General features: G+C 45.6%; 3 protein-coding genes across 3 annotated transcripts; 1 reads left to right on the plus strand and 2 right to left on the minus strand.

The window, feature by feature from the left end:
• Positions 1 to 23,172: 23,172 nt before the first annotated feature.
• On the minus strand, positions 23,173 to 25,764 carry nanp (N-acetylneuraminic acid phosphatase; the record flags this gene model as incomplete). Its single annotated transcript, XM_083690100.1, has 2 exons — positions 23,173 to 25,429; positions 25,675 to 25,764. 2 exons carry the CDS (start codon positions 25,762 to 25,764, stop codon positions 24,779 to 24,781), a joined length of 741 nt encoding a protein of 246 aa, XP_083546226.1. The 3' UTR covers positions 23,173 to 24,778.
• A 2,256-nt stretch (positions 25,765 to 28,020) lies between these two features.
• On the plus strand, positions 28,021 to 33,815 carry plxdc2a (plexin domain containing 2a; the record flags this gene model as incomplete). Its single annotated transcript, XM_083690439.1, has 13 exons — positions 28,021 to 28,105; positions 29,001 to 29,242; positions 29,445 to 29,588; positions 29,728 to 29,797; positions 29,992 to 30,114; positions 30,390 to 30,508; positions 30,709 to 30,808; positions 30,945 to 31,040; positions 31,202 to 31,283; positions 31,935 to 31,995; positions 32,162 to 32,177; positions 33,195 to 33,358; positions 33,585 to 33,815. 13 exons carry the CDS (start codon positions 28,021 to 28,023, stop codon positions 33,813 to 33,815), a joined length of 1,533 nt encoding a protein of 510 aa, XP_083546565.1.
• An 808-nt stretch (positions 33,816 to 34,623) lies between these two features.
• Positions 34,624 to 60,499, minus strand: myripa (myosin VIIA and Rab interacting protein a). Its single transcript, XM_083690440.1, has 16 exons — positions 60,465 to 60,499; positions 58,625 to 58,793; positions 50,731 to 50,952; positions 47,046 to 47,182; positions 43,981 to 44,061; positions 43,295 to 43,392; positions 42,237 to 42,317; positions 41,779 to 41,946; positions 41,216 to 41,378; positions 40,131 to 40,723; positions 37,483 to 39,918; positions 36,739 to 36,918; positions 36,378 to 36,539; positions 36,028 to 36,099; positions 35,869 to 35,929; positions 34,624 to 35,586 (listed from the first exon to the last, which is right to left on the minus strand). Exons 2-16 carry the CDS (start codon positions 58,732 to 58,734, stop codon positions 35,411 to 35,413), a joined length of 4,740 nt encoding a protein of 1,579 aa, XP_083546566.1. The 5' UTR covers positions 58,735 to 58,793; positions 60,465 to 60,499; the 3' UTR covers positions 34,624 to 35,410.
• Between the last annotated feature and the right edge of the window lie 1,992 nt (positions 60,500 to 62,491).

A 62,491-nucleotide genomic window follows, 5' to 3' on the forward strand; every position in this document is an offset into this window, starting at 1 on the left:
TGTACAGTATGTTGGGAGGGCAGCATTCAACAACATGCACATTAATTTTCTTCTTTCCGTATGAATGTTTCAAGAAGACATACAGTAAGACCATTGTGAAATAGCCATAATGGTGGAATTATCCACATCCCCACAACAAACTTTTCTAACAATAATCACTCTGTTTTCAGTCTCTATGGTCATTGTGTCCTCTTGTCCTGCTGGACAATTCCAGTGTGCGCCTGAGAAATGTGTCCCCAATGACGTTGTCTGTGATTTCAAGATAGACTGTGACGACGGCTCAGATGAGGACTTTTGTGGTGCGTCAGTGTCCCTGGAAACAATTTCTAAAGCATATCTGTCAGCTCCAATAAGACATACAGTCATGTGTTTCATATATTTGTGGGAATAAAATTCCAAAAGCCATTCTGTCTGATATAAAAGCACATTCCCATTCCTTTCAGTCTCAGTGTTTCTCTAATTTATGTGACTCTCTCTGCTCGTCCCTCTCAGGATCTTGTGACTTTGAGCGCCACACCTGTGGCTGGAACGACACCAGTCAGGGAGACTACCGTTGGAGACTGGAGAAGGCTAACGTCAGTTCAATACCCGGGCATGACCATACCACAGGATCTCCCCTGGGTAGGTCTCTCTCATAGCAGCATAGGCACTCTCACTCTTTCAATCAATCTGTCAATAACACATTATTTATATGGCATATTTCGTACATCAATGCAATGCAATGTGCTTTAAACTGTTAAAATAAGGTTTATACACTATGGTAAAGTATATAGTCATAGATATAAAAGTACAAAGTAACTGAGAATGTATTCAGGGAATAAAGGGTTCTGAAATGGTTCTACAGGAGGGAGTAAGGTACTACTTATGGTTCTGAAGATCCCTCTTTGGTGCTATAGGTTAAACCACCTTCTTCTTTCGGCATAACCAGGTTGAGTGTGCATAACCAGGTTGAGTGTGCATAAGCTGGTTGTGGTAGGATGTTACTGTAGCTGGCTCATATCTCAAGTGTTCGAACCGCTCATGTGCTGCCTTGTTGATACTGCATGTCTGTTTGTATATCCCAGGTCAGGTAATGCATGTGGAAGGAGAGGGAGCTCCTGTCTTATTTGCAGAAGCCATCTTGGAACATTTTGTTGACAAGCCTGGTGCCCTGGGATGCCAGATCAGGTAATGGGGCATACATTTTCTATTGGTTTATGGAATCAATGTCTCTATTAGTGAATAAATAACATACCTACCTTTGTCAAAGGTGGGGGTCAAGGGTCAATAACCTTATATTGAAACAGATTAATAACGTTTACTGTGATGTAAGCAAATCTTTTTTTCTGTGGGATAGCTTTCCTTACTATGATAGTTATAGTGATACATGAGGGTAATTTATGGTAATTTATGTGTTTCAGCTTCTGGTTCCACCTCCATGATGACTCATCTGTCCCCTCTCAGCTTTATCTGACTATCGTGGAAGGCAGTTCCACCAATCAGCTCCTGGGGATCAAGAAGCCACAAACTAATGGGTGGGAGAATGCCACGGCATTCATTGGTAATCGTCCAGGAGGTTTCAAGGTTGGCATTATGGCATTATATACTATCCTCGTAAAAAAGCACATGTTCATGTATTCTACATATTTTGGCACTTCCTCATCCATGTACGTGTCATTCTCATACACACTTCACAAGAGTAATGTTAAACAAATATGGCTGTAATGTCAAGAAATAGCTTGGGCCTGTAATAAATCATAATTGTTTTAAGTCCTTTTCATAGTGAATTAAACTATTAGACACTACTAGACACTCTATATCTGTCTTAGCAGTCACTCTTCTAAACACACCATTGTATCAACGTGTCTCTCTCTCTCTCTCTCTCTCTCTCCATCTCTCTCTCTCTCTCTCCCTCTCTCTCTCTCTCTCTCTCTCTCTCTCTCTCTCTCTCTCTCTCTCTCTCTCCATCTCTCTCTCTCTCTCTCTCTCTCTCTCTCTCTCTCTCTCTCTCCCTCTCTCTCTCTCTCTCTCTCTCTCTCTCTCTCTCTCTCTCTCTCTCTCTCTCTCTCCCTCTCTCTCTCTAGCTGGTGTTTTCTGTGGAGCCCGCATTCCATGGAGCACAGGACATCATGTTGGATGACATCAGTTTTGAAAGCTGCAGGGAAGGGGACGTCCCTGCAGGGTCCAACCTGCTTACCTGTGACTTTGAGAAGGACACCTGTGCATGGTACCCAGACCACACCGCTGCACTCAAGTGGGGACGAGACAATAAGGACAAAGGACCAGGATGTGACCACACTACTGGCTCTGGTGAGTGTTCGCTAACCTGAGAAAGATGACTCGATCCCTGACATAAATTAAGAACTTTTCTGGTCTAGGAGAGGAGTGGGCCTGGATTTTCAAAAGAGATAGTACTACTTTAGCTAAGAAGCTTTCGGGAAACTGACCCCAGGTGGTTCCCACTTTACCAGTTTTTTTTGTTGTATTAGTCATAGGAGCAGTTGTGTGATTTCTCCTTACCTTTTATGTTTGTTTCATATACTGGTAGGTTACTTTATGTTCATTTCTGCAAACGAAAACCTGGACCCCTCTTCAACCGCCAGACTCATCAGCTACCCCCAGCCAGCAGACAGAGTGCTATGTGTCAGCTTCTGGTATCACATCTACGGCAGCAGTATCGGTGAGAGAGAGCCTTGATATGGCTATCCCTGCTCAGAGCCCTAAATACAGAGAGTTTAGCCATCAAGGTTTTAGCCGGAAGCATTATGATGCATTTACATGACACCACATGATTCAGCCATATTAGCTCCTCATGGGAATGTTGGCCAATAGCAGTATATTGTAATGGCTCTGGCCCTGCTATGGCTAACCTTCATTATCATTAGTCCTATGGTGGTTATTCCTGTCAGGGCTAGCCCTAAGGAGACCCAATGAGATGTCACATACAGTCCTGCTATTATGCTCTGATTCAGGCTCTCTGAGGTTAATCACCAAGCAAGCTGAGGGGCCGGAGACGGTCGTGTGGATGAGGCACAGGACACAGGGGAACAAATGGCGCTTTGCAGACCTCACCTTCACCAGTGACCAGCCAATACAGGTACTGAGACGAAAACACCTCCACCATTACAGCGGCTCATCTAAATGGAAACAGCTATGAACTGTCTCATAATGACTGTCTCACATTATTTGATCTAAGGGCTTAGTTATATCAAGTAAACGGATTGTCAGTAGTATTCCAATATTCAAACACAGCTTTGAAACAGTGCCACTGTACTGGAACTGGAACTATATAGAGATGTGTTTAACCATGCAGCATGTGTGTTTTCCAGTTCATACTGGAGGCTGTGGTGGGTGGTAACAAAGGGAGCATTGCCATAGACGACGTGGTGGTGTCCAGCAGTGTGATCGACACCTGTCCGGCTGAGAGAGAGTGCACCTTCCAGGGCTCCCTCTGTGGCCTGCATGCTGACACCTCCGCAGACTTCAGCTGGAACAGGATTACCGGGACCCAGGCTACCAACACGTCCAGCCCAGCCGTGGACCACACCCTGGGGACTGAGCTGGGTGAGAGCCCTGGGGGTCTAGCATTGGAGTCAAACACTGTAGGCCGCTGACATTTATGTTTATATGTAGGAATGTAGCAAGCCAAGCCAACACACACACACACACACACACACACACACACACAGCATTGACCGTATGATGATGCCTCTGCCTCATTCTCAGGGTTCTACCTCAGTGCCCAGCTGTGGAGGCACCCCGTGGGCAGCACAGGGCGCATGGTGACGGGGGTGAACAAGCCCACCCCTCACAATGGAGAGTGCTGGATGTTCTGGTACCACATGGAAGGGAGGGGCGTGGGAGAGCTCAGTATCTACCTCCACAGCAACAGGACCAGTACCAGGACCAGGATCCAGCTGTGGACCAAGACAGGAGATCAGGGAGAACAGTGGAGACATGGCCGAGCTACTGTCCTCAGTCCTGATGCTCCTTACCAGGTAGAGGGCCTCACTACCACTGCTACAACTACTACTACTACTACTACTACTGCTAGTGCTACTACTCCTACTACTACTACTACTACTACTACTACTAGCTGCTATTACTAGCTGCTATTACTACTACTGCTACCGCTACTACTACTACTACTACTAGCTGCTATTACTACTGCTACTACTCCTACTGCTACCGCTACTACTACTACTACTACTAGCTGCTATTACTAGCTGCTATTACTACTACTGCTACCGCTACTACTACTACTACTACTAGCTGCTATTACTACTGCTACTGCTACTGCTACTGCTACTGCTACTACTACCTACTAGCTGCTATTACTACTACTACTGCTACTACTAGCTGATGTTACTACTACTGCTACAGCTACTGCTACTACTACTACTACTACTACTAGCTGCTATTACTACTACTACTACTACTACTAGCTGCTATTACTACTACTACTACTGCTACTACTACTACTAGCTGCTGCTGCTATTACTACTACTACTACTACTACTACTAGCTGCTATTACAACTGTTACTACTGTTCTACTACTACTACTACTACTACTGACTGATAGCTGCTATTATTACTATTACTACTACTACTATTGTTACTACTACTACTACTACTACTACCAGCTGCCATTACTACTATTACTACTACTGCTAGTGCATGTGACGACAGACATTTACTACAGTTCCTTTTTCTTTGTGCTGCGGTTTACCACAGTGGCTATATGCTACAGCAAAATTGCATCGGACAGCCAAAGACACATACAGTACCTCATACTTGTTGTCAATCATACAACATAAAGTCAATCCAATGATCCACACGCTACATCTATATTTCAAGAATTACATGTTTATCTGTTTGAGCAATGTCCATCTACCAATGAAAAGATAGAACAGCATGTTACCTGTGCACGCTAGACATCAAACAGTCACAGAGTGAACTTTGGCCTGAGATATGATCTTTTTGATAATCCATCGTAAACATTACGCATCCTTGACATAATCAGATACGTTTTGTGCAAGCAGTCAGTGAACGCTGACATGTACATTAGTCTGCAGTAAGGTCATACCACTCCTCAGTAGGCCAATCAAGGTGTACTAACCAGCAGACAGTGAGAGGTAGAAGACTGTATCGGAGATGTCATAATCTGACTGCTCTGGACTCATCTGTGGATGCTGTCTTCATATGGTTACTGACTATTTATGAGACTGGCAGTCTGCACTTTCCCTCTCACCTCCCTACTGTCTTTATCCAGCATCTGAGCACCATTCTGGGATTTACCATCCTGATTTACCATTCTGATTTACTGATCATCAGATCCTTGTTAGACATGATCAAATATACAGTACGGTACACACCACCAACCAATAGATTCAATCTGAGAGGAAAGTCAGAGAATGTTTTTTCCTGATTGACAGATCATTTTTGAAGCGGTGGTGGGGGATGGGCGTGAGGGTGACATAGCCATTGATGACCTCACTCTTCTGAATGGCACTTGTCCACCCCAAGGTTGGTACGGTAACCTTTGTGTGTGCGTGCGTGAGTGTGTGCGTGCGTGTGGGCATGCGTGCATGCTTGCGTTTCTGTCTGTGTGCATTAACGTGTGTGTTCTTGCGCAGGATTCTGTGACTTTGAGATGGACTTCTGTGGGTGGTTGGACAGTCCACCAGCAGGGAATGGAGTGGACTGGGACTGGTGGGCAGGGTCCAGTGGAGGCCGCTTTTCTCCAAGTGTGGACCACACCACCAGTTCTAGCTTGGGTAGGCTCCCTTACCCCATAAACTGAATACTGTATCATATAATGTACACATCACACAATAGGAAGAAATTGTCATGCAAACTATGGATCAATTTGGAATCATTTAGGTTGAATACAGAGAAGTACTTAAATAAAATAATAAAACTGCTTTTTTCATTGTCTGAAAGGAAAGAACTTCAATGACTGTAGTACCGAATCACCAGTCATTCATAATCCACGCATGTTTATACTGAATGTGTGTGATACCACTCCTCATTCCATTCCGTGCATTACAATGAGCCCATCCTCTGATTTCTACCTCCACCTGCCTCTCCTGATTCATACTCAATGTGGGTTGTTGTGGCTCTTCTCTTCAGGGCATTATATCCTCTTCTTACCGTCTCTCAGAGAAGTGGAGATCGCCCATCTCTGGAGTGAGCCTATGGAGGCCGTGGACCATGCATGTCTGGAGTTCTGGTTCTTTATGGAAATGTGGTCTCCCTCTTGTGAGTATTTGATCCAATGAGCCCGTCATTCAGATTTCTGCCTCCACCAGCCTCCCCTGTTAGCAAGATATTGTCCAGCTACAGAGCATTTGGTCTGTTACACGTCACATATAGTTTATAATACGTCACCATTAGAGTCAAGGTCACCATGGTCACCATCTTTAAGATGTTGATGCTGTGCATTGTGAAGATGTAAGCACATAGCACTAATTGTGGTCAGTAGGAACCAGAATAACTGTGGTTCATTCTGTTAAAAAGATGAGGACTGTGGTCCTCTGTGGCTCAGTTGGTAGAGCATGGCACTAACAACACGTAGGTTGTGGGTTTGATTCCTGCTGGGACCATATATACTGAAATGTATACACTCACTGCAATGTAAGTCGCTTTGGAAAAAAAGCTAAATGGCATATATTAAATTATTATTATATTAACTGTTCCATTGAGCTATGCGGTGGTGGGAACATGAAGCTTTATATCAAACAAACATGCCAATTTCAACAAACAGCTTGCCTACAAGCTGTTAATGAATATGCTATGTTCTTCAGTCCGTGAGCCGATACAGATTTATAACGCGCTCGGTGTGAGAGAGTGCATGTCATGAGGATTTGTTTTTCTTTCAGACAAGATGGAGCTGACAGTGTTTGTTGTGAATGAGACAGGCGCTCTGCATCCTGTGTGGAGCAGACATGGTGACAAAGGTGATCTGTGGCATCAAGCCAGGGTGGATTACAGTGCAACAGGACGACACCAGGTGAGCCCACACTAAACCCACACCAACGGTTCACATTTCACACACACACAGAGCAACATGTTTTCTCTAAATTGGATTCGTGTAAAGCACTTTTTACGACGGAATGTTTTACGAACTGTGTCACAATACTATGTCTCCGATGCTATCTTTCTCTTTTTGTGTGAATTGAGTTTAACTGACTGAATGTTTTGTTGAGTGGCTACATAAGTGAATGAGAAAATTCAGCCATTAGTTGACAATGTCCGTCTACCATGTGTTTGTGTCAGATCCTATTTGTAGCCAACAATCCAAATAAGGACGAAGGAGGCATCGCCCTGGATGACATCTACATCAGGATGAACACGACATGTGTCTCCCCCATGGACTGCACCTTCGAACAGGGTGGGGTACAGAGAAGGCTTGCAGAGTCGGAGACTGATCAAATCAAATCAAACTTTATTTATATAGCACATTTCATAAACAAATGTGATGGACAATATGATTTACAGGAATAATAAGGGGAGGGTTCGATTTCATATAATGAGAAATAAAGCTTTGTAACCGATACGATGCACCTTGTTGATTTTCTAATGCCATATCATTATCAACAATTATATCATGGACATTACCTTACCATTTTGATCCTCTTCACATACAGTAGTAGGGAGGATTTACTGTATGTTGAGTGTATAGAAATAATTCTACTCTGATTATGCTTAGCGGTGTTTTCCACCGTAAAATGTCTCTGTCGTCTCTACTCTGTCTTTAGGGCTTTGTAACTGGGTCCAGGACAGTGATGACACCTTAGACTGGGTCCACTATAATGGCAGTCAGGTGGACCAGGCCTGGAATGGACCACTGTACGACCACACTCTTGGAAACAACCAAGGTATAGTAGGACCCAGAACCAGAATGTGGTTCGTTCTGTTAAAAAGATAAGGACTTGGGGCGTTAGTGGCGTAGCACACTAAAGGCGCATACCACATAATCGCACGGTTCCTGGTTCCATTCCGACCCTCGACATATCTTGCATGTCATCCCTCCTCTCTCTCACCCATCCTTCCTGTCAATCTCTACTGTCTCTATCCCAATAAAGCAGAAATGCCCTAAAAACATTTTTTTTTTAAATAAAAAGATAGGACTTCCAGACCAGAACAACTCACAATACACTATTCATTCAATTATTAAATCATTAAATCATCCATCCATTAATTAATTAATTAATTAATTCATTCATTCATTCATTCATCCATCCCTTCATTCATTCATCCATCCCATTCATTCATTCATTCATGGCAGGTTTCTACCTGGTGTTGAATGGGTCGGGTGATAAGGACATTGAGACCGCGGTCGTCTCTATTCCACTTCCGGTCCAAACATCTGACCTGATCTGTGTTGGATTCTGGTATTACATGTTGGGGCCCTCTGTGTCCAACCTGGATCTCCTGATACAGACAGTAGGTATATCACTACCAGGGGAGGCTGGTGGAGGTAGAAATCAGAGGACAGGCTCATTGTAATGCACGGAATAAAATGAGGAATGGCAATGAGCCGGTCCTCCGATTTCTACCTCCACTGATCCCTTCTATGTTTGACACATAAACATATAGTTTACAATAGCTCAAATGATACGACCTATTGATGCTTTTGCTCAAATGATTGCCAGTTTATTTGTTGGTGGCATCCATTAGAATAACACGTGTTTTAAATGAATCATGTGTCATAGTTTTGTCGCTTATAGTGTAACATGGAACAATAACAATGCATTTCCTTGTAGAAATTATTTAGGTCTGTGGCATGGACACGTCAAGGTACCCAGGATTCAGAGTGGATGAACGCACAGGTCACCATCAACACCAAGGACTTACAGAAAGTAAGGTTCCCTTTGAGCTGAGTCTTCTATATACGCACGCACACGCACACACACACACACATGTAAACATGACTTCACACACACACAGTCAGTGAGGTTCCCTTTGAGCCGAGTCTTCTATGCACGCACACACGCACGCACACACACACACACACACACACACACTTGATGATAATGACCATCTGTTTTACAGGTTATGCTCTCAGGGAGCAGGACCACCAGTGGAAGTGGATTCATAGCCGTAGATGATGTCACAATGAATGAGGGAGCCTGCATGGAGAAAAGTAAGAGAACCATTCATTCTGACTAAAACACACCCCCCGAAAACACACACCAGTTGAATGCTTGTTCGGGGTTATCACACACAGCGTGGGTATATTGTAATGTACACATCATGTGTAATGTACTGTATGTATGTCAATACTGATGTTTTTTTGTACATGTGGATGGAGACAGTCAAAAGATGCCCCGGTGTGATCCTCGTGTTTCCCATACTGTAGATCCATGTGGCTTTGACGGTTCCTGGTGTGACTTTGAGTCAGATGTGACCCATACCGGTCGCTGGGAGCGGACGAAAGGCAGCAAGGAACGCTTGGATCACACCTACAGGTCTGAGAATGGTGAGTGTGTAGTGGGAGACAATACGACTGTAGTCCTCGAGATTGGGGGGGGGGGGGGGGGGGGGTTGCGCGCGCGCGCGGGGGGGGGCATATATCTTCGGGAAGTACACATTATGTCGATCATGGTAATTCACGTGTCTTCATTTTTCACGGCGTATGTGTTGAGTGTGTGTCCTCCCTGTCTCTGCCTCAGGCTTCTACCTGAACGTGTTGACTGTGAATCCTGAGGTGACAGAGGAGGCTCAGCTGTTCACGCCTGAGCTCAGCTCCACCACAGGGGTGTGTCTGCGCTTCTGGTGAGCTCAGTCCCTCTCTACTCCCTACTGACTCTGCTCACCCATCAACCTCTCTCTCCCTCTCTCTCTCTCTCTCTCTCTCTCAGGGGGTGTTCAGAGCAGTGCATGCCAATGGCTCTAGCTTCACCAGTGGAGGCTGGTAGGAGTAGAGATCAGTAGGACGGGCTCATTGTAATGTATGGGATGCGATGGGAATGGCATCAAATATGTGTGTTTGATACCATTGTTTATTTGGGTTCCATGCATTACAATGAGCCCGTTCTCAGATTTCTACCTCCACCAGCCTCCCCTGTCCCTCACCCTTCTTCTCTCTACCCAACACTCCTCACCTTGGTATGGATGTACTGGGTATGGAGTTAATATCCTAATCATTGCTCTGTAACTAGATCGTTCCTGTGTATGGGAATGTATGAAGTCTTCCATGCACTGGGTTGTGTGTATGGCTGTGTGTGTATGGCTGTGTGTGTATGGCTGTGTGTGTATGGCTGTGTGTGTATGGCTGTGTGTGTAAGTGGAACCTGTCTCTTGCTCTGTGTAGGTACTGGTTGCCTGCAGGCTCTGCTGATTCTCTGTCTGTGCATGTCCTGGGGAGTGGTGAGGAGCATGGTGGCGCTCTGTGGGAGCGCTCTGGAGCTCCCTCTACAGGCTGGGAGGTGGCAGAGCTCACCGTGTCCTCACTGAACATGTTTCGGGTCAGCTAACATTCCACACACACACGCACGCACGCACGCATGCACGTATGCATGCACACTCTCTCTCACTATCTCTCTCTCTCTCTCTCTCTCTCTCTCTCTCTCTCTCTCTCTCTCTCCCTCTCAGGGGGTGTTCAGAGCAGTGCATGCCAATGGCTCTAGCTCCACAGTGCAGGTAGATGATGTGTTCATGAGGGGCGGAGCCTGCAAGCCTGTGGGAAGCTGTGACTTTGAGTCAGGACAGTGCACCTGGGTTAACGTCGCCAAGGACGACGGTCATGACTGGGTGCAGGCAGATGGGCGTTTCCAGGGCCCAGCCACAGACCACACCACTCAGACTCCCGAGGGTAAGGCCTAGTCACCACACACACCAAGAGAGCCGCATCTTTTAAACTTTTGATAAGATGAGATTAGATAAACGTTATTGCCCCAAAGGGAAATGTGCAGCTGTGTAAACTATTAAAAACAATACTGGCTGTAACATAGTAGCTTACTCTCCTGTCAATATTTAATATTTGAACATGTGGATGAAGTACACTCTCAGTTCAGCTCAGTGGCCTTCAGGCAGGACATACAAAATAACCTTTTAGTGAAAACATTTGATTTTCAAACTATACTCTTGGCTTGTACCATAGTATTTTCATGACAGACGTATCTGCAAATCAATGCAGAAAGTAGCCTCTTACACTCTTAGCTGCAACAAGAATTTTGTCTCAGGATGACTGATTAGTTGTCCTCTGTCTACTCTGGTCCTCCATTAGGACGTTTCTTACTGAGCCCGGCCCAGCCCCAGAACCACAGCAGTCGAGCTGTCGTGGTCTCAGAGTGGATCCTGCACAGGGACACCACCTGCCTCTCCTTCTGGTACCACACTAACAGCAGGTCAGAACCACCTCCGGGTGGAGTCATCACTCACAGAATTGTTAGCCTGGTTAAGCACTTTGAGATTCTCTTCAAAATGAAAAGCGCTTTACAAGTTTAAGCGGTTATCACAACTGAGTAGACACAGTAGTGGAGGCTGTAGGATGAGCCTGTGTATTTATTAGGCTAACACTAAGGCATCATGGTAGCTGTAATTTTCCATATTATCCCTTCTGTTGCAGTGAGTCAGGGACCCTGCGTGTGTTTGTGCGCTCCGGGCCAGCAGAGCAGGAGTTACTGTTTCAAACCACAGCTAGTGGACCCAGCTGGACCCAGTTCTCTGAGTCAGTGGGGAACACCGAACCATTCCAGGTACAGCGAGACAGAGTGATAGTCTAAATGTCAGTGTTTCAACCTCTCAGTAGAGGCAATTATTTGCCCAATTGGTAATGTATCCCTTTGGTGAAGGTAAGAAACAATGTTCTGTTATGTGTCAGGTTATATGTTTGTATGAAGTCAGCTCACTCTTCTCCTGGTCCTCCCCCAGGTGCTGATAGAAGCAGAGTCTGGAGACAGTGGGTTCATCGCTATTGATGACATCATTTTTACACCAGGGCTCTGTCAAGGTACAGTGATAGACATGTGTTATGACACATTTCAGTTCTGTCAATGGGTGTTATGGGTATTACTGTACATGCCAAGCAATACAAAAGATCCACATGTCCGACCTCTGCTTTTCCTTTTCTCTGGCCTACAGACAGTGGATTTGCAGGGTGCTCGTTTGAGAATGGTACCTGCTCCTGGAAGGACACCAGTGTGGGCCAGGTCAAATGGAAGCGGGGCAGGAATGGCACTATCGCGGAGAATAAAGGGCCCTCTGTCGACAACACCCTGGGCACTGAGCTGGGTTAGACACACACACAGCACCCATCCATACAGACACATACAGACACTACACACAGATTACACCACCTCCACCATGAGAAGGTGTACAGGTGTTCCTAATAAACTGTCTGGTGAGTGTATGTACAGTATGTACAATGTCTTCTGGTGAGAAGTCCAATAGAGTGCAGTTTGACTCGCGAGACAGAAACAACAATCCTTCTCTGGTTCTTCCAGGCTGGTACATGGCGGTGGAGGTGGACAAGGACGGTAAGGAGCAGAACAGCGATGCAGCCCTGCGGGGTCCTGTTATGGAGGAGGCCAGTACCACCTGTCTGCTAGAGTTCTACTACCACATGTTTGGGACAGGTAAGATGAAATAGAAACATGTTGCAGTATGTATCATACTTGTGTTTTAGATTTTGGGTCGTGTGTGTGTACTGTGTGTGTGTGTGTGTGTGTGTGTGTGTGTGTGTGTGTGTGTGTGTGTGTGTCTGTGTGTGTGTGTGTGTGTGTGTGTGTGTGTGTGTGTCCACGTGCATGCGTGTGTTTGGTCATGCATTTAATCTTAATTTGTGTTTGTGTGTGTGTGTGCATGCATGCGTGCGTGTGTGTATGTGTGTGTGTCCTGGTATGTGTATGTGTGTGTGTGTGTGTGTGTGTGTGTGTGTGTGTGTGTGTGTGTGTGTGTGTGTGTGTGTGTGTGCATGCGTGCGTGCGTGCGTGCGTGTGTGTATGTGTGTGTGTCCTGGTATGTGTGTGTGTGTGTGTGTGTGTGTACTGTGTCAGGGGTAGGAGATCTGAAGGTGTTCCTAAAGGTAGGCAACAGGGCCACTCCGCTGTGGTGGCTGTCAGATGACCAGGGGGACGTGTGGCGTCGGGGTGAGGTCATCGTGGGCCGCACCCCTCAGGCCTTCACCCTCCTCTTCGAGTCCACCAGGAACGTCAGCCAGCTGGGTGACATCGCCATCGATGACATCGCCTTCCTCAACTGTTCTCTGTCTGGTAAACAGCAAAGCCACCAACTGCTTATTGAACTAGCTTTATTTTAGTGACCTACAGTGTGGAAATTCCAATACAAGCTTTGCTATGGTTGTCTCCAGACGGCTTGTTGATGTTGCTGTTGTTATGGTTACGATGGAATCACTTTACCAGCATAATGGCAGCATGCTGGCATTGCTCCAGTATTGGCTTTAAGAGGGGAGACTCTTGGTTACAGGTTGTTGCTCTTTCACCCTATGACAGAACCCCAGGTCTCATGTCCAGCTGGTATGTTCACCTGCTCCAACCAGGTGTGTGTGGAGCAGAGGCGGGTGTGTGACTACAGCGATGACTGTGGAGACGGGACTGATGAAGCCAACTGTGGTAGGTCACAAGGACAGTCTGTCTGGACGGATGTGAACATCGGTCGTGTCCTTAAAGCAAAGCACATCACCAACATGTACAATGGACAGCATAAGTTAGTGCAGTATATGTAAATGTTCATACACTGTATTCAGTAGAGTACGTATAGCCTATGGATATGTGGGCAGGTTATGGTTTTTGTATGCATGTGTTTGCATGTTTATGTGTGTGTGCTTTTAAGGAGGGCTCATAAAACAACCTGGAATCAGTGGTTTAGGAATCTCGAAATGAGCCCTCTCTCTTTTTCCTTTTCTCTCTCCCTCCCTCTCTCTCTCCCTCCCTTTCTCTCTCCCTCCCTCCTTCCCTAGAGGAGCAGGGTTACGGGGAGCGCTGCAGCTTTGAGCAGGACCTGTGTTCCTGGGAGTCGAGTGGGTGGACCCTCCAGAGGGGGGAGTCCGCCTGGCCCGACCACGGACCCCCCAGGGACCACACACAGAACACCGCAGCAGGTAGGGCAGCTCAAACTGGAGCAGAATTACAGTGTGAGGTGGTTTGATTAGATATTTTTAGTAAAGATTCAAGATTCAAGATTCAAGATTCAAGATGGTTTTATTGTCATATGCACAACAGTTACAGAGCAATCGCTGGCAATGAAATTCTTAAGTCTTGGGCTCCTCCAACAGTGCAATAAGAAGTGTAAATAATAAAAATAAAGAAACAACAACAATAACAATATTTACCTAAATACAAAACTAAATAAATGTAAATGTAAAATGTAAAAAGTGAAATGTAAACAGACGTTTTTATCCAGATGTCGACTGGTGTAAAGTGGCATTTATAACACATGACAACATTATACTGTACACCACTTATTTCCAATGTTGTCATTGGTTGTGTAATCATATGATTCATATCCTTGATTACATCCTATTTATTCTGCTTCTAATGCTACTACTAATTCAGATACTGCTTACACTGCACTACTTATACTATACTGAACTACTATACTGCTCATATACTGCACTACCTGTATATACTGTTCACACTGCACTTTTCTGCTTTTTTGCACTTCTGGTTAGACGCTAACTGCATTTTGTTGTCTCTGTACTTGTACTCTGCACAATGACAATAAAGTTGAATCTAATCTAATCTAATCTAATCTAATCTAATCTAGCCCAGTTATCGTTTATTTTTTTATCTATGTGGTTTTATTTGATTTGGTGAAGAGAGTGCTGCTGTATTTATATTTACACTGTTAAAAGGATATCACACCACAAAATCAAAATTTGGCAGATGATTTTCGTCCAGTGGCAATATGTGCCACGACATTGGTTGTGTAGAACCAGCTGTTTTGGGGGTCTAATATCCCTTTTTTTTTGTTTTAGGTTACTATATCATTCCTGGAACTCAGGGACAGACATCAGAGGTCTTCTCCAACACTCTACTACCCAGTTCCGACTGCACAGTAAGTCTTCATTCCAAACCAGTCTGTGAAATGTGTATTTATATGGTTTGAGAGTATCATTCTCCCCCACTAGTTTGTGCCCACAGGCAGCTATTCTTGCAGAACCCGGCATACCGGATACTCAAACGTCTGGGATCAAGGATAGGGAACATGCATTGATGCAGTGTTCTCTGTCTCCCCCTACAGGTGAGGTTCTACTACTACACCAAGGATGAAGATGAGACGTCCAGTCTGTCTGTGAGGCTGCAGACAGGGAGTGATGACTCAGTGCTGTGGGTTAGGGACACGCCATCGGGCTTCAGCTGGCAGAGGGCAGAGGTCACCTACTCCTCCTCAGTCAACAGCAAGGTCAGGGAGGAGGACTGTTTATGATGTAGTGTTGTTTATATGTTATAGGTCAGTGGTGCATAACAGATTAGAGACAGTTAATGATCTGAAATCTGATGCCCCACTGTGTGTGTGTGTGTGTGTGTGTGTGTGTGTGTGTGTGTGTGTGTGTGTGTGTGTGTGTGTGTGTGTGTGTGTGTGTGTGTGTGTATGTGTGTGTGTGTGTGTGTGTGTGTGTGTGTGTTTATAGGTCGTGTTCCGGTATGAGAGAGGAGATGGGCGTAGAGGGCTGGTTGCCGTGGACGATGTCTCCTTCTCCAAGGAGTGTCTCCACACATCCCAGACCACACCCACACCCTCAACCCCTTCCCCTCCCCCCAGTCCCTGTAAGGTGAGTTCTTCCATGCCATAGTCGTATGATAGACATAACTGACACTATCACTAACCAATCAGAGATCGAGATGAGTATGTTTATGTGAATGAATATGGTAGAATATACATAGTAGCTCTTGACAGAGTTGTTTTGTTGCTGTAGGAGCCACATAATGTGGTTGGTTTGTGTTGTCCTAAAACCTGTGTGTTTGTGTTTTCCTTGGAGGCTGACGAGTTTTTCTGCTGGAGGTCAGAGGGTGTGGTGTGTGTTTCTGCCAGCCATCAATGTAACTACGGTCTAGACTGCCCCCTAGGGGAGGATGAGGAGACCTGCGGTGAGCTGCCTCTCAAATCTATAACACAGTACCATGAAAAACAGTAGAGAAACAAATCTAGCTCACTTTCCCTCATGTCCCGACCTAATCTGCGTACAGGTTGTGGTAATGAATAATGTCTTTGACAGATAAGATAATCTTTCCAGGACTGTGTATCTGTTGACAGTGCCTATAGTATAGTGACAGTGCCTATAGTAGCAGCACTTGAAAAAAAAACAACCCTTAACCCTGATTGTGGCAAATTTGATGTGATCTGACGTCATGTGACTCATGCCCTGTACTCCTCCAGGCCCGTGCACGTTTGAGAGGGGACAGTGCATGTGGAGTGACATCAGCCAAGGGGACAACAGGTGGCAGAGACAGAGAGCCAGTAACAACACAGTACCAGAGACTGACCACACTACAAGCACAGGTAACACAACCACACCAGACATGGATTCAAATAGTACTTCAAATAATTCAAAATACGTTGCTGTGTTTGATTGAGATTCCAATGGAACCAATGGAATAGTCTGAAAAGTGCAAATCCTGCCAATCTGGCGCTCAAATTGAACTCGACCCCAGGTCTGGTCAATCGACACTGGACCAAACGCTGACCACACAGATGACCACAACCACACAACATCTGAACATCAGGGTTCTACAGGTCGAACCAGTTAGCAGAGTGAGCCCTGTCTTCCCCCTTTCCTCAGGTTACTACATGCATGTGAATTTCAGCCAAGAGCATTCACAGAGTGAAGCTCGTCTCCGGAGTCCCGCCCTCCCACCCTCATCCCCGTACTGCCAGATCCAGTGAGTGACAGCTTGGATAGCCAGGGTGCTGCTGTCTAAAATGTCTTTATTAGAATTTATCAGACTATATTTTAGAAAGGTATCTAAAGGCCTCAGAGACAATGTATCCCTCTTACTCTCTCCCTCCTTCTCTCCCCCGTCCATCCACCCCTCCCTCCCTCCCTCCGTCCCTCCCTCCCCCCATCTGCATGTTTTCACAACACCAGGTTTCACTTCCATGTAAGTGGAGGTCTTGTTCAGTCACTGAATGTGCTCATGCAGGAAGAGGGTCAGGAGAGCGAGACAGAGCTGTGGTCAAACAATCACAACAGCGCCTCCCAGTGGACATCAGAGCAACTGCCTCTAGGCTATCACCAACAGTCGTACCAGGTATGCGCTTCCATTGAATGATAGATTGAAGTGACATTATGGTGTTTGAATGGTGTCACAGACCAGAGGTTGACTCACTGAACTGATGTTATTGTTCTCTCAGGTAGTGTTTAGGGGTCAGACTGGGGTCACACAGAGGAGCTCTTCAGCTGTCCCACCTGCCATTGCTGTGGATGATATCTCCTTCCTGAACTGTGAGACATCCTACAAACCACCAGGTAGGACTACTGTGTGTGTGTGTGTGTGTGTGTGTGTGTGTGTGTGTGTGTGTGTGTGTGTGTGTGTGTGTGTGTGTGTGTGTGTGTGTGTGTGTGTGTGTGTGTGTGTGTGTACACGCACGCTCGTCTGTCTGTTCAAGTGTGTGTCTATGTGTGTGTGTGTGTGTGTGTGTGTGTGTGTGTGTGTGTGTGTGTGTGTGTGTGTGTGTGCGTGTGTGCGAGAGAAATATTAACTGAGGCAAATGAAGTGTATTTCTCTCTCCTTCCTCAGCTCTGTCCGCCTATGGCTGTTCCTTTGACAAAGACCTGTGTGGATGGGTCCAGGGAGCTGTAGAGGAGATGGACTGGGAGAGGTGGTCTGGACCCACAAGTACCCCCAACACTGGACCTGCTTGGGACCACACCAGCACCACTGGTCAGTCCCAATCATAATCCACATCAGGCCAAATAATCTTGAGCAATCATAATCCTGTATAATAAACACAATCCCATATATTGAATACTCAATGATTATGTGTTGCTCTACGTTGCTTCACAGGGTATTATCTCTACATTGAAAGCTCTCCTCCCAGCAAAGTCGGTAGTGTTGCTCAGTTGAAGTCCTCGCTGCTGCCCCCTGCTGACAACCAGGGGTACTGTCTCACATTCTGGTACCACATGTTTGGAGCCACAGTGGGCTCTCTGAGGATGGTCCTACAAACAACCCAGCAGAGAACACTGGTAATAACATACAGAACACCATAGCACTATACTGACTATGTTGAATATAGACTGGTAGGAGTCACAGCTTGGGCCATACACATACCATTGTACTCTTTAGCGGCAGGGGGCCTAGAGGTTAGAGAGGCCGGCCAGCAATCGGGAGGTTGCTGGTTCAATTTGTTTTGCTTTCATTTATTTATTTAAACATTTTAAATTGTATCTTTTATTTTATGTACTTTGAGATTATTCTTGTATAATGAAAAGCGCTTTATAAATGTAATACATTATTATTATTATTATTATTATTATTATTATTAATAATAATAATAATAATAATACTAACAATAATAGTAATAATGATGATGATGATGATAATAACAATAATAATAATAATAATAATAATACTATAATCACTTTAGGTAATGGTCTGATAGTCCAGGGTAAAGACCCTTGTCTTCATCCGTAGGTGTGGCAGAGGTCAGGCTCCCAGGGTGATGAGTGGCAGCAGGCCCAGGGTCATGTGACCCTGCAGGAAGTCCACCAGGTGGTCCTGGAGGCCACAGTGGGGGGAGAGGCAGGGGACATCGCCATCGATGACATCTCCCTCACCGCAGGACCCTGTCCGTCCTCAGGTACGCACTACAGTACATTCAGGGTTACAGGCTTAGCTGAATTCTCACTGGTGAGTCACCATCAAGGGTGTGATGGAATTGAACACTAGAGCTCAGCAACCATAAGAGGAGTTGTGAAACGTATTGTTATTCCAGATAGAATTAACATGTGTGTGTCGTAATATTTAGTGTATGTTTTGTCCTCCAGCTCTGTGTGACTTTGAGGAGGGTAACTGTAACTGGATACAGCAGACGGATGATGACTATGACTGGGTCCGAGGTTCTGGGTCGACCCCTAACCCAAACACAGGACCAGACCTCGACCACACCACCAACACACCCAGTGGACACTACTTCTACCTGCCATCCTCTGCTGCTGACCAGCCGGGCCAGAGAGCCACAATGGCCTCCCCACTGTTTCCTGCAGGTGAGAGAGCCAGAATGGCTGCCATCCCCTTCAGATAACAAAGACGGAATTCTGGAAATAGAATAGCCTGTTGTTATATTGATAAAATGGCGTGGATGCCTAGTCCCACTCTTATTTGACCACAGCAGCACCATCTAAGCCTGTATATTGTTAACTAGTACATATCAACCTTTTGTCTCTTCATCTCTTTCACTGTGGTCCAATAAATGAGTCATTTTTCACCCTTTAGTCCAAAGTGATATGAAAGAGTAAGGAACTGTTTTTCTTCCTCCGTGTGTGACAGGTGAAGGAGTGTGTCTGCAGCTGTGGTATCATATGTTGGGGAGGGGCATGGGGACCCTGAAGGTGTACCAGCAGAGTGAGGGGGACCAGGTGCTCCTGTTCTCACAGGCAGGGGACCAGGGGGATATGTGGAGGTTAGCCCAGACTACGCTTCTGCTGGGCGGGTCAGATTACAGGGTGAGGGACCCTCCTTGGGTCACACGTGTCAACACTGTTAACTACTATCCTCCTATAAGCTTTCAGCCAAACACCTAGATAATCCAAGTATTTTGTCACTGATCATTGTATCTTGTTATCTGTACACTGTGACTCACAAAGTTATAATGCAGTTCTTTGCTTCATCCACTATGAAGCCAATAACCAATATCTGTCTCAACAGTTGATGCTCATAAAGAAGGTATTTTTCTTTTTCAGATTGTGGTGGAGGGGGTGAAAGGGGCCAGCCAGGAGGGGGACATGGCGTTTGATGACGTGCTGGTGACCAACAACCGGTGCCCTGCGCCTGGACACTGTGACTTCCAGACCAACCTGTGTGGCTGGACCAACCTGGGGGGGGTGGACCAGGAGGACTGGCTGAGGGGCCGAGGGGCCTCTCCTAATCCCAACACGGGCCCCAGCGTGGACCACACCACCAACTCTGCACTGGGTGAGCCTAGCGTAGCTTGACATTCTCATTGGCTCTACCATGAGTAGAGACAGAGGCTGTGGGGAGACTCTACTGTAGGATGAGCTGGGTTCACTGAGCCATACGTTGGGTCAGGGTACATTAGGTTGTATTGAGGTCAAACTGTCCTGTCATATGATGGCTGACTGATAATCTATACCAGAAGCAACTCAGCCGGTAATTTAAATGCAGCTGACACTCCTCCCTGTTGTCAATGCAGCACTAATACATCTCACCTAACCCTAACCCTAACCCTAACCCTAACCCTTATGCAATTGTTTGGACTGAGTCATGAGAATCCCCCATAAACCTCAGCTGAAGTTGAACCCGTGCAAATGTATTTGGTCTAGCTCAGCATGTTTTATGTGCATGCATACAAAACCTGCAGTATCCTAGGATAAATTCAATGTCCCCCCCTAAACTTTGAAGACGTTTTCTCAGACACGTGGAGTCTCCTGTTTCATATTTTTCATAGGAGCATAGCTCAGCAAAATATGTCAGTTTACAACAAGCGCTAGGACGTTGAGCAACTGTTCTGGGTGTATAACCAGGCCGGCCACTTGGGCTCTGTACTTTGAATTAGGATTTGGTGGCTGTGTTGTAGGTGTAATGTGACCCTGTTTAATGTGACCTCCAGGTTACTACCTCTATGTGGACAGCTCTGTAGGCGTGTGGGGAGACAGCGCCATGCTGTTCAGTGAGATATTCCAGCCCGCCAGCAGGGGGCACTGTCTCACATTCTGGTACCACATGTATGGCCCTCATGTCGGAACTCTGAACCTCTACAGAAACAACAGGTACATAGTTAACACTGTAAATGGAACACTCTAGAATGCGTATAGTAGATTGGACACTCTTATTGTGGAAAACACATAATGTGGCCTTATGGCACCAGACATTTGGAGTAGGCTGACAAAACGCAGTGTAATGAATGAGTCCCTCTGTCTTTCTCTCCTCTGGTCCGGACACACAGGGAACTGCAGGCCAGCGGAGATGATACAGGGGTCATACTGTGGACAGAGTCAGGCAATCAGGGGGATGTCTGGTTTGAGGACAGTGTGTCGGTGGACAATGAGGAGCCGTTCTGGGTAAAGTGTCCGCTTGTGGTCATCGAATGAGAAGGGTAGATTGATATTCGCTTTCCTTCGGACATAGAATTATCGCTAGATATAAAACCATAACTATATACATATGTGGAGACGTTAGCATTGTTCCTCTATGTTTTGTTCCTGGTTTTACTTTGTGTTTCGTCATCTTTTTACTATATTTGTCATGCAAAGAGCACAGCGTGTACTGTATGTTTATGAGATGTGTGGTGTAGTTGTTGCCAGATTGTACTGTATCTTTCCTGACCTCTTCATCCCCCACAGTTTGTGTTTGTGTACCAGAAGGGCCGTGGTCCCGGTTGGGACATGGCTCTGGATGACATCTCTGTCCGTCCGGGCCCTTGTGTGTCCCCCACTCAGCCTCCTGCAACAGATGGTAGGCCTCCCTCTCTCTCTCTTCTGTGAGCTCTTCAAGCTATTCAAGCTTGAATTCATTCATCCACAGTCAGTGTTCCAGCAGAAAATGTTGAATGGGAATTTGATGGTGGTATTGACATTGGTACTACTAGTGTTGTTTCACACTCACATGGGGTTCCTCTATGTGCAGATACGCTGGCTCTGGGGTTAGGAGTGGGTCTCACTCTGCTGCTGGGATGTACCATCACTGCAGTCTTCTGTGTACTTCGGAAACATTTAATCACGTACGTGATGATGACGATGATGATGATGATGATGATGATGATGAAGCAGCTCTTAATTATGTTTTTAGTGATGTTTTTCATGATGATGTTGTTGATGATGATGATGATGATGATATTTTTGTTTGTTTCTAATGGTTATTCTGATGTATGCAGTGATGGTGATGGAGAAAATAATTGATAATGTATCAATGTCTCCACAGCTGCCAACCTAAACAAACTCACAATGAATTGGTGAACAAAGATTACGTTTTTGATATGTTTGACAGAGAAACAGTAAGTAAAATAAATGATTAGTTAGATTTCTGAATGATATTATGAAATCAATGTTTTTCTCCTGTAAATAGTCGTCTAAATAGTTGGCACCATCATAGCCATTAAGATTTTACTCTGCCTGAGACTGTACATCCTTTTCTAGAGTACAGAACACGTAGGACAAGATGACATGACGTTCTTCAACAACCTGTATGATCCCTCTAATGGACCTCCAGCCTCAGGAATGGATACCACTGCTGCTTAAAGACTCCAGCAGAAAAAAAATAACATTTTATCAAGGAGGAATGGTTCCAAAAAATGTGACAGCTTATAGCCAACCACCCTGCAGTAGTTACAGTACAACAGTGTCAAGTGAAGCTTATTATGGGGAATATGTACTGTACTACTGTAGTATGCTACATCCATATGATGTACATGGTGAGAACTATTCATTTAGGTTCATATCCATGATGTTAGTGCTTCATGTATATTTGTATTATGTGTACATCATTTAGGGCTTATATTTGTAGGCCGCATAATTCTATTTATTCATTGTGTGATATGCGCAGGACATGCATTATTACAAATATAACATATATAATAAATTGTAATTTACCAACAATTAACCATAGATCACGTATTTGTAGATATTTGTTTGTATTCCCATTTGTGTATAATCAAGTCAGGCTACATTGTAAACATTTATGTCAAATGTTGATTTTGTTTATTGATTTTTTTATATTTCTGGTACATGAACTAAGCATTCATCATGCATTTATATTGGTAGATGACTTTGGCCTGCCATTAATAAAGGTTACAATAGTATTAGTGGTCCTCTGTGGCTCAGTCGGTAGATCATGGCGCTAACAACGCTTAGGTTGTGGGTTTGATTCCTGCTGGCACCAAGTCGCTTTGGATAAAAGCGTCAGCTAAATGGCATATATACATATATAATATTAGTATTACTACAGTACCAAGCAGACAAAGGCCACCCGGGGGTCTGGAGAGGGGACTGGCCCCAGCCAGGCGATGGCAGATCCAGCATGGACGTGGTAGTAAACACCCTGACTTCCTCTGGCTGGGTGGTTCTCCCTGCCAGATAGAGACCAGGAGGGCCAGAGGTCAAAGGCACTGCAGGAATGTAGGGAGTGTATGGGAAGGGAATGGTTCAGAGATGCCATGAGAGAAGGGTGATGTATTGTAGGATTGATGAATTAGTACAGTGTGGTGTGCATTAAAGATGGTAGAAAATAGAATACATTAGAAAAACTTTATCGTCCAAGCAATGTGGAAATTTCCCTTTGGCTTCACCGTTGCATAGACATAATCACACAGGCGTATTTCATAATAAAAAACAACGTTCACAAGTACAAACATTCACTTTGTCTGGAATTATAACAAAACACAAATAACTTTTGAAATGTTGACATTTGACCACCCCACCAAACCCACTGACATTTGACTTTACACCACCAAACCCATATGTATATTACAAACATATGTACCACATAAATAAATAATACCCAAAGTAAAACCAGCACGTTATACGACAGTGTGTGGTATACAGAAGAAACGTCCCAGACTTGTGTGTGTACACAGCCAGCCCTTGGCAGTGTGGGATGTCAGTTACGTGTGTTGCTTAGTCTAGTCAAACCATGATTATGTTTCCTGTGGCTTCTGTTGGGGTTGGAGCTGTTGCAGCAGACACACAATAGCTGTTGCAGCAGACACACAACACATCTCTATCTGTTTCTAATGTATCACCTCAGACAGAAATGGCAGTGATTGCTTACAGTTTCACAACAACAATGGCCTCTCAGTGGTTGTTGCTATGTAATGGTGGCTTTTTTCATTTTTTTCCTTCTTGAGAATTACAGTAATTGCCTCTCTCAATGACCAAGCTCTCCAGTGTAAACAGTATTAATGAGATACAGTACAGCAGTAAAGCGGCCCAATGTCTGGCTGTGGGGGGAAGCATACAAGATGTTAGTCTCATCTACTTTGTGGCAGGGCATTTGTTTCCATTAAAGACGAAAGACAATCTCTGTTGCGTGCCACGGCTTAGTGTACCGTAGGAGGAAAACCAAGAAACCCTTAACCCATCACAGATGCCTTGCTAGTAGGCTTTGAAACGTTGTCCGTGAAGCAAGTTCTTGTTAATTCATGTTACCAAAGACACCTAACAGAAGGAACTAATGTCCCCCCCAGTAATTTACAATCACTACCATATGACTCACTGATTGTACCATCATGTACAGCGTACTTGAACCTTGAGACTGAATGTTGTTGATTCATGTGATATGGTAATAAATTCAAGGAGTACTGACATCTAGAGACCAACCAGACTAGAAAGTCAACCAGAAAGTATCTACGAATACTGCAAATGAATTATAAATTGAATCATGAATAATGAAATACACAATTTAAACAAAACTATTCTGTTGCTGTTATTCATAAAACAAATTATTCAAGTTAGCCATGACACCCTTTTAACTCATCACCATTGAAGATTCAGTCAGTAAGAAAAGCAGGTCATTCGACATTTGCAATCAAATTATATTAACTTTCATTTTCATGTATGTTGGTTCTAAATATGAGGAGTCCCAGGCCTTCATTGACAACAGTACTCTTCATTTGATTGGTTGAGATCCCCTTTCCACCACTCATAGTAGAGCCTCATTTCATATTGGCTAGAACACCAGGTAAGTCCAGCACTGAGGGAATGGTATAGTCTGGTTTGACTGCTCCCTCAGGCAGAGAGTCCCCCCTGTTGTTGATCCACACTGTGGCACGTACCCCTGCGTTGAAGCCCCCGAGAATGTCTGTGTCCAGTGAGTCTCCCACCATCACACAGTCCCGAGCCGTCACCCCCAGCAAGCTGAAGCAGTGGCTGAATATGGAGACTGCTGGCTTCTCCTCTGAATGTTCTCCCCCCACCACGACAGCATCAAAGAGCTCCTTGCACCCCACCGCCACCACCTTCTCCCTCTGCGTCTGGGTCTCTCCATTGGTCAGCAGGAGCAATTTGTGGCTGGTCCTCAGCTCTGTCAGCAGGATGTGTACCGGGGGCGTTATGGTCATTTGCTCCAGACGGCTGTTCTTCCACAGGTAATAACACTCCCTCCCCAGTGTAGCGGGCCGTTTGGGACTCTCACCCACTGCCTTCTGGATGCTCTCCTCCCAGTGCACGATCCGGACCTCGTCTATAGTTCTGTCTCCTGTAGGGTCAAAGGTCTCACTGAGGAGCTTTCTTTTGAACCCGTCACAAATGTCACTGATGCTAGAGTGGTCGTCGTGGCCCAGTGTGGTCTTCAACAGCTCACTGACCTACGGGAGACAAGACTTGAAAGTCATTGAATCTGAACATGATAGCACACAATAATAAAGCTAAAAAAAACATATAAGAATAATAATAACAGTAATAATAAATAATAATAAAAGTGAAATTCGACGAGACCAATGGTGGCACGTGTATACCCGAGAATGTTAAGTAAAATCGAACGTTTCTTTGGGTTTAGTGTATAAAGTAGGCTGCAGTATCTGAAGCCAAGACTGTACATTAGTCAACTCACTTTTTGTATGGCCACTCCACCGGCACCAAATGTGTCAATGAGCGTGTTATCCAGATCAAACAATATGGCCTTGATATCTTCGCAGTTCATTGTTGCAACAGTTATCAATATATTACACAGAAATGAGAGGCAATGTTTTATAAATCGTAGAGCGGGACGGTTCCTGGATACTTCCCAACGCGGAAACGAAACGGACTGTCACGTTGGCGTTTAAAAAACTGCATGCATTGTGGGAGCTGTAGTTTTTGATGATAATAAAAAAACTCCAATGATTTAGATGCACTCATTAACACCATTAACTTGACAGGTTTATGTGTGTTGCCCATGTTTAGATTATTTTATTGAATATATCCTATCAAAGCTGAGACAGGACATGTGTAGACAAAGTGTATCTTATGTAGCCTACAACTGGAGGAATTGGAAGAAATGAAGTATTTTGATTCAATTTCCAACTGAGACTGAGAGGATCCTTGAGGTTGAAATTTCCAGCCTGGCATCAGACTTTCATGCTTTTTAAGGCTTTTAAACGCTTTCCATGGTCCCCATAAAACCAAGTGGTCCTACTAAATGTCCCACAGACACATGATTCGAATATCTTAGATGTCTTTACCAATCATTCCATATCACATTGTGACACAGTACATCCTCTCTCTGTAACAGTATGTGTCTGGCTGACTGTGGGTGGTCTGGAAAAAGGATTTCCCCCCAGCTCAACGAGGAGTCATCTATGTTGGCCTATCAGTATTTCCACTGTGTGTATTGGCCTGGAGGCAATGACCCTGGGCAACTCTTTACTATTCATTGTGGAGGTGATTGGTGTACCCAATAGCTATGACAAGATGTTGCACGTGAGTACTCTGTCAGCAGGACAGCAGAGTTGGCTACAAACTCTAGGGTTGTCTTTCAGATACATCTTTAACACTGTGTTTGCAGTTGTTTTTACACATATATTGGAACAAATGTTGTCCTCAGTTACTGGTAATGGGATCTGCCTTACAAACCCTGAACGCGGCCAGTCCTTTCACACACACAAACACACACACACACACACACATACACACACACACACACACACACACACACACACACACACACACACACACACACTGTGGTTGGACAGCCCTCTCAGCCATGTGAGACATGTCACACTCATCTAATCCATTGGATTCTCACAGGAACCAGCTCCCAAGCAGGTGAGCACATATGGTCCAGACATACGGACAGTCTTATAGGCTACAGTATGGAGAGCAGGGGAGGCTAGAGGATGTAGAAATCTGAGGACAGGCTCATTGTAATGCATGGAATGGAATAAGGAATACCAGCCTCCCCTGATGGAGACATCTCACTACCACAACTGCAATGCACTTACTGGCTCTTACAATGAAGTCAGCAGCATGCATGCAAGCACACAACTCAAACTATAGGCTACCATGTACAGTATTGGTATTATATTCTCCATAAAATGACATAACTTGATCGGGATTGTCTTGTCCATACAGTCATTAGGAGTGTGGACAATAAAATACTAAAATACATAAATGGCACTGTACAACTGGCATATTTACACAATGTTCATGATTGAGTTGGATCATATTGTAAAGCCACGGGTTATCCATAAGGTCCCATGATGATAAGAATCAGCGGACAAGACATCAGTGTTGTGACTTCACAGTTGAACGGTGTGACTACCACATAACTTCAGAAAGAGGTCAAATAAATAAAAGAGCGGAGAAGTCATCGAGACACCTCCACGCTACATTTTGCCAGGAATTATCGTTTTCTACCCCCAAGCTCTTGGTACCAGAACCAATTAGGCTAATAATACAGTATACTGCGTGTCCTAATAAAAGGCCCACAATAGTATGCAAGTCCGAAATCCAGGGTGGGTTGAGCTGAACTCACCGACAGGGCGCGCGTAAAACCCACTCCCAGCGCAGCGCCACAGCAAAACTCCATCAGGTATTACAGAGGAAAGGTAGGATCGAGAGACAGACAATACGCTTTGCAAAGTGAATCTAATCTACAATTTATCTTGTAACATTAAATTAATTCGTTTTTAATTTATTCTGAATTGGATATTCGCAGACAGTAATAAGGCTAACGCAACTAATTCAGATTTTTTTAACTGTGTATTTGTTGCAACAAGTTGTCATCATCATACCTTGCTCGTTATTTGGGTCCGAAAATAATGGAATCTCCATCGTTTTGAAATATAGCCTACAACCCTTCGGAACCAGAAACAACTGTTTTGCGCACATGACTTGAAAGCAATGCTTGAGAGGACATAGGGTGCTTTTCTGATAGTGCTCATAGGGCTGAATCCTGGAGATTCATCAGGAACCGACTATGGTGAACACTGTGAACTTCTTCACTGGAATGCTGATAGTTTTCCAGGTTCAAATAAGCCTTGTGGAACTGCTGTCTGCTTATGGTAAGTCAAGTAATTTTGACTATAAGAAAAATGTAACACTTCACATTAAAGTTCGCCCTGTGTAGTAACACAGTAATAATGACATTGTAACTTGGTAATTTCATGCATGGTATATGGAGTTCCCTGTGTGCTATCACACAAGTCCCTATCCCAAAAGGTTGTACGTGCATGTGTTTGTCATGGCAGTTGATGATGACAGGGGTCTTGCATGGATAAATGAAGATATCTTTGTCTAATGTTAATTCTACGACTCCTCATGGATCTAAAAGACGAAGACATGACTGCTTTGAATGCAACCGTGCTTCTTAAAGCTATTCAGAAAATCTATCTTGTGAACGCTCATGTTCCTTAAACGACTTGCCTGGATGGAGCCTGTCATCCATTACATTGGAACGCGAGTGGAAGAGGGGAGGTTCTGTTATAGTCTATATATGACTCTCCTAAATAACACTTCAGAGTCTCCGGTAGCCAAAAGGACACTTTGTGTGTGACATACTCTCTGTAATGTAGACACACACCTACCTACCTCCATTGCTGCCCGCCCCCATGCCATCGCAGGGCCTGTTAGTGTGAAGAATGTGAGGCATGCTTTCACTCTCCCCTGCGAAAAAGAGAGTTTGGAACACTCTGCCGTGATGTCACTGGCAACAGGACGGTGGGGTGACTCTTTTTTGTTTGCCCCCAATGGAAGAGGTTAGAATGTTGTTTGCGTCCATCACATGTGGACACATAGCGATTGGTTTATTAGTTCTGTTCAACCTGTTTCTGAGGACATTCAACGTGTTATTGTGACGCTAACGTGGCAGATTCATGATCCAATTACTTCAGCTCTTTCAAACACAGAGACCAAAACAGTGTACAAAATGTCAAAACAAGCCCCATCTGCTCTCCTCAGGGGTCTCCTATGCAGACCTGCAGGGGATTCCCACTCCGCCCCCTCCAGTGGAGAGTGTGCCTGTGGACCTGGCCTCGTCCAGACACAGGTGGAGGAGGTGGCTGCCCAGGCCCAGCCTCGGCCCCAAGCTTGTGGCCCCCAGCTGGGCCAGTGACAAGCGTGGCCACTACCGGGAAGGTGACCAGGATGCTGAGGAGTCTCCTGACCTGACCGAGGAGGGACATGACAGCACCCAGATTGAGGTAGAAATCACAGCTGTGACCTATGACCTTTTGTCTTTTAAGCAATTTAACTGGTCTAAACAATGTTTGTAGCTGTTTTACAAATAAGGAACAGCTGACTAGTATTATTGACTAGTATTAGCAACCATCATTTCATTATTCATTCATATTATATTTTTATGTTGAATGCACTTCAACATCAGTGGGTTTTTTTTTACTGCAGGACATGGATCATAGCTACTACACATCCAAAATATACGGGCCTGGGGATTCTGCCAGCAGAGACCTGTGGGTGGACATGGAACAGATGGAGCATGGAAGGCAGAAGGTCCATGGGCTCCTGTCCAACACCCACAGACAAGCAGCGGTACGACTCTTAGGGCAAGCCATGGTGGGGGGAAACAAGGGGTGAGAAGGGAGCAGTTTAGCTCCTCAACATGCGTTGACCATTCATGGTAACTAGTGGATTTGCTTGTCTCTCACTGATACTGTCTCTTTGCTTACAGAGAGTGACTCTCTCCTTTGATTTCCCTTTCTACGGTCATGTGCTGAGGGAAATCACAGTGGCAACTGGTGGTAAGTCAACAGAAGTCTCCTCCTGTTAGAAACATTTACTGTAAGACTAAGGTCGTCAGACTGCCAGATGAGTGATAAACAGAAATCTTACAGATGTGTGTGTGTATGTGTTTGTATGTGTGTGTGTGTGTGTGTGTGTGTGTGTGTGTGTGTGTGTGTGTGTGTGTGTGTGTGTGTGTGATGCTCTCCACCAGGTTTCATCTACACAGGAGATGTCATCCACAGGATGCTGACGGCTACTCAGTACATCGCACCCCTCATGGCCAACTTTGACCTCAGCGTGTCCAGGGACTCCACCATCATCTACTTTGACAACGGTAAGACAGAGAGGGCAAAAACAGAGGCCGCTGTGTTATGTTGAGTGTGTTCATCATAGGGTGACAGAAGGGGTTCAAACCCAGGTCTCCTGCGTGGAAGACCCAAATGTCTACCATTAGACTAACAGGATATCCTCAGTGTCACTACACTTGAGTTTACATGCCCCAGGCATGGCTGTAATCATCACGATCACATGATTCCAAATCACATCTGCTTTATTAGCATTTTATTAATCACTGAGTGTGCAATATTACTCTCTGTCTCTGTCTGCCAGGCACAGCGTTGGTGGTCCAGTGGGACAATGTTCCCCTCCAGGACAGTTTCAACCAGGGCACCTTCACCTTCCAGGCCACACTGCACAGCGATGGAAGGATCGTCTTCGCCTACAAAGAGGTGATTCTCATCTTCATCTTCCTCTTCTGATAAGTAAACAACTCCCAACTATAACTATTAACCTATATTAACCACACTGTATCAGTAGATATTTCCAGATATTTCCAGCAACTGGTACCTGGTATTATAGAGAATTAGAGACAGCTGGGGCTGAACAAGGTTGCATTAATGTAGCTCTCACCGTCTCCTGTTTTGTTTAGGTTCCCATTGACATCAGTGAGATCAGTGCTGTGCATCACCCTGTCAAAGTGGGCCTGTCAGACGCGTTTGTGGTGCTGCATGAGATTGAGCAGATACCCAGTGAGTACCGTAGCAGCTTGTTTCCACGATGTACAGTAGGAGGACTTTAAAGTAAGGCTTTAGAACATCTGAATGTTACCATATGTTGATGTTTTACTGGGAAAACTCAAGAGCCACCTTGTCTGCCTGGTCCCAGATGTTCGCAGGAGAACTATTTATGAGTATCACAAAGTGGACATCCTGAAGTCCAAGATCTCCAGCTATACAGCCGTGGAGATGCTACCCCTCCCCAGTAAGTCAAACTCTTCCCTGCTCTTTTCATTGCTTTATTTCAATTCATTATTGGACAGTAGATGCTAATCGCCAGTCTCCCCCCTATGCTCCCCCTTTCTAACCATCTCTTCTTTTCTCCGGCTCCTCTCCTCCTCCCTCTATTCCCTCCTCTTCTCTCAGCGTGTCTCCAGTTCTCAAGCTGCGGTCCTTGTGTTGCATCTCATATCGGCTTCAATTGCAGCTGGTGCAGCCGGCTGCAGAGGTAAAAGGCACGTGACAGTTCTGGACAAGTTCCACTATTGTCTCAAACATATTGGAACCAGGCCCGTCAAGTTCCACTATTGTCTCAAACATATTGGAACCAGGCCCGTCAAGTTCCACTATTGTCTCAAACATATTGGAACCAGGCCCGTCAAGTTCCACTATTGTCTCAAACATATTGGAACCAGGCCCGTCAAGTTCCACTGGCCTCATTATAATGGATCGGCAGAGACCATGCATCATTTCCTATCAATCCTACATCAACATGGAGACAGATTCATTCCCGATGTAGATTAAGTATGCAAAGTGGTCCTCCCTTTGTCCCTCTGCGATAGAGGTTGATTGATGTACCAATTGCCTCCTACCCATACTGCCGCTGTCAATAATTGAATGAAGACAACTGCCTATTTCACTTTGAGGGTAGAATGCAATTGTGGAACAGAATGGACTGAGGCTTTGTAATTTGTCACGGCCAACCATTCAATTTTGCTCGATAGTTTGATTGCATCACAGCAGTCTGAAGCATTTGTCTTCCTTAACCTTGGGAATTCATTCACAATTTGATTTCTCCCTTTTAGAGCCTAATTTCACAAGTGAACATGGTAATTTGAAATAAGTAATGTGCTTATAGTGATTGCTCTTTCCTTGTCAGGTGCTCGAGTGGTTTTGACAGGAATCGACAGGATTGGGTGGACCAGGGCTGTCTTGAGGAGGTGCTGGCATACAGTATATACTCGATCATCTGTATAGTTCAACATCAATAGTAATGCGCATTGCACTGCATCAGAAAACATGGAAAAATCATCAGGATTTATATCGTACTTATTTTTAGATAATTCTTTTGTTCCCCCTCAAACTAATGCTGTCTCGATTTTGCAGGGCAAGTCCCCGAGCTGTAACAAAATTGTTAACACCACAAATACCACACCTTACAACTACCCTCATACAACCACTCCAGTTGCCACAACAACAGTAGGCCAGAAGACACATCGGACCACCACCTCCATCCCCACAACAACAACAACAACAACAACAACAACAACAACCACAACAACCACCTCTACCACCACCACCACCACCACCACCACAACTACAACCAGAACAACCCTCTCCACCACTCTCTCTTCCAGCAGCAGTCCAACTAAGGGTGAGTACTCCACTGCACAGGGAAGGCTGGCGGAGGCAGAACTTCAATGAGAAAGCTTGCAGCACTTGAACTCTGCACTCCTTTGATCAGGAGAATTTGAAGTGCTTGTTGTTATTGCTTGTTGCCCAGTCTAACATCAGACACATAACTGACACAGGGACTGTGAATCCTGTGAAGCTATGCATGGTACCCTTGGACGTTAGGAGGGTCAAGCCTTTAGATATTTCCCAGCTTGCTGTCAGATTATTGTGCATCTTATACAACGCAATGACAAATACTACATACTGTCCTCACTCACTGAATCAGGCCTCTTGATGTCTGTCTGTTTATGTCATACACTGAGTTAGGCCAAATGGGTCAGTGTTGGGTTCAGATTAGCAGCAATGGGCTGTAGTGTGAAACTACAGTGTAGTGTTTGGCTTGCTGTGGTCTTCATTAGGTGACTTACTGTTATGGTCCAGTCAGGATTCATCATTGTCTTTTATTAGACATTGGAGACAGATTTTTAGTGATAAAACCTATCAGTCTTATCTGACAGATAAGTGCAAATGTTCACCAGACAATTTACTGGATACTTTTGTCAAACTGCTTTTTCAGATGATACAAAGATGTCACTGCATATTAGAGAAAGCACACGTAAGTTGTTCCATGGAATTAATATAAATGTATGATGTCAAATCTAGCAGCTCAATGTTTTAGTATAGCTTCTTATATGAAAAGATCAATCAAACTAATAATACAATAATACATTGACTCCCTGTCTAGCTGCTGAAGTGGACAACAGCACAGAAGAGCAGAGCGAAGTTCGAGTGCAGACTGGTCTTCTAGTGGGGATCGTCCTGGTGATGGTCGCCATGGGAGCAGCTGTCCTCCTCACTGTGTACATGTACAACCACCCGACCTCAAGCGCCAGCCTCTTCTTCATAGAGGTGAACAGAGCGCCCCCTACTGCTAACATCTAAAATACATCTACAGTGTATGTGTGAAGATGAGGTTGAGGTCTTTGAGTTGAGGTATCGGGTCAGAGGTGACACAATAATGAATGAATGAATGAAATGCGTCAATCATTCACATATTCATTCATCCATTCATTATCCAAAGTTTCTTCCGTCCATCCATTCATCAGTTAATTCCTTCATCCCTTCATTCCCTCAGCGGCGTCCCGCCCAGTGGCCAGCTATAAAGATGAAGTTCCGTCGTGGCTCAGGGAACCCTGCGTACGTTGAGGTGGAGGCCACCGCAGGGCAGGAGAAGGACAGCATGGTGGTCATCAACCCCATCGAGACCTTCATCATATCTGACCGACGGGAGAGCTTCGGCATGACCGACCATAAGGACTGCTTCATCGTCCCCGACCAGAGAGAGTGCTTCCTGGATCAATGCTGACCAGACCTGCACTCCCAGAAGCCTGTGATTGGCCAAGAGCTGGCTCTTCACTGTAGAGAAACGTACAATGACAAGAGGACCTCCTTGAGAGAGAGATGATTCAGCGCATGGAACTTTTTTGGGTTTTTGATCATTGCTGAGGACTAAACTAGCTTATTTATAAAGGACACAAGATGTTCTGATATCTGTGAAAAAGATAAAAGGGAAATATGTCAGTAACGTATTGAGCAGGTTTTTAATTTATCCAGTGGATGACATACAGTATAGTTGACTGTAGATTGATATGCCAGCATCTCCTCTGCTTTGGAGAGGTTTCACAGCGTGACTGACCTCAACGACAGTAGCTATGACAGTTACAGGTGAAACTTGAACAGTAGACCTACCATGAAATGAACTGCTACTGTAAATATGCTCTAATATGTCATTTTTATCACAGATTTGTGTTAAAGATTTGTGGACAGATTTGTGGACCACAGGGCTGGATTGATATTTAATCTATTGAAGTCACATGACATTGCATTGATAGAATGGAAGAGAGAGGATGGTCTTGAATGTGTTTGTGTGGTGTCTTTCCACGAAGATGGTATATTTATTTACCCCGAATCCCTATGTGCACATCCCAGCCTCCTTCAACACAGAAGAATGTCAGACATTGGTGCCATTTCCTCCTCTCAAAGACCCTAACAAAATTCCTCTCCATCTCTTTTACCTATATGGATTTGCTGATAGCTTATTGGATGCATGTATTGTTTCATAGAAGAAAAACAGTACTCCATAAAGAATTAAACTATTATTTTATTGTACGCCATTTACAATGTAAAATCAAACATCAGATGGATGCGGATACAAAGACCTAACAACCATAGACCTTAAGGTGGAACTTTCTGTTTACCTGAAAATACATTTCAAATTCTGTATTAACCATACTCAACAGACAATCAGTATGAGATGAATCACTGATGATTAAATAAGTTATTTATGATTTCTTGCAATAATTGTCTCTATCACTTCTTATATGCAATAACAATACAGATATGTGTATGTAGTGATTGTGCCCATTAGAATGATAGTTCTAATAGTTTGTTTACTCAAATATGTTAATCACAGGTCAACATAGTAAATCAGTATTTATCACAGGTTAACACAGTAATCACAGGTTTCAGACAAGAGCCACATAACATGTTTGTATTGTGTTCACATTATCTTAATGATGTTTACATTATCTCCATTAGGTTGCATACTGTAAATTATGGCTGTAGTCACCATTTGGCTGTAAGGAGGAATAACAAATAGATGATTGCCAAAACTCTTGTTTCACTCAACGACATATTTAACATAATACTCTATACAAAACCAGTTTAGTTCTTAAACTTTAGCCACTTATCTTTACATACAGTATGCACTACATTATTCTTATCTCCTCTTCAATCTCATCATAAATCAAATCTACAACACTTTTGTCCACAGTGTCAACAATACTCATAATCCTGTCAACAATACTCATAATCCTGTCAACAATACTCATAATACTGTCAACAATACTCATAATTCTGTCAACAATACTCATAATTCTGTCAACAATACTCGTAATACTGTCAGCAATACTTGTCCCAAGTTCTTTGAGGTGTCTTTTCAGTAATATCCTGATGGCGGAGTGTAAGGCAGATAGCACCCATCCTGTAAGTGTGTTGTTGGGACACAGATTGCTGAGAGGGCCCTGGAGCTGGAGAGAGACAGGGGCTCAAGGCACTGATGTGAGCGGGGGCAGATACTGTGGGGGAAGGAGCATAGTGAGGTCTCTTCAGTCAGTCAGACTGGCTTAGGTTTCCTCATCTAAAACAGCATGTGGGTGGAGACACACATTGCATTAGAACAGCAGATAATGCATGTTGGTTACAATTCAGTGGTCCTCATACGGGTGTCTCTTGTAAAATAGATTTGATCTTAATAAGACTAATCTGGATAAATAAAGTAAGAAATTAAAATTAGATAGAAGATAGATAGAAAGATATACACAGTAAAAAAAAAAGTAAAAATGTAAAATAATTTGTACTTTTCAGTGGTGGTGCTGGTAGCCTCCTCCTCCGTTGCCGTGACGAATCCAGGGTTTGTGTCTGAAGAGAGAGACACATGATTTGTTTTCGTTACATATGAACAGTATTTGTTTTTTAAAAGGCTGTTGGTGTGGGAATTGAAGGACCTGGTACTGCACCTTGCGAGTCTGTGGCACCACGTTTAGGCCAGCGTTTTTCAGAGCTGCGATCCTTGCTGCAATATCTGACACCTAGAAAAGAGTGGAGTCAAACACCAATTCAACTATGATATTTTGAAACAAAGTACAGCCATAACCATAGTATTGAAATTGCAGGCATTTTGGATATTTCATCACATGAGAGCTAAAATGCAAGCCTATATGCTTGATCAAGCCTTATACATCATCAAGAGCAGCAACATTATCACACCATATAAACAGAGCGTTGGCTTGAGTATAGTAGTCAGTCACAGGTGAGCTGTAAGAAGCCTCAAAGGAGATTCGAGACAGGGCATCCAGGCTGAACACACCTGCAGGTCTGACTGCTGCACCTGGGCGGCTGCAGAAGCCACCTGGTCCTCCAGGAAGGACAGCTCCTGGTCGGAGGTGGCACCGCTGATGGCCCGGGCACACGCCTCCAGGTCCCCCAGCTCCGCCTCCAGCCCAAACACCGTCCCCGCCGCTACGTACACCTGGGACATGTTCAGGGGACACAGACAGGAGAAAAAGTTTAGAATGTCTTGTTTGGAAATAGAAAATACTGCACAGTTAAGACCTGGTGGCAAGTAAATCTAACAAGCAATCAGCATGATGGATTGGTCTTCAATTCATATAAGAGAGGTTCTACATCACACTACAATGACCCCTCTATGAATCTGAATCCTGACTTACGTTCTCCTCCAGTCTACTAAGCTGTTGGTCCAGTTTCTTGGTGTCAGTGTTGGGGGGCAGTGGGGGGGGTTTGGGCTGGGAACTGTTGTACCCCTCCTCCCCCTGGAGGAGATCCTCAGTGGCGTTCAACACTTTCAGCACCTCAGTGGTGATACTGCGCAGTGACACCGCAGAGTACCGCTACACACACACACACACACACACACACACACACACACACACACACACACACACACACACACACACACACAGGGGAAATACATAAAGAACTATAAAACATACACACACTGTTCACACATCAACACAAAAACTAATTATCTTCACTCTCTCACTCACATAGACACACCCTCATTAATGTGCAGAGAGAGAGAGACCAGCAGGGCTCATTATCATGTCCTATAACAATCTAAAAGGGGTGAAAATTAAAGGATCAGTGGAGGCTGATGGAGGCTGGTGGAGGCTGGTGGAGGCAGACATCTGAGGATGGGCTCATTGCAATGTGTGGCATGGAATTCCACCTCCACCAGCCTCACATCCACCTGCTCACCTGCTGTAACATAGTGGAGAAGAAGTTCAGTGTGTTCTCGAGCTCCACATCAACAGGTCTATCCTGACCACAGACAAAGAGAGAAAGAGAAAAGGAAGGAGAGTAAAAGGGCAAAGTGGCAAGCAGAGAGTTAGTCGATGTTAAAGCTGTGAGTTGCATTTCAGAAAAGAATCTCAGAGAGGCGGCTATGTCCTTACGTTCTGGATCTCTTCTGGAGACAGTATCTCCTCCTGAACAGAGGGGGCGCTCTCCTGTGTCTGGTCAAGTCTGTTGTTCTCCGTTTCTTTTTCCTCCTCTCCACTATTCTCCCCTTCTTCTTCATCTTCTTCTTCTTCTTCTTCTTCTTCATCACTATCCTCAAGAACCTTACCCTCCTTCTTCCTCACCTTCTCCTCATCTGTCTCCTGCTTCATCTCGTCTTTTGTCTCATCTCGCTTTTCCTCTTGTCTCTCCTCCTCCACCTCTCCACCTTCATATCCCCCCCTGTCCTCCCTCTCTGTATCATCCTCTATACCTTGTGGCGTCTCATTGGTTGTCACATCTAATGTACGTTCCACTGTCTGATACGGGTTCAGTAGTACCATTCGGTCATCAATATCTGTTTCTGTCTCACTCTCCTGCTCCATCTCTCTTACCTTGTATCCACCCACCTTTTTTTCTCCGACCACCTCTCCATCTCTCTCCATGACACACTCTCCTGGCTTAGTCCAAGTGACTCTCTCTCCGTCAAACTCCGCTGTCTTCGTTGCAACATTTCTCACTGGTCTTTCAACCCTATCTGATAACCATTCTCTCATCTCCTCTATCTCGTTTATTTTTGTTGTATTAATTATATCCTCCTCTTCCTCTTCTTGCCAAAACTCTGTTTCGCAACATACAAACTCATTATCATACTCATCTCTTCCCTCCCTCCCTCTCTCTGTTTCCCCGTGTCTCTCCATCTCTGAGTCTTCCACTATTTCGTCCTGCATCTCATCCAGTGCCATCACTAGGCTACTGATTATCCTGTCAAACTCCACCTCTCCTTCCAGACTGTATGTTCTCTCTCTCTCTTCTCTTCCTTCTGCTATCTCTCCCCTCCTCTCTCCGTCCACCATTACCTCTGCTTCCCCTGGACTCTTCTCTCCCCCTGGACTCTTCTCTCCCCATAGACCCTCCTCTTCCACATCTCCTTCTCTCTCTGTTTGTTTCTCACCCTCTATCTCCTCACCGTCTACCTTCTCAGATGGCTCTGCCTCCGCGTCTCCTAATCCCTCGGTCTCCACTTCTTCCCCTCCGTCCATCACACACTGAACCATCTCCGCTCTCACCTTATGCTCTGATACATCTCCATCCACCATCTCATCTTCAGCTGTCTCTACCTTTGTGTCTGTCTCCATCTCCTCATCCCCAAAGTCAAACAGTCTCACGTCTAGGTCTCCCATGCTGTCTTTCCTCTCCTCTTTCTTTACCATCCCTTCTTCCTCCGTCTTAACCGCCATGGACCAGAGCTTCTCTGCAACCATCTCTTCTTGTCTCCCACCATTCAATAACATTCCCAGCAACCCATCTCCTTCATTCCCATCTGTTCTCTCCTCCCCGTTCTCTCCCACTCTATCCAGCTCATCATCTGCGGATAAGAACTGGGAGGCATTGACTAGACTGGCCAGGTCTTGCAGTTTAGAGGTCCTCTCCTCTTTATCTGCCTGCATCTCCCATAGGGTCTCCTCCTCTATCTCCTCCCTCACTCCTTCTCTCTCCTCACCTCCCTCCTCCTCTCTCTCACCCCTGCCTTCTCTGTCCAACTCATCCTCAGTGGATGAGAACTCCGCAGCATTGACCTGATTGGCCTGTCTGCACAGTTTGGAGTTCAGCCCTTCCTCGTTTCTCCCCACCTCTCTTTCTCTCTCCTTCCTCTTTCCCTCCATCTCTCCATCACTGAGACCAACTCTGTCCACCTCATCTTCTGTAGATATGAACTGTGAAGACTTGACTTGTCCAGCCAGCATACACAGTTTAGAGGTAAGCTCCTCCATTTCTCCCTCCCTCTCTTTGTCCATCTCCTCCTTCTCTCGCTCTTCCTCTCTCTCTTCCCCCCTTTCCTCCTTCCACTCCTTCCCACTCCTGCCCGCTCTGTCTAACTCATCATCTGTTGATAAGAACCCCGTCCCACTAACCTGGCTAACTAGCTTTAGTAGTGCAGATTTCAGCTCATCTCCATCCTTATCTCCTGTCATCTCCTCCTCGTCCTCCTCTTCCACTCTCCTTCCCTCCATATCAATGTCCATCCCCCATAACCTTCCTTCCTCCTCCTGATCCTCATCCCTCTCTCTCTTGCTCCTTCCCTCCCTCTCTCCGTCGTTCCCTCCCGTTCTGTTGATTTCATCCTCTGTAAAGGAGTGCTGATTGATGCTGACTTGGCTGGCCAGCTCTCGCAGCTTAGAGCTCAGTTCCTGGTCCATGGAGTCAACCAATCCTGGCCATCCAGGGGCTCCACAGCTAGGCTCCTCCAGCTCAGGGCCCAGGGGTTCAGGGGTCGCCACACCAGAGGTCAGGGCATCTGAGGTTAAAGTGTCAGGGCTCACAGCACCAAGGACATAGTAGGATTGGCTGTGCTTCTTCACCAGTTCATCCAGTAGCATACTGCTGTACGCCTGTGGGTGAAAGAGGATAGAATATCTTGGCAACATTTACATTTGCCTGTGTAGTAACGCTGTAACAAAGAGTAATTATTAGCATGTTATGAAATAGAAATTATGTCATCCAAGATATGGAGAATGTGTCTGGTTTTGCCATGCCTATTCCATACCTAAGCTCCACCCCTATGGGCCTAGTCAAGGCTATGGCTGAAATCTCTCTTCCTTACCGGTACACACGAAGACGGCGGCACCGTTTCCCCTTGTCCACCTGCTGGCTCCTTCTTATTCCTCCTCCGTTTGTGTGGCCTCCTGACCCTGCCCTCCTCCAGGTCCTCAGCTCCGCTGCTCTCCGCCCCCTCAGGGTTAAAGTTCACATCCATGATGCCGATCCTGCGGGGTGTGGGGGTACGCCGGTGCTCCACCGACACCTTCCTCTTCAGGTGGGAGAGCAGAGGCTTCTGGGACTTGGACCCCTGACCTCCGTCGGAGTCGGAGTTCAGGGTGCTTGAGCTGGCGTGGCGGTCCAGCGTCGGGGAGAGGAGGGTGGGTCGACGGCTGTAGGAGAACTGGCTTTGGTCTTGAACGTTCTGGTTGGAGTTGAATTTCCTGCGTATCTCCCGCAGGGCAGCGCCCCAGGACCCCTCAGCCTCAGCCTCTGTGTCTGAGCCCAGCCCGTCGTAGGCAGAGACCACGCCGGACTCCTTCTCCAGTTCACTGAACACCAGGCTCTTCCTCTTGGTCAGCAGGCTGGGCCGAGACAGCTGGGTGCTCTGCAGCGCGATCCAGTTACCGTCTGTGCTTTTCAGCACTGAGGAGGGACCTCCGGATGCACACACAGAACACACACAGTACACACACAGAACACACACAGAACACACACAGTACACACAGAACACACAGAACACACACAGTATAACATGCAAGCACACAGACAGACAGACAGACAGACACACAGACAGACAGGCAGGCAGGCAGGCAGGCAGGCAGGCAGGCAGGCAGGCAGGCAGACAGACAGACAGACAGACAGACAGACAGACAGACAAACAGACAGACAGACAGACAGACAGACAGACAGACAGACAGACAGACAGACAGACAGACAGACAGAGACAAAAACACAAGGGGAGGCGGCCTTTAGCCAACAATACTTCACATGTAAAGACTGTTAGAGGTCATTTGGAAATGAACATGAATTATCAACTGTGCTGCTAATAGTGAAATGGGGAAGGCTTTCTACTTTATGCTTTAAAGGCTTTAAAAGCCTTGTGTCAAGGTTGACTGGAGGAGTCAAGGTGGCTAACAAGGCTCTTACTAGAGTTGTCCAGCCGGTCCACACTCTTCCAGGAGGCCAGGCCCGAGCCTCCCCCCTCCTTCTTCAGCCCCTGTGGGGCGTCCTGTCCCTGGGAAATGCCAGACTTCAGCTCCAGAGGGTCGTTGTCTAGCAAGTCAGAGTCTAGCAAGTCAGAGTGCGACCTCTGAGGAAAACAATGGAGGATGACAAATACATTGTGTGACACTGTGACTTCTGGTGCTTCTCAAATCTGAACTGTGGTATTTGTCATCTCATATTCAAGCATTTATCTGGCCTTGTCTGGCATTTATCTTCAGTGAAGATGTGGTTCAAACAACTAGCCAGCAGAGGTCAGCACATATCAACAGATGCTCAAAACTCAACTGGTAGTGGACACACACACACACGCACGCACACACACACACACACACACACACACACACACACACACACACACACACACACACACACACACACACACACATATGCGTGCGCGTTCCTTCTCTCCTTCGCTCAATATGAATCATTGCAGTCTACCCTTCATCTATGTGCCCCTACCCCTGCTCTCCCGGGTGGGGTCTTACCCAGAGAGATGCCTGGAGGCTAGTCTGTGAGGTGAGGGTGCTTCTGCTGCAGGGCTGGCTGATGGGGGAGCCGGAGACAGCAGGGGGCTGGTCACTGCGCTGGTCCGGGGGCCAGTCCAGGTCACACTCTGGCTTCATCTCACTCAGGTTTCTCCTCCGGCGGATGACCTAGGATAGAGAGGGGCGTGGCATTAGATCGGTGTGATTCCAGAAAACAAAGGGTTCTGCTTGTTCTCAGTGCAGGTAACACAATCCATTAAGGCCAGTGTACTGATATGCAAATAATTGCATCACACTGTATTGTAAAGCACAGGAGGAAATAGTCCCCAACTATACAGTGGGTCACAAAAGAAGAATCCATATTATTTCAAACCACTATACATGACCACAATGTTCATCACTCTTAACACTATAGACTGTGGTATGTAAAGAGAGTGTTTGGTGGGAGAGGCACTTACTTTTTGCACAATGGTTGTGGCCAGTTCCTCGATAAGCTCCCCTCTGTGCTCTGTGAGATAGTGAGCCTCACTCTGCCTCGCCTGGTGATAAACAAACAAACAAACTAACTAACTAACTAAATAGATTTTGCCACACTTTCTGAGAAGCAGAGAAGAGGAGAACGGCAGCCACAGAGGACTCTCATTTGTCATTGCTCGACTATTCAATTTGTAGGGACATAAAGCTTCAATGGCTGAATGGACATTAACACGGGCGAAGATTCTCCAGACTAGGCCAGTAGCATAAATCACACAGGATTGCCTGCACTGTAGATTGACTCAATATGGATAAAAGCTCTATACTGAATTTGCATTTACAGCATAATGTGTAGAAGGGATGAGGGGGGCAGAGACACAGGAAAGCAGTTAGAGATTAACAGATGGTATTCACAGCGCAAGAAAATGGGATATCTGTCAGCACGACAGAGAAAGCCCTCTGAGAGACGGGAGGATGAGAGAGGGGGAGAGTGGACGGGTGGAGTTCATGACAGCCATCAGAAGCCGATCGGCCCCATGGAGAGAACCCTCTTTTGCGGCTCTATGCACTTTGAATGCACTTGCAGGATGCACGATCCGTATTCATGACTTCTAACATAACGAATACTTATGGATTTGCATAATCTGGATAAATCAGTACTTATCCTGTCGTGGATAGAGAGAGCGGCAGTGGGAGAAACGAGGAGTGATGAAGATTAAGAGGTATATAGGGAGCGGGGGTAAACAGGGGACAGAGATGATGGACAGAAACAGACAGACAGACAGACAGGCAGGCAGGCAGGCAGGCAGACAGACAGACAGACAGACAGACAGAGAGACAGACAGGCGGGCGGGCAGACAGGCAGGCAGACAGACAGACAGACAGACAGACAGACAGACAGACAGACAGACGGATGGATAGACAAACTAAGACATAATTGGATGGATGGATGGATGGATGGATGGACGGACGGACAGACGGATGTATGGACAGAAAACAGACATTTAAAGAGATGGATAGAAGCCTCCCTGCAGTACGTTACCTGACTATCGGGAAGTCTCTCAGCCTTGTTGATGGCCTCATCTATGGCCTCCTCTGCCACCCGCAGTGCCACAGTGAGGGTGTCTGCCATGCTGTGTTCTGAGAGATGACATCATCACTACTGCATTTGTACTGACATTCACATTTACAACACAGAAAGAGACCATTCCTGATGGGGTTTTTTTGTTGCCTGTTTCTGATGCTCATCATGTTACTGTGAAGCCAGAGCCAAAGTTATGTGGATGACATATTTCTTTTCTACTCTGTTCTGTGATAAACCATTATAGTCATCCTGTCGGAGACATTCACCTTTCTGGGAGGGCTGTATAACCATCAGATTTCATTCATGCCCACAGTCTGTCTCATCTCGTTGTGTGCAGTGGACTAGGGAGAGATTACTGCAGTGTACCTTTAACTATTCATCCGTCTGCTCAATCATTCATTGAGGTGGAGCTGCTGCTGTGCTTGGGAGTGAACAGTGGTGGGGCGCAACGAAGTGGAGCCAACGAGAGCTTATCCATTCATGAGAGGATTACCGAGCTCTTGTGAAACCTCCTTGAGTAAGATCACTTCCAGCCAGTGACCCAGACCTTGCTTACCTGAGGTGGGTTCAAATACCCTCCTTCAGGGACTGTCTGAGTATTACAATGTTATGCAAATGAATGCTCGGGATGTGGTGTTATTCACCTTCACTCCGTCTGTAGAAAGCTGAGTCGCTCCCACAGATGCTGCCCTCATTGCCGATGCTCTCCTCATACGTGCTGCCTTCTACACACGGAAAAAAAACATAACAGTTATGGGCACAGAATTCATAACATGCAGACGCACGGGCTTCACTAATAAGGAGAGTTGTGTTAACCATTCATAACAGACAGTTGCTTTGCACCAGGGGAGGCTGGTGGAGGTAGAAATCGGAGGACAGGCTCATTGTAATTACATAGAATTGAATGAGGTATTACAATAAGCCCGTCCTCAGATTTCGACCTCCACCAGTCTCCACTGCTTTGCACATATCAATGAATGGATAGTTTCTCAACACACATTTTGGCACAATGATGGCCACAAAATTATTATGTCTCAATAGGACTTAGCAGGGTTTTGTCTGGGGTATTTTCTGTAGCTAGCAAACGGCAAAGTCATAGATTTCACTGTGCTCTGAGCTCCATTTGCGTTCTGTCAATATTCAACACAATGCTGTTATTTGTGGTTATGTAAGTGCATTACTGTGGTCTTGTGTGTGGCATTATCTGCCTGATCCCCGCGCATGCCCAGCTCAGAGGTGGATTGTGGGAACACAAGGGTCATTTCCAATCATTTTAAGGGACAGAGATGGGAGTTAACCTTCGTGAAATGCGCTTGATTTGAGAACTAATGGAGTGCTATATTAACACCATGTACTGTAAGCCGAGTGGCTTTTCTAATACAACAGCCGTAGAATCAACAACACTTTGACTAACTCAGCCGTGGCCTGAAAGGGAGACCAATCAGGAAATGAAAGCAAGCAAAGGTCTCTCCGGCTCGCCTTTATGACATCACTAAGAGTCAGAGGCCTGGCTTCTCTGTGACCCCCCTGTCAGAGGCGTGTGTGTGTGTGTGTGTGTGTGTGTGTGCGTGCGTGCGTGCGTGCGTGCGTGCGTGCGTGCGTGCGTGCGTGCGTGCGTGCATGCGTTCGTTCGTGTGCATGATGCTGATGACACATGATGTCACACACATCAGGCTGGATCCGTCCTCACACAGAGACTTCAAAAGACTCCCAGCAGCAAGTATAGGTCAAACCGTCTCTGATGTCACTGTGAGCCGCTCGGGGATGTGGACTGTGCACACAGAAATACTGTACATGAACCTGCAGCCATGCACACATCCACACAGAGATATATGTAGTACAGTATACATCAAGATTGAGCCAACTGGATTTCCTCTATATCCAGAAGCAACAAGGAATGGTGAGACAGATGGGTCTTAGTTGTGTCATAGTAGAACTCTCAACTGAATTGTTTACACGTTGTAAACAAACACCCTCTAAGCTGTTTAGGTTATAATTAGAACGCATTGTCTAATTGACATTTGTCATTCTCATACTGCGCTTTAGGGTTGACACCAGGGGTTAAGAGACCCTGACAGTGTACATGACATGTGACTCTCTCTCTCTCTCTCTCTCCCTGCCTCTCCCTCCCTCCCCCTCCCTCCCTCCTCCAGGTTACACAGGACTGCTGATGTGGGTCTATCCAGACAAGTACAGACAGTCTCTTATTTCTAGTGCCAGCTCTTCATCCATGTTTAATACACCGTGGCGTGACTCTATCCTGCCTCCTCCAGTCTGTTCTAGTCCCTGCTCCCTGCTCCCTGCTCCCTGCTCCCTGCTCCCTGCTCCCTGCTCCCTGCTCCCTGCTCCCTGCTCCACAGGCTTGGCTGTCAACCCAACAGGACCCAACACCCATTAACCTAGTAACCGGTTACCAGGATAACACTGAAAACACAAAAGAATTGTGAGAATGTGAGAATGCACATTTATGTGAATTCATTTGTCCAATAACTACTCTACAGGACTCAACATTTACTCTGTAACTACTGAAGAGGCATCTATTCTAGACGTCTCCCATAAAGGGTTTTGAATAAATATGGCCAAGGATAAAACACAACATTTATCAAAATCAGTAAAAAGAAAAACCCACATGATTTAAACTCCACGACCCCTTGTGTCTGTGTTGTTTGTACTCCTCAGGGCAACTTAGCTCCTTCATTTGGTATTTGGAGATGTCTGGGAGCATGTTATCTACGTGTCATGTGGCTATGGATGTGTTGAAGAGGGAAATGCTTCGCTGCACAGCTAAATCAAGCAGTGACGTCCATCCATGTAGCTTCAAACCCTAAAATGTCACCATGTATCAGGATCTCAGGGACACCTTATTTATAGTTAATGAATGATGCAACAACGATTACTCTAAAGTGAAGCAAGTGAAGCTAATAAGCACAGAGTTAGGATCATATCTAATTACTGTACATGGCAACTGCTTAACGTATAGTACAGTAGCATCATCTAAGCGGTAGCTTGCGACCTTTCCGCCACAAACATGAATAATTCTCTGAAATCCTTCATCCGTTAAATTCAGAGTGAGTAGGTGACCCCTGATACAGAAAATATCTAAAGGGTTACAAATAAACCTGAACACACGCACGCACGCACGCACGCACGCACGCACGCACGCACGCACGCACGCACGCACACATTCCATTTCCAGATGAAGGTCTTTGTGGACCGGCCTGACGCAGGCCAGGTAATCTGGTGAATTGTGTATTTCAAATGAAAGCCTGTAGGCGCTTAATCCTGTTTCCCTCTCTCTCTCTCTCTATTCTCACACACAGGGGAACAGGCCAGGGGACATCTGGGTTCACACACTGGTGCCAATCAGGACTACGCATCTCACATCTGTAAGTGGCAATGGAAGCAAGCAGAGAGGAAGAGGTGGTCATTGTGGCGATAAGCTGAGGAAACACGATATAAACTAGTAATAACACATATTAATACTGTAATAACACCAGCCATATCGTTAGTAGTTTCTCGTCATACTGTACATAGCAGCCAGGGGAGGCTGGTGGAGGTAGAAATCGGAGGACAGGCTCATTGTAATGCATGGAACGGACTGTTTGGCACCATTCCCAATTCCATTCCGTGGATTGCAACGTGCCCGTCCTTCCGATTTCTACCTCCACCAGCCTCCCCTGGTAGCAGCAGTGACGCCACGCCTGCGTACCTGTCAGTTCAGCCAGAGTGCCGTGTCGCGCCAGGTGTTTCCTGTACAGAGTCTTCAGCACCTTGGCACTGCCGAACCTCTTGAAGCGACACTTCACATTGCTGTAGTACCAGTCCAGTGACTGGGTCTTCAGCAGCCTGAGAGAGAGAGATTATATGAAAGTGTATGACAGTGATGTAGCTGTATACCTACATGCACGCAGGCACGCAGGCAGGCAGGCAGGCAGGCACGCAGGCACGCAGGCAGGCAGGCACGCACGCACGCACGCACGCACACACAATACATACACACGCACATCGCTGGTGACGTTTACTACGGTAAATCAGGCCAATAAGAGGAGTCTCTACTGGCGGTGCGTGCAACGCCACCACACACTCACCTCTGAGTCAAGGGGACGGTGGCCCTGAAGGCACACACCACACACACACCGACTTACATAATCTGAGAGCACACCAGCCTGCAGTCTGTGTGCATGTATCTGTACAGTACCTGTCATTCTACTGCTGTTTCTACTGCAATAGCCCTGTTTCCCCTGTTATGAGTCGGGGGAGGCTTGTGGAGGTCATTGTGATGCATGGAACGGAATGAGGAATGGTATCAAACACACGTCTTCCTATTTCTACCTCCACCAGCCTCCACTAGTAACAGTGCAGTATCTGATGTATCGGAGGTTAATCGTTATAGAAAAGAGAACCATTCATAATATAACATTTTAGAGAGGGGTAATATATGTTTAGATTATGGGCACTGTCACACCCAATGGCAGCGCAGCATCTAAGAGGGGTTTGAGCCGTCCTATCAGAATGAAGCTGTTGAAAGCTTTAAAAAGGAGGCACTGGAGAGGATCGCTCCTCGTCCTCAGCTCATCTTGGACGCCTGCCAGCGCTGTCACAGCAAGAGACCTTCTCTCCTCTGATTACAGCCATTTCTTCCACCCAATCGATTAAGGCTATTTCACCTGCCCTCTCTCCTCCCCAAATAACGTTGTTTATCTATTCATCTGTCTTCTGAACAGAAGGGCTCAGTGATGAAATACTATCCCCAAGACAAAGTTGCGGTCCAAAAAAAACATTGAGATGTGGTTCAAGATCACCTCTGGGACTCAATTACAAAACATCCACAATTACCAGACAGAGAGAGAGGTGGTGGGAGGGAGGGAGGGAGGGAGAGAAGGAGGGAGAGAGAGAGAGAGAGAGAGAGAGAGAGAGAGAGAGAGAGAGAGAGAGAGAGAGAGAGAGAGAGAGAGAGAGAGAAAAAGAGGGAGGGAGAGGGGAAGGGAAAGAGAGAGAGGGAGAGGGAGAGAGAGACACCAACAGTATGTCTATTTGCATAATGTTAGAACTGTAGAGCATCTAAGGACAAGCTCAAGAGCTTTGTCCTCTGCTTTCAGGAACACACAAACAAACACCATGTATACCCGTCTTAAATCCACCTTACAAATCCCCTACCCTACACACACACACACACACACACACACACACACACACACACACACAGAACAACTGGAGTGAACATTAGAGACAGCTGCTGCAGATTCTCCTTGCTGCCCCCTGGATACACTCTTTCTACTGTACAAACTCTCACTCTACTGTGTGTATCCTGTATACACAACCTAACTGGTCTGGTTCAGTTCAAAGCGACTGAGAAAAGAGAAATGTATCGATCAACCTGTTAGAGGGAGCGGAGGAGATCGATGTGGACTGCCTGATCTCTAACATGACTACAGGCGAGGAGATAATTATCATCTGGAAACAACACAGCAGTATTTGAGTCAGTGGCAGTCGAGCAGAGCATCCGCCCAGAGGACACACACACACAGAGGCACAAGACAAGTGTACACATCATTTCTACATCCTGCCTCGTTTGGCCGTTCCGTTACTGCACAGACTCACTGAGGCGTGGGAGATTAGACAGCCTCTGAGACACCAGCAGGAGGAAGGCGCCCGAGGAGCAGGTGCCCTCTTCATCCCCACTACCCCCCTGTACCAGTTTCTCTACTGTAAATAAAAAAATTAAAAAAACAACAACTAACTCTTCCCTCTAGCATTGTGACTGCCAATGGCCTCTGGTCCTAGCATAGATTTGTTTTCGTTCTGATGACTGATGCATAGATTCACGTAAGTCGCTTTGGATAAAGGCGCCTGCTAAATGTATGAAATGTAAATGTAAATGTAGGTGGAGTCAAATGTTGCTTTACTGTATGGAAACGAAGAGGATTAGACATGAGTAATGACCTCCGACTGGAGTAAGAGCACTCTGCATTATATATGACATGCAGTGGAGGCTGGTGGAGGTCGAAATCAGAGGACGATTTCTACCTCCACCAGCCTCACCTGATGACATGTTAGCTCATTAGCTGTGACATGAAACAGTGGGGAAAATGAACCACGAACCTCCATGGTATTTACAATATATATGTCTTAGGATGTCTTAGGATGTTTACAAAGCAATATAGGTCACGCATCATGAATAAATGATGAGTTAATGAGTTAATGAGTGCTGGCTTCCACGCAGCTTACAAGTGTCACTGGGGACTCACTTCATTTAACCTAGACATTATGGAACACAGCAGTCAGGGGTTAGTCATTAATTGCTCCACACTAAGCACATTGTGCGCATAAACAGTAAATGATACCGACTTAATAACCTCCTGGATGGAACTGTAGTCAATGATTAACGTATGGACTCTGCAATTAGCTGCAGCTGAGGGAAAAGACTGAGTTAATTTCATTTTTCCGCTTTTTGTTGTTGTTGCGTTATTTACTAGCTTGTTTCAGAGTCACCACATAGATCAATCCATCTAAGACCTACAGACATAGATCAATCCGTCTAAGACCTACAGTATATGATGTAAACAGAGACCTGTGCTGCTGAGGAGGGTACTATACTGATGAGGGACATGGACAGTGTTCAGGTGTGACAGTGTATATTTACATTTACATTTTTGACATTTAGCAGGCGCCTTTATCCAAAGCGACTTACAACAAATACATTTGTCTCAGTAAGTGAATCATCTATCCATCAGTCATCATAAGAAAAATAAATCTATGCTAGGACCAGGGGCCATTGGCAGTCACAATGCTAGAAGAAGTAAGAATTATTATTATTATTATTATTATTATTATTATTATTATTATTATTATTATCATTTTTTTTTTTTTTTTGTGTGTCTCTAAGGTGACACTGAGCCCAGCTAACACAGCCTACAGGTGTCACACATCTCTCTCTGGTGCCCACAGGTACCGACACCTGACAGAGGACATGTGTACATCAGGGGAATTCCATGCATCCTCCAGTTTAATGCCTCCACCAGCCTCCCCTTGTAAAACATCTATAAAACCTATCAAAACTAGTCAGCTATACTAGCGATGTGCACTTCTATGTCAGTCAAGGTGTGGGACTCAATGTACTGTAATCTGAGAAAGTCTTTCCCAAACCTAATATACATTGAAAGCATACACACACACATTGCAAGCATACACTGTACACACAAACACACACACACACACACACACACACACACACACACACGCACACACACACAGAGGCAGATAAACAGAGATACACACACACACACACACACACACACACACACACACACACACACACTCACTCCACCCCTCCAATCACAAACACACGCACGCTCACTCACTCACACACACATACAATCAACACCGGTACTGACCTGCTCTTCTGGCATGCAGAGCAGAGCCAGGCTTTCTCCTTCTTCACGTAGGAACAGCAGGTCTTGCAGACGCTGTACTGGCAGTCCAGACACCGGCGCCTGGGGTTGAGCAGGAAGGTGAAGGGAGAGCAACAGCGGATGCAGCAGTGCTCGTTAAACCTGTGCTGCCGGGACAGCAGGGAGCAGCGACTGCCCTCCTCATCCAGCTCCTGCTTCATCTCACTGAGGGAGGAGGGAGAGAGAGGGATGGGGGAGGGGGAGAGAGAGGGAGAGGGAGGGTGGGGTAGGGTGGGGTGGGGTGGGGTGGGGCAAAGTGAGAGATCATTTGGTGGGTGACAGTGAAAGTTGTGACTAATCTCTGTCAAATGCTCAGTAATTGGGGGGGGGGGGGGGGGTGCACATGATGTGCGTCATATGTACACAACACTGATGATGCTCTCTTGCAACAACAACATGGGCATCTGGAACACCTCACACATCTACCACAGCATACCAACCACAGTTACAGGAGGGCCTGTAAAAAAAGCTTGAAATACAATGTTGCATAAATTCTCTGAATTTAAAAACAAACAACAAATGTATCATCACGTGAACATTTTTGTTAGCTCATTCCCCCCCCAAAAAAACAATTATTTATTCATTTGACCTTCAAACGAATAAATAAATGACCGCAGAATAATGACGTTCTGGGGACAGACATTCCAGCTCATTTTGATGCGGTGGAGTTGTTGTGTATAAAGGTTAAGGCAGGGAGTCCTGATGAATAATACATCATCTCATCCTCTCCTTTATCAGCTCACTAGCCCCTCCACACACCACTGTTAAATAAACTACTACTGCTCCATACCCAGCCTGTATGGATACTCCACACTAACCTCCAACACCTACGGCTACTACTACCATCCAGGGGAGGCTGGTGGAGGGAGAAATCGGAGGACATTGTGCATGTGCATGTACAATGAGCCCGTCCTCCGATTTCTCCCTCCACCAGCCTCCACTGCTACAATCAGCCTGGAGATTGTTCCTCATCCGCTTCCACAGAGAACGGGAAACAGTGGGAAGGATGGAGAGAATGGGAAAGAGAGGCAGAGAAAGGGAGGGAAAGAGAGAGGGGAAGGAGTGTGTAGGGCTGGCTGTGCATGTAGGGCATTGCACCCTGTGGGCGATACACGCGGGACAAGGAGTCCAATTTGTGTCCCATCCGTCAGGATCACCCACTGCTGAATCATTTATAGGTGATTACAGCCCACATTGAATGATTATGTTTGGCAGAGGGAGAGAGGGAGAGAGACGGAGGGAGAGAGAGAGAGAGAGAGAGGGGGGGGGGGAGAGAGAAAGAGAGGGGGAGAAAGAGAGGGGGAGAGAGAAAGAGAGGGGGAGAGAGAGAGAGAAAGAGAGGGGGAGAGAGAGAGAGGGAGGGAGAGAAACAGAAAAATAGAGACATACTGTACTATACACAGACACACACAGATACACAGACACACACACACACACACGGAGGGACAGAGGATAATCTTACCAGATTAAATAGGGGCAGAGAGAGAAAAAAAGGCTAAAATAAAGGATTATATCATGAAATAATACGCAATAAAAGTGAGGATGTAACTGAGAGGAAATATCAATGGAGAGCAGAAGGTGGATCTCTATGGGACAGTGCTTGAGGGGGGGGGGGGGGGGGGGGTCTACAGGACCTTGAATGCTCCTGTCTGTCTGAGTGACACCCCCCTCCCACACACCCCCACACCCCAAAACCACACTGAACATGTCACGTCGCCGTTATGAAAGTGTCTGTCAGCCGCGGCTGAACGGGCTCCCGCAATTGTCTACGAGACGCGCTAGACCTTGGCTTCAAGAGCAGCGCGGCTCGCATGCGGCATGCGGCATGCGGCGCACGTTTAGGATTCGAGCCTATTTTGGATCTCTGTCCCAAGGCGCGTACTGTACTTACAGTAGCCATCCAGATGAGAACAACACAAGTTGAGTTGAGCCCAAAGCATCGCCGCATTCAGATGGTACAGAAAATGCACACTTTTTTCCTTTCCTTGCACCCTCGACCTCCCTCATAGACTTTTGCTAGCGAGGTCAAGGACACGTGACAAGGAAAGGAAGGATGCGGACCAATCCGAACGCAGCCCTTCTCTCTGGTCTGCCACTTGACTGCACCCATTGCAACCCGACGGGACACAACCCCAAAAGTTTCACTTATGGCCATCGGCATGCCCCAGTGTAGTCTGGGGGTTTGTGTTGCGTTGTGTTGCTGTCCTGCCCTCTCAGTGTAACAGTTAGCTCAATTACTGCAGAGCAGAGGAACGGATAAATAACTCTCACACAGATACTCTGACTCACAGCTGCAGCACCACTACAGGGCACAGTGTCGGGTATGTATGAGTACATGCAAGCACACACACACATGCACACATGCACACACACACACACACAGACACAGGCACAGATAGCTATTAGTATAATGGTTTCATTTATTTCTACTGTGTCTGACCTATGCAACCATACAGTAGTGTAAGCATACAAACACAGACAGCCCTTCCACACACACACATGACCAAGGGGCCTTTCCAGCTCAAGGCAAAGAGCAAGAACAAGAGTGGCCTGAGCTGTGTCTAACACAATAATCCTCAGACAACTCGGGAGGTCTGCTGAAAACAACTTCGCTCCTACAGTCTCAATCAGTAAGGATTACCATCAGCTGTGTGTGTGTGTGTGTGTGTGTGCGCGTGTGTGTACACTCTCACTTCTCTCTGTTTCCTACTCAGTCACCAAGCAAGCTACACAAATCATGCATTTATGTGTGTATGTGTGTGTGTGTACATGTGTGCGTGTGTGTGTGTGTGTGTGTGTGTGTGTGTGTGTGTGTGTGTGTGTGTGTACGTGCGTCTGGAGGAGAGAGTGGGCACAGACGGTGTCACTGCCAACCGGAGGTGGTGTGTGCCAAGCGGTGTGTGTCCAGGGGAGGACTGCAGAGAAACACATGCCAGCCTTCCCAGCCTAGGTCAGGTGGGGAGAACAGGCTCAGTAACACCGGCTGACTGTGAGAGGCCATTTTAGGGCTCCATTCTGACTCTAAGAACATGGATAGTTAACACTCAGCACAGAAACCTGCAGGCTCTCTACAGAAATATTCGAAGAAATATTACATGGTTTGTCTTGTTCATGCATGCTGAAATGAAACATGTCAAAGGTGTACTTAACGTGTCTCTCACTGGTCAGAGAGAGAGAGAGAGAGAGAGAGAGAGAGAGAGAGGGAGGGGGGGGGGGGACAGAGAGAGAGGGAGGGAGAGGGGGGGGAGACAGAGAGAGATACAGCAGAGAGAAGGAGACAGAAACAGAGAGACAGAGAGAGAGAGAGAGAGAGAGGGAGAGGGGGGGGAGACAGAGAGAGATACAGCAGAGAGAAGGAGACAGAAACAGAGAGACAGAGACAGAGTGGCTATTTACGGTCAATCACTCTTATGATAGTCTTATGCTTCAGTCATCCATAACCGACAATAGCTTTTGAATGAGGTGCTATTAAACCATGTTACACATCCCTTAACCCCAAATAGAGAACTCCTGCCATCACTTGGTCAGAAAAACTGCCGTTCACAATGCAGTCTGGAGCAACCAGGGGCTACGGCCGTGACAGACACTAAAGCCATTACAGACATTTGCCAGCTGGCTGAAGAATTTGATTCAATTAAAATTGAAACACGCACGATTACTGAGCTTCATGGTCCCACGGGGCTTTCATCTCAATGGCTGTTTCATCAAGCTAAATATGCTGGAGAGGGTGCTGTTCTATGCCTTGGATTTATGAGTTGTGTGCGTGCGTGCGTGCGTGCGTGCGTGCGTGCGTGCGTGCGTGCGTGCGTGCGTGCGTTTGTGTGTGCGCGTGCGTGTGTATGCGTGTGTCCTCCTCTGTCTTTAGTGCATTTAGTAATACATTATTCACTCCAAGCATTCTCAACCCAGTTTTACTGTTCTTCCATTGGCTGGCTCTTTTCACAAGCTCATCAATTACGACAGCACAGAGTGCACCCAGTGATCTGTACAGGTATAGATAAGTGAGTGCATCAAAGTGAAACTGCATCTTAAAAACACAAAGTTTAAAACGATGTTTAAATTTACAGCTTAGTGTCTGTGGGCGGAGAGTGCTTGTTCATGTTTATTTCAGGGCAGTGTCTTCTTGATGAAATATGTGGCTCCGACTGACTGACTGACGGACTGACTGACTGACTGACTGACTGACTGACTGACTGACTGACTGACTGATTGACTGACCCAATTACATATAATCTGAATTCAACCAACTAAACACAGCATTGCTCCTAAACAATGACTAAGCACATTATTTAAGTATTAAGGCTACAAATCTTAGGTAGGATTTTTAGCTTAACAGCAACTGTGGGTGTAGCTTACTGTAGATGGCTTTCATTTGAAATGGGTGACAGCGATGGCAGTGCTAATGCCACTATGAGTCGTCAAGGCAGATTTACCCACACAGAACAAATTGACTTTATCGCCCAGTTGATTAGTAGCCACTTCCACTTATACTGTCAATGGCACAAGACTTCATCTAAAATGCTGAATTTTGTAATAGAAACATAGAGGTTGTGGTAGAGAGCACTGAATGTGAAGCATTGGGCGGTCTCAGATCCTCTGCTCAACACTGCCTCCAGCTGGCCAATATAGGAACAACGCACCTCTGTAGTAGGATAATTTCATGGACAGCAAACGTCCAACAAACAGAATCATGTAGCCTGGAGTATACGTTATTTTTTCTCTGTAGCAATTCATCCATCCATCCAGCAATTCATCCATCCATCCTAAGCTGTTCTGCAGCACCATGTCCATACAGTATACAGATGTTTTGCTGAGTCACTGACTTGCTGGCTATATTAGAGACAGGGGAGGCTGGTGGAGGTAGAAATCGGATGGGCTCATTGTAATGCACGGAATGGAATAAGAAATTGTAAACAAACACGTGTTTGATACCCTTCCTCATTCCACAACATGCATTACAGTGACCCCGTCCTCCGACTTCTACCTTCACAAGCCTCCCTTGATTAGAGACTATATAACATGCTCCCATCTCATCGACCAAAACTGAATAGGTTTGGTGTCTGGGGCATATTGGAGACTTAGGAACACCTGTGGATTACAGTCATACACACATGGTAGAAACTCAACCAAACTAGTGACGCTTACCCTCACTAGTACTACACCTAGACAGACACAGAGACAACCGACAAACCAATAATCAGGTTGAAGTATGAATATTCACACATTTCATGAATATTCAAGGCAATATTCACAAATATTCAAAGCAATGGTCATGAATATTCTAATAACTATTCAAACATCTTCCATGACTGTGAAAGAGGCGCAATAGTGAACGGTTTCTTCTCTGCGGTAATTGTTTGATATTGTTTTTCTCCAGCTCTGATCGTTGAGGGCATGCTGTGATTTTTCTATCAGAGCCCCTGGTCTCTCACTCATCCCTGTTTGATATTCCGTGACGGTCCTGAGGTGTCAGTGGAGAAATTGAAAAGCAGGATGCATGAAGCGGGCTCCCGCTTGGGAAAAGAGGGGCTGAGGGGAAACAGAGAAGAAACCCAAGTACACTTGCTGCATGAAATGAGGGAGTTTAGCTCTTTGATACGTCACAATTGAAATAATGTGGTCTCTGAGTGGTGTCTGTGTGTGCATATCTCACCGCCCCCTCAGGCGGTTGTACAGAAAAGAAGAGGAAAGAAGTGTGTTGAAGATGAATTAATAACAGGTGTTACTTTCACACTGAAGCATCTAAAAGGCGGGTGTGTCGATATCGGAGACAGTAACTTTCCTGATCTAGATCCTGTGGAGATAGACAAGCTTCAAGAATCACTTGTTCCAGAATTATAGTGCAAATTAGCACAGTGTCAGTACACAAAATGTGTCAAGTAGAGTGTTCCATTATCTTCCAATGAGGAGAAATTCATCTACACCAGAAATTCATGGTGTAGATATATTTTTTTTTAAAAGATTATTTCATGAGCACTAACAGGCCTGCTCAGAGTGAAAAACAACAACGAGATTAGTTGTTGGTAAGCGCCTGATTACTTCAGAGTTCACACAGAGTTCCAGAGCGAGCGAGCACACTTCCTAATCGCCATGGAAGCCGTGTCACACGGAGGTATGTGGGGACAACGTCTGGTTGGAGAGTGCTTAAAAGCCTAACCACGGGCAGGTTTTGTTCAGGTCATACACCTCAGGTGATACACAGAGGGGCAACCTTGATATAGAGCATGTGTCTGACCCAGTGGAGGCTGGTAGAGGTAGAAACCGGAGGACGGGCTCATCGTAATGCATGGAATGGAATCAGGAATGGTATCAAACACGTGTGTTTCCATTCCATGCATTACAATGAGCCCGTCCTCTGATTTCTACCTCCACCAGCCTCCACTGGTCTGATCAACCAACATCAAATAGAGATCAATCAAAGAGTATAAGATTATTGTTTCTGTACTTGTACTCTGCACAATGACAATAAAGTTGAATCTAATCTAATCTAATCTAATCTAATTATTATTATAGATTGTAGATCGTTTAGTAGTGGACCAAGCCCCCATGGAAGGAAGCCACCTCTCCATACAAAGTTCACACTTGAAGCAATACACAAATTGATACAGCATGATCAAAATAATTTCAAATGATTCAATCTGTTGGCACAGAACAGTTCTCTAGTGGATGCTGGATACACAATGAAACGCAACTTCCAAGACATGGATCAGCAACAGTAAAATGAGTCATACCGTTATCCCAGCCAGATCTCGGTGTTCCGGTCAGCATTAGACACACCACTGACCGACAGAGACAGAGGGAGAAATAACACTGTGAGAGAGCCGGGAAACAGAGCCGGGATATAGTCCAAGTATGTACATACAGTAAGCATGCATGTTAGTGCATTAGACACAGGTGAGGCTGGTGGAGGCAGAAATCAGAGGACGGGCTCATTGTAAATGCATGGAACGGAATGAGGAATGAGGAACGTGTTTGATACCATTCCTAATTCCATCCCATGCATTACATTGAGTCCCCGTCCTCTGATTTCTACCTCCACCAGCCTCCACTGATTCAGGCGCCAGCAAGAGGAAGGCGATGACATTATTGTGTTATTCTTGGTCAGAATGGTCAGTCTCTCTCAGGCTATGGTTTCCTACCATTATGTGCTTGGAGAGGTTGGAGTTGAGTCTCTGCCCACTTTCTCAGTGCCGCACACTCAGACAGGCTAGTGCTACATTAGCGAGCCACCAGGACACCGGGCATTAGGAGCAACGAGGGTCTACCTTTTAGCCTTGTTACCTCACACTAAGGCACAGCTCGTCACATTGAACACATACACCGGAGGATTTGCTGTAAGTTGCTGTCAAGATGTAATAATTGCTGTATTCAAATATCTCCTATATGTAATGCATGTCCTTTTGAACCACATCCATAACCCTAAACCTTTTTTTAGAGGAAGTGAGTCACAGTATAACAGGAAAGGGCAGGCTCTTCCTGTTTCTTGTTTTAGGGACATTAGAGAGCAGAGGGAGGATGGGAAATGGAACAATGCTTGGAATGCAGCTCCAACACCACACAGACAGTACATGCACTGTCTGGGAGAATGTCCATATCACTCAAACTAAACCCACCGTATTTCATACTGTACTTTCAACGGGACAGTGGTGAATAACAGTCTAGCTTCACCAACAAAGCGGCTCTTTACTGTCGAATTAATCCGTCATAAGAAGTCCCATTGGCTATCAGAGTATGATGAGGTGTGGGGAGGGGGAGGTGGGGTATGAGGAGGTGTGGGGAGGGGGAGGTGGGGTATGAGGAGGTGTGTGTGTGTGGGGGGGGGGGGGTCCAAACCCACCTTAGGCGCTTCTCCTCCTTCTTGCGTAGCCTCATGTCCCTCTGCACCACCTGTAGCACATGATCCGCCTCACCGTCTGTAAGGCCCGACAGGTCCAGCTTCCACCCCATCTCCGATTCAGGTGTCGCTGTCACTCAAACGCTCTGGCCAAGCAGGTGTCTCTACTGAGCTGCATTGGGCATTAACAACAACAAAAGGAAAGGTAAAAAAAAAGGGTGCATTCAGGAGTTGGAACGTCACACAACATTCCGATAGAAATGTGCCATGGAAAAGGAGGGAGAGGGAGTCGTGTCAGCTTTCTAAATGAACAATTCTATCCGCAACACTACAACTCACTGAACACCCCCTCTGATTATGAGTGAAACAAGGACAGAGAGGAATGATTGGAAGACAAGTGTGGTCTGATTACTCCTTGGTGAATGGAAGGGGTGATTTCACTCTTATTCAGATTGAATGCATTGAGCTGCCCTGACTCCAAAGCAGCAGTGAGACACCCACTACTCCTGATTAAGGTACTTTACAGCAAGTGATTATTATTATTATAGGCCTCTTTTTTCCTCTTCAGCAAAGCACTCTAAACGAGAGAACACTAATTTCAATGTGATAATTAAGGCTCAGTCACACACTGAGTCAAGTTGTTCACTAGCCCTAACCTCGATTTTGTTTGTCTGTTCTGTGTTCCCAGATGTTCTGTAGTGTATTTTGTTCTGACCAGAAGAAGGCCTGATGTGTTATGAATAGCCTACAGTGTTGTGCACAATGGAAGATGCAGCATGCAGTTGGACACTGTAGATTGAGGAGACGGTGCGGGAGAGACGGTGCTGGGAATAGCCTTATTTGGTTAGGGCTATGAACATCACCATCGTATAGGTTGAAAATGTTTAAAGTAATGCGGGCCTAGGGATTCATAGCCTTATTTGGTTAGGGCTATGAACATCACCAGAGTATAGGTTGAAAAGGTTTAGAGTAACGTGGACCTGGGAATTCCATGCCCAAATCTGGAAGATAAGACATGCTGTTCTGTAAGATAAGGCATGCTGTCCTGTATATAAGACTGAACGGCTAGACTAGACAGGAGGGGACATCATTGACTGTATAGGAGCCCCCACATCTGGCCGTGGATTGTAACGATGAAGTTATGATTAATAAAAGACGATTAAACTGACTCATCCGGACCTCTGCAGCTTCCTTTCTTCATCTAAGTTTATTAACTACAGTTCCTTTGTCATGTCTCCTTCTGACACAAGGTGGCTTAATTTTGCAGACCAACAGTTCAAACACTATTCATATTTTACACAAAATGAAAACTCCTCAAAGGGATTCAGCAGGCAGGGTTTAGCCCTGCCAGCCTGTGGAATTAATTTAAGCTGATGTCTTACTCCTTCTAACAGTAAAAAAACATATTGTCTTGATCTAAAACATCTGCTTAACTGACAGCGAGAATAGCATAAACATCCTCCTCCTAGAGGTGTCATAGGCAATGTAGGCTGTTTCTGTACAATCCAGTTTACCCATGAGAACATGACAGCAGCCGCACTGGAAAACCTTCCAGTAGAACAGATTCTGTTCTAGAGTGTGATAGCAAATCATCAGGCTCGGGGAAGGGTCTGATATAAAAGTTGAGAGTTTACAGAAGGCTAGTACTACAGTATTCGAAGTCTAACCAAATCAACTTAGTGGAAAGACTCTATTTGTTGTTGCGAGTGAGACAGAGACAGAGAGATAGATAACTTTCATGGTGAAACATTTCGGTTTGTCAGCCAAAAACACAACACAGGCAATAAAACCTAGACGTTTCGGTAAAAGAGAAACCTTGTCTTAAAACATACTGTAAACTCACCAAACTCGATCCTGAGTGCCTAGGCCGATGTCAGCTGCCGTGCGCGCATTGACAAAAAGTATAAAAGGGAAAGACGTAATAATATCCAAGTTATGTCCGTTTCATTTTTTAAATCTATCTAACATTCCCTTCAGAATGTTGACTAACTTCGAGTAAATTCACTAAATCATTCTATCAAGTAGTGGGCTACTCCGTTACTCGTACGGGGCGGGTATCTGAGCGACTGAACAGCAAAAGCCAAGGTAGGAACACCTGCACTGGGCGGCGTGCGGTTCTTGCGGAACAGCCAATAAGGATAGGCTATTTGAGAGACCCGTTATTTCCCTGCATGGAACGAATACATGGTACAAATCTGAATTAGCGCGTCTCACTGAGCGTTGTGTAGATTTTTAGTTTCGGCACAGTCCATTCCCATTACCTCCACAGCGTTACATTCCAATTATAATCCTTTTTAAAATCGTGTTACACAAATAAGCAGGCCTATTATCACTGAGCTGAAATCTAAAATCCCAGTAAGCTGGCAAAAGTATTTGTGGTCACATTTTTATCACTCTTTGTTCCTAACGTTGTTACTCTCCCATGCAAACGCATTGGAACCTCATTCTCTCTGCTCTTCATGCTTAACCTCCCACTAAACCCTGACAGGAAAGGAAACAGTCAGTCTTTGGAGACTAAAAGCTGGACAATGACTGAAGGCCAGTCACATGTGAATCCAGTCAGCTGGAGCTGTTGCTATTGTGCGGAGGGAATGCACTGGGTCCCTCTGCTGCTCTGAGGGCCATTTTCACCACAGAGCAGAGAATGCATATCTGCAAAATATGAGAACTGATGCTTGTCCAATGTAATACAGATAAAGAAAAGAAAGGCCAGTGGCACACACTGCACATATTCTCTCCAGTGCTTCATTTTCACCATAGAACAGCGTTCCAGTGTTCCAATGTTCTAGTGTTCACAGCGTTCCAGTGTTCCAGATCAGCGTTCCAGTGTCCCAATGTTCCAGTGTTCCAGATCAGTGTTCCAGTGTTCCAATGTTCTAGTGTTCACAGCGTTCCAGTGTTCCAATGTTCTAGTGTTCACAGCATTCCAGTGTTCTAATGTTCTAGTGTTTACAGCATTCCAGTGTTCCAGTGTTCCAGAGCAGCGTTCCAATGTTTCCAATGTTCTAGTGTTCACAGCGTTCCAGTGTTCCAGAGCAGCGTTTCAGTGTTCCAATGTTCTAGTGTTCCCAATTTGTTGATGAGCAGTGTTTCATGTGAGGAGGATGGGGGTCTGTCGTGCCTAAGTTATAGCAGAGAAACTATTGTAGAAAGATCCTCTGTTACTCTGCTTACTATGGACCATTTTTATACACAACAAAACATTCAGACCAATGTTGTGCCATGGAAATGAAGAAAAGGAAATGGTTAAAATGTTTTAATCTGGGTTTTTGTGAACTCAAGATGTGAGGCAGGCAAGTAACGTTTGTCAGTTGTGAGAACAGGGTCGGATAACAAAACATGGCACTTCAAGTGAGTTGCATGCACAGTATCAGAATTGTGAAGGAGTGTTCAAGAGATTTACAGTTTGTTCATGCGCTTACTTACTCATGTAATATGAGCAAAGTCTGTAATAATAGGGGGCTGTTGTAGGCTACTCCCTGTGTTTCTCTGAAGTATTTCCTGAGTAATTCCTTGATAACTCCTCAATAAGCCTGGGGAGTAAAGGGCCTCCTATCACTCATTTATTTAAGGAAATTTCAAGCCAGTGATTCCAGTAAATGTCTAAAGTTGATAAACTGCTTGATTGCCTAGCCAAATGTTGACAGATTGTTTTTCTCAACAGTTGGCATTTTTGTGTGATAAGGATAACATAAAGATAGTGTGTGTGTGTGTGTGTGTGTGTGTGTGTGTGTGTGTGTGTGTGTGCGTGTGTGTGTGTGTGTGTGTGTGTGTGTGTGTGTGTGTGCGTGTGTGTGTGTGTGTGTGTGTGTGTGTGTGTGTGTGTGTGTGTGCGTGCGAGCTTGTGGGTGTGCACGGGTGTGAGTGTGT

Source organism: Argentina silus (assembly GCF_951799395.1).
Source record: "Argentina silus genome assembly, chromosome: 18".
Lineage (NCBI taxonomy): Eukaryota > Metazoa > Chordata > Actinopteri > Argentiniformes > Argentinidae > Argentina > Argentina silus.

Excerpts from the sequence above, each read along its gene's own strand:
- myripa (XM_083690440.1), bottom strand. The coding sequence starts at position 58,734 with ATGGGGTGGAAGCTGGACCTGTCGGGCCTTACAGACGGTGAGGCGGAT. Across the intron at positions 47,183-50,730 it reads TCTGCATGCCAGAAGAGCAG|GCTGCTGAAGACCCAGTCAC; the intron begins GTCAGTACCGGT and ends TCTCTCTCTCAG. Across the intron at positions 36,100-36,377 it reads TGCAGCAGTCAGACCTGCAG|GTGTCAGATATTGCAGCAAG; the intron begins GTGTGTTCAGCC and ends ACTCTTTTCTAG.